Source organism: Benincasa hispida, chromosome 6, assembly GCF_027475165.1.
Source record: "Benincasa hispida cultivar pf3 chromosome 6, pf3_genome.v1.1, whole genome shotgun sequence".
Lineage (NCBI taxonomy): Eukaryota > Viridiplantae > Streptophyta > Magnoliopsida > Cucurbitales > Cucurbitaceae > Benincasa > Benincasa hispida.
The window spans coordinates 11051800-11123888 of record NC_143483.1 but is presented as its reverse complement, the minus strand read 5'-3'; the positions used below and the strand labels follow the sequence as shown (position 1 = coordinate 11123888).

Sequence of the window (72089 nt, the reverse complement as noted above, 5' to 3'; positions counted from 1 at the left end):
TCGTATCCGTATCATGTATCCGTATCTGTGTTTGTGCTTCTTAGATTTATGCTATGATCTTTACGAGGACTATAAATATTTACACCAAAAAAGAGCAAAGAAATACAGTAAGTCAAAACAGCATCATCTGATATTTCGCATCACGTAAAAGGAAGGGTATCACTTTTATTTTCTACTTTTTGACAAGGTTCAAGGTAGAAATTTCAAATTAATATAATGAAAAGAATAACGAACGTTCGAAGGAAACAAATGCTTGAGAGGAATACTACAGAAATTGACTACTCTTCAAAATCCTAAACATTTATTTACCCGAATTCGCAAATACAAGAGACTGAGTCAATTATTTCATACCATGGGACTTGTCAGCCTTCTGAAGTAACGACTCATAGTCAGCAGCCAAAAGCTTTGGTCGCTTTCTCTTCCCCTTTGGCCCAAATGCATCTTGAAAAGGTTCTGTATCGAGAAGATGGACTCTGGATTGCTTCAGAGATAAAAGTACTGGATTAGCATATTGAAGTTAAAAACTTTCGTCTTCCTTAGTTTACTACACAATTCCCATATAACAAGATATCATAATGGATTGTCTTAGCATACATAAGGATGTCATTGAACATTCAAAGCTTCATCTATTATATGAATCAGTGAGTAAGACCAGATGCGAAGGTCAGAGATAACAACAGTAACACACTCAATGGACAATGGACAATGGACAACCTTTCTTTGTCAAGTCTTGAAAAAAATATGCAATACAATAGCTAAGAACATAGGCAACAGTGGAAAACACACATAAAAAATATATGTATAAACCTTATCTTAAAAAAAAAAGTTAATGTAAAAACACTTCAAATCAACAAATTGTAGAAAAGGTCTTCTACCTTCTGATGATCATTCAACAGGGAAAGGGGGAGCTTCCTTTCCTTCAAAATCACATTATAGCTACTTGACATCCGTTTTTCAAGCTCTTCCCGGAAAATTTCAAGCTCTTTCTGGTTTACAACTCGGGTATTCCCTATCAATTCAAGTAAATACAAATTATTATGCTTCCTCTCCAAAATCTTATTACAACAAAGTAACAGGGCATTAAGAATACAAGTTCATTAAATAATGAAGGAGAGAAATGTATGCATGGCACCATCGGGAAAAATGATTGAATGTGGCTACAGTGACAGCCCGTAATAAGCATAGACTGAAAGTTAAAAATCTACATGCCCCTAGTAACGGTACGAAATCCGTCTTGCAATTTCCTCTCATCCAACTGTGAGCCCCCGTTCTGGCGGCCTCCAATAATTTCATCCCCGTTTGCTAATCAACACAAAAGGTTTAAACGACTCGCTAATCAGCTAAAAAGAAAACTTGGCACTCCAAGCTGAGGTTCACCATCTTTCCTACAATCTCAACCAAGAACAACATATTTCGTGCCCCCTCCCCATGACAAACCCACTTCTCTCAACGGGGGACAAGAAAACTAACGAGAAGAACGAAGCAGTTCAAACAGGAAAGAAATGTAGGAAAATACAAAATAATATAATGCAACATACCGAACCAGCGGCGATCAGGTTGAATTCGTGTGTCAGGTAACTCCTTCGACTGAAGTTCATTCTTCAACACCTTCCCTTTCCGATCACGCTTTGGCCTCGTATTATACATCTTGAGACGTCGCACAGTGGCGGCGCTACGGCCATTCTTGTTCTCATTGCTTCGGTTGACGTCCAGAGAATGCTTTGGTTTCCCAGACACATTTACCTTCTTTTCCTTCTTCTTGGCCATCTTTAATTCTAATTTATGTTAGCTTATTGATATGAAAGAAAACTCCAAAAAGCAAGAGTTCAGCAAGAGTAACGACGAACAGGGATGGGGAGCCAAGTAAATTTAGCTTTATGCATCAAAATACTAACCTCTGTTTGGAACCCCTTTACTTACAACTTATAACGCTTTTCAATCTAATTTGGCCGGAGATGGAACTCCAAACAGGCTGCAAGTCGAAACCTAGGGTTTCGACAAAAAGGACTTTAGAAGAAGACGACTATAGAAATTTATTAGCTCTGCGGGACAGGGGCCGGTTCGGTTTGATATTCACTGAACCAACCACAGCGGTTCGATTCACTGACCAACCCTTCATCACTTAAAATTAATTTAATATTTAATTTTCTGACTTTGAATTATTAAAAACATGTTTCAGAGTATTTTTAAAAATTTTAAAAATGATTTTAACTATTTAACAGGTTGACAAGTGTCTCCCTAGTTCCGTTGCCAACCCTAATTTAACCATCACTTCCAAACATGCTCTAGTTAGCTTTTGGGTTTGGTTGGTCTCAAGGCCAAGTTAAACTTTTTTTTTTACCTCACATTGGACTTGAGCTCAAATGTTAATATCAAATTAAGCTGAATTAGTTTATTCAATCCAATTATCGCGATGAAAACACATGGCATCATCCGGATCTGCCTACTTAATCTTTAATTTCAATTTGGGACATATATTTGCCTTAATTAGTCCCAAATTTAAACATCTACAATTTCTTCATTAGTTTGAGAAATGGCGTAGCAATTATCTCTCATGATCTAAATTTTTCCAATTCGTTACAAAATGATGTCAATTAATTTGTAATTGTCATTAGTTTCATACATGTGTGGTGCACTTCGTATGGAGGTATGATGTACAAGGATTTTCATAAAGATGAAGACGAAGATAACTTTCCTATCCCAGTTTCATTTATTATCCTCGTGAAGATTTCTTTAAATTTTATTGGAATCGGGATGGAGACTCTTGCATATAATTCATGGAAATCGAGTTCCCCACAAATAGGGTTGTCAAAAATCTCCGAGGGTACCCGTCCCGATCGGAGACCAAAACGGGTCCTCGAATCGAGGACGGGGAGCATATCCTTGCCCTATCCCCGACCCCGATCCACCCCGAACATATATATATATATATACACACACACACATAAAACAGTAGCTTTAAGCTACTATTTTTATTTTATTTCATTTTGTTGATTTTTTTCATAATATAATTAACTTTAAGTTTGTATTAAATTTTAAAATAAAAATGTTAAAATATTTATTTATTATTAAAATAAATAAATAAAATAATAATAATATATTGTTGCCTAAAAAGTATATCATTTCAATAGAAATACAAAAAATTATTAATTTTAAATAAAATAAAAAAAACTAATGGGCAGGGGGAATTTTTTCCGCGGGGATTCCTCGACTCCTCAAAACGAGGAGTGGGGCGGGGACGGGGACGAGGAGTACATCCCCGACCCTATCCCATCCCATTGCTAGCCCTATCCACAAAGGAGTAATCCTTATTTAGTTATTTAATTAATCATATCAAAAGTAAGAAAAAAATATTATCTTTTCACTTAAAAAAACTATTAAAATGATTAATTTAAACATTTTTTTTAATTATTGCTTCCTAGATATAAACAAAATAGCCTAACAAATGATCAAATTGTTAAAATAATTGTACGGTTCAAACTTGAAACATATCAATGGTTCATTTATAGGTCAAGTTTACGTTTGGTTTATAAATTTACAAAAATAACACTTTAATCTAAAAAAATTTAGAAAATAATTATAAGTGCTCTTCGAGTAAAGTTGATCATAAGTTAACTAACATAGACATTATTAGTATAATTGAGAAAATTTAAATAATGAGGCATGTGGAAGTTCCACCACGTGCTTATTTGTTGAAAACTCATCCATGCATCAAATCAAAAAGGATTTTTTAAGGTCAATTAAGAATCGTCTGATTGTGAGTCTCATTTTATGTCAGTTAACGATATCAATCATGTTCACTCATTAACCATTTGAAATTATTTTCTAAATCCTATAAACTAAAATATTACTTTTTGAAATGTAGGCACCAAATGGAAACTTGTTCTCAAACTTAAACGTAAGAACCAAATAAAAATCAAAAGTATATTTTAACATTATGTATGTATAATCAACAACAATTATATATATATATGGGAGCAAATAGAGTGGGGATGAGAAAAGGGATGGGGATGGAGATGGGATGGGGGCGGGGATAGAGATAGGGACGAATGTCCTCGTTTACTTCTATTTTCTTTTGTATTCCTTTTCTTATATTTTCACCTAAACTAAATTTTTTCGTCTTATTAGGAATGAGTTCTTTTAAAGAGAATGGACACTTTAGTAAATAATAATGCATTTGTAAATGTAATTTTTGACCTGTAATCTTTATGATGTAAATTAGGTTAAAAACCTTATGAATGTAAAATAAAAACATATTCGTTATTACTTTAAAAAAACTCCAATTTCTTCATTCCACTGTCAACCTCTCCCTCTCATTAGTTTCTCTCACCCACTCTCAAGCTCTAGTGCAATTTCTTTTCTCCTAAATTTTCAGTAATGATTGACATTTTTGTTAAAGATATTGAACCTGTTTTAAGGTCAACATGAGATGGTATATCCACATCCTATATCATTTGGAGGCCTATTATTTTATCTCACTGATTTCAATTATTTGTGGATTCATTTAGGAAAATGTTTCGTATCTTACTATCATTTTCCTCATCTCAATGTTTGAACATACTCAATCAAAACTCCCCAGACATCAGAAAAGACATAAGAACTCCCTACATCCTAGATCATCTCAGCCCTCAAAACAGCCTCATTTAGTTTTCTTATATTTTTTTGGACAATCACTTTCTTTTCTTAGTTTTATTTTTCTAGTAACTTATATAGTGGATTTTCTTTTTTCATTTTTGTTATAGATTTTGAATTTCTTCTCCATTTTCCTCTCAATATAATTTTTTAACATCTCTTATGCTTTCTACAACTTATCCCGTGATTTCTTTTCACACTTTTTGTTATTTGGTTTTTTGTTTTTTGTTTTTTGTTTTTTTTTTTGCTTATTTTCTTTCAAACCTTTATGAAGATCAAAATATATAAATTCAAATTGGGTTTCACACTCATAACTATGGTAATAAACATATTTGCAATGAACTTGTCATTCAACTTTCCATTAGAAAGAAAAAAAAAATTGTTTCCACTAATGATGGAATCTTTCTTGCATTTCCTCGTAAACATTGAAAATTAAGTGAAATATTTTTCTTGCAATGAGAATGTGAGGGAAAAAATCCAAAAACTTAAGGCCCTGATTGTTTCGTGATCTGAAAATTTGGTTTAAAAAATAAAGATTTCGGTAAAAAAACAAAAATGAAAATTTCTTTTTCACAATATCCGAAACATGATTGGTTCAATTTAAAATTTTGAAATTTGAATTCAAAATTCAAAAATTATGTTTGGTTGTGAATTTGAAAATGCAATAGAAAATTATTTTGGATTTCGTAAAATTCATTATTCTAGATAATAATAATAATAATTAAAAATTAATATAGCCTTTCGTTATTATTATGAACTTTCATTGTTAATAAAGAAAGGAAATATAATGGAGAGAGATTACATGATGAAAAACTTTCTAATCTCTTGAAATACAAGTGACAAAATGTATAAAGAATAAAGAAATCTTTTATGAGAAAATAATATAAATAATTTTCATCAAGAAAAAGTAAAAGAAATCCTTTATCAAAAAAGAAGATCCTACAAATTTGTAGGATTTATGTTGATAAGTTGTTACATGAGTTAAATTAGTGGTAAGTATATTCAGCTTCCTTAAGATATTTTAGAATAGAAATTTATAAGAGAGATAATTTGTAGATAGAAACAAACTTCTCAACTTGGAGAAAAAAATTGTAATATTCAATTTGTAATTTGTGTAATCCGACATAAACGTGTGTTTGCAAAAAAACGTTCATAATTTTTTAAAATAAAGAAAATGGGGTATTTTAAGGGTTGTTTTTGGAAATTTTCTTTGAAAATAAGTATACTAAACACGTTTTAATGATTTCCCTTGTATTTTTTGTTTTTGAAAAGTTCATAGAATTTTTCTTGAAAAATTTTAAAAGCTTAAACAATTCATTCGTAAAAAATTTATCGCATATCCTCGCAACGAGAATGTGTGGGAAAAGTTTTCCGAAAGCTTCAAAATTTGGTTTATAAAAATGCTAAGCATCTTTCTTTTATTGCACTTTCTGGCAGGAGATCAGGTAATTAATTTCCTTTTAGATATTATGAAAATTCGACTAATTTTATGTATGGAATCGAACAAGAAAAATTTTATCATCCAAAATTTTGAGTTTGGATAATTTTTTTTGCACTTTTTAGCTGCAATAAAAATTCCAACATCTCAAATTTTAAGTTTTAAAAATTTTCTTGCACTTTCTTATTACAAGAAGCTTCGAGAAAAATTCAAGCATATCAAATTTTGGGTTTACATGAATTTTCTCGCACTTTCTTGCTACAAGAAACTATAAGAAAAATTTAAGCTCCTCAAAAATTGAGTTTATGTAAATTTTCCATCACTTTCTTGTCAAAAAAAAATTCAAACACCATAACCTCATTTGAATTTATATCTTTTGGTCTTATTAGGGGTACATACGGTTCGATTCAGTACTTGGTTTTGTCTAAGATCGGACTAAATTATCCAGTTCGATGCGGTCCGATCCGATTCGATGTTTTTGTCCAACTTTTGGACACCCTAAATTTTAGTGATATGGGTAGGTTCATCAAATAATAGAGGAAATTCTAGCATGTAAACAATTTATCAATAGATTTTTTTTCCACACGAGAAGAAAGGAAAAAAAAAACTAAAAATGGTGGATAAAATGTTTCTAGGTATGAGGGAAAAACCATTATTGTAAATTAGAAAAAAAAATGTAAGAGAATGAAATTTTAATTAAAAAAAAAAAAAAAAAACGAGGTATGTTGCAGAAAATGTACGAGATTTAGGTTGGAAAAACATTGAGAGAAAAATAAATAAAAAAAAAAAAAACCAAAATCTATGACAAATATGAAAAAGAAAATCTACTATGTAAGTTGCATGAAGTTGTCAAAAAGATGTAGAGAAATAAAAAAAAAATCCAAAATATATAACAAGAATGTAAATTCTTAGTATAAAGTTTGGAGAATGGAGAATGATACTAGAGCCTTGAGAGATATTGAGAGAAACTGAGATTTGAGAGACAGATGTGGGTAAAATGAAAAAAAAAATGTAGTTTTAGAAAATAATTATGAAGATTTTTACATTGAAGGGTAAAATAGTCATTTTATACCTCGAGTCTTATTAGTCTTCAAAAATGAAAAGCATCCTAAATATCTTCAACCCTTGTTTTTTGGGACTATATTTGGCAATTTCTCTAGAATTTTTCTGCTAGAGTCTTTCTTGCTACAAGAAAATGCAAGAAATTTTGCATAAACTCAAAATTTGAGGTGCTGAGATTTTCTTTCAATTTCTCATAGTGAGAAAGTGTGAGAAAAATTACAGAAACTCGACAAATTTCCAATTTCTATCTTCATAAACGCATAAAAGAAAATAAGTAATGAAAAATGTATGGTGCACGTTAATAATGTTATAAATAATGTTACAACATTCCACAAAACAATTACCAGAAATAAAGTGCATATAAAAGAACATTAGAGATTTGTAACTCAGTTCGGTGAAATCCACCTACGTTTGGGAGTAGTGTGCCCAAGAACGATAACTTCACTAAAATCAATGATGAACAATTACAACTTAGTACTTATCTATAATAGTTACACGATTACAGTGACTCCTAAACAACTCAATCATTCAACCATTCACCTAGGCTCCCGTAGATTTGAGACTCCTTCTCACAATAACTCAAGCTCCCCTTAAGTTATGGTATTAGCCTAAAACTAGGACTCCTTATTTAGAAGACTTGAGCTCCCCTCAAGTCGTGAGACTCATTCTCACTCTAATTGTATCTTTTCTTCTTAGAGCAAACTCCCATTTGCTCGAATAACTTAGGCTCTCCTTAAGCTTGAGAATCCTTTCCCAGATGAATCACAATACGTATACGATGAGTAACTTGAAGTACGTCTTCAAACAATGCAACTCTCTCTCCTTCCCACAACTATAATTCCAATTGCGACCAAATACATACAACAATAGAATGCAATAATGCTCATAACACAAAATCGGCCAACCCTAGACGAAGGACTAAATGTCCTTTAAATATGCACAACGGGTACATGGATGAACAACCCTAACTTCCAAAGCAGTCGCACATAGAAAAGGAAAGAGATTGACAAATGATACTGCTGAAAGATAATTCTAATAAGGAAAGTATTTTGCATAATCAACATTTTCGAAAAACACTCCTTTACTAGAAAACCACCAATGCAGAGACGTCTTAGATAACATCTGTAAAACTTAAACAAATATTGTCAATCATAAAATATCTAACAAGTAAGCAAACCCAAAATAACAAAATGTGAAGAAAAACCATTAGGTAAGTAGCAAAAAAACGTAAGAGAATGAGGTTAGAAAAAAAAATATTGAGAGAAAAATGAGAAGAAGTCCAAAATCCTTTTTTTTTTTTTTTTTTTTTTTTTTTTTTTTTTTTTTTTTTAAAAAAAATCCCCTATATAAGTTGTAGAAAAAAAAGTAAGAGAAGAATGTGGTTGTCAAAAAAATGTTGAGAAAAATGTAGGTAAGAAAACTTAAAATCTTTAGCAAAAATGCAAATCCTTACCAGAAATAATTTTGAAGTATAAAGAGTGATACTAGAGCTTGAAAATGGTTAAGAGAAACCAAAGAATTGAGAGAGATGAAAGTGGAATGAAGAAATTGGAGTTTTAGAAAGTAATAATGAATATATTTTTATTCTTAAGGGCAAACTAGTCCTTTTATATCCCTAAAAGACTGTTTGGAGCACCAATTAGAAGTTGGTGAAGTGGGTTATTATAGCCAACTCTATGTTTGGGGCATCAAATATAATAGTAGTATGTACAACTATATACAACATAAATACTATTTCAAAACCATATTTGCTACAGTATTTACTATTTGTCACTCATCTTCTGTTTTCTTCTTTGCTACAGTGTTTACTATTTTCTGCCTATACAAAAATGGTTTACACCCCAAGCACAAATTACTGTAACTCAAACTAAAATAATATATACCCCACACACTTATTATTATAACTCACTGACTATTATAACCCACCAACTATAATATCCACAGATCACAATAACCAACCCAGTGCCCCAAACAACCCCTAAGAGTCCTATTAATCTTCAAAATTCAAAAGCATCCTAATTGTCTTTAATTCTTATTTGTTTAGAGTTAATATAGCAAAATGAGCACACTTATTTATAAGTATAGCAAAATTCACTGTTTATAGTGATAGCTATCAATGTTTATCACCAACACTGATAGATGTCTAATTACTTTTTTCAAAGGGAGATTTTCCAAAATAGAAAAATAAGGAAAATTATTTCACAAAATAGCAAATTTTTTTTAATAGACTAATAGAGGTTGATAGAAGTCTATTAGTGTCTATCAATATTTTTTTGCTATTTCTGTAAATAGTTGTTTTTCTATTCATGAAAATTTTCCTTTTCAAACATAATAATTATTATTATCTTTTTACTATTTTTTTGCAATTTCCCGAATTGATTGTAATCCTTTCTTGCCATTTTTCCTAACAGCATAGTAGAATTCTTGAAGGACATGATTTGATATAACATTAATGATGATGAAGATGTATGATATATTGGGTGGGCTTGAAAGGGACCACTTTTATTTCAACAACAAATATATATAAAATAAATAAAAATAGAAGAAGAAGAAAAAAGAAGAAATGAAGAAAGAAAATAGGACATACAATACTAGATGGAATCAAGCAAGCCATTCCTTGATGTTAAAGCTGAGTTGCCAATGAGCTGTAGGATGTGGACATACAATTAAGTTTTCATGAATATGTTGTTTTTACCAAGTTGGGAAATACATCTATTTTATTTTGTTCCTTAAATTTTTAATCTTTTTTTTTTTTACGCTTTTCGAACAAAAACTACTTTTAGTCCTGACGTTTAATTTGTATTTAATAAAATCAAATGTAATAATGATCGGGACAATTTACGGCCTTTAGTTTTGTTCATATTGACAGTCAACAAGCGAAAGCAAACATAATCATTAAACACTCTAGCTACATCAATTTGAGTAAACAAGAATGCAAGTTCATGGAAAAACAAAACGTAGGTTTTAGAAATATAATATCATTGAAGAACTTTTCAAATTTCTTCAGGTCCAGATGTAATCTTTACTCCAAATGCTTGTAGATCACCACTTGATCTTTCATACTATCCTCTTAGTTCTATATTAGATGGTGAAACTCAAAATGAGGATGAATTTGAAGGAAATTGGAGAAGGATTTTTTATTTTGTCTTTTTTTGCTAGAGAGAGCCAATTCTCTCTATTTAATTTCAATTGCATGAATCTTCTTTTGTCGACAAAAGATTTGAATTTTATTTAACTACACCATGTAACTTGAGAACATGAGAAAATGACACCATATATCATAAATTGGGTGAAAATTTAAGTGTTCAATGTGGGAAAAATCCACTGAGTGGTTTTTCATTTTATAATTGATTTTAAGCAAAATCAATTTCCTAGAAATCCAGTTTCAAAAACTAAAATGAAAAATTGATTTTTAAAAAATATTAATTCAATAATTAATATTAAATAAAAAAACATTGATCTCTAAACAAAATCAATTCCATAATTAATTTGGCATAAAAGTAATTCTTAATAATTAATTAAATAATTAAATTAATATCAAATATTTAATTAATTGAACACCAATCACTTAAACATGAATCCCTATTCATGTATTTAATATTTAAATTATATTTAGATATTATCCAACTCTCCAAATTCGTTTAATTCGTTAATAAAATGTTTAATTATATCGTATATAATTACCGATTCCCTTAATTTGATTTGAACGTTTCAAATTCTCTCATCACCCTATTCCAAGGTTTGTTCCGTTTGTGAGCTAGTAGGAGACCTAATAGTCCTACAGATCATTGACTCCAACGATCCGAGATTAATTAGCCAAACTCTTTAAATCGAATTAATCAACATTCGTTAACTACCGGGTCACTCTACTAAAGCCTATTAGTTGCACTCCTCTACTGGAGATATATTTCAATCCATTTGATATAACCATAAAAGTCAACCGGTTATTTGTAATAATGGCTGGGTCAAAAGCTGTTTTACCCCCGCGATTACATCTTGCTCCTTAAGTCCCACTGATCATCTAATGAACAATTGGTTTGTGATCTAATCATCAAATCGATGTTGGATTACAAAAACATGCAACGGAAGAAAACAAGATTATTAAGCATTCTAATTCCTCAATTTTGACATCAAAATAAGCATGTTCATAGGGTATTAAGAGGGTTTCAATACATACCTTTGAAGATCCTCTTCAAACACGAATTTGAGCTGCAATCTTCTCCAATTGAAGTCGTGGACCACCAAGAGATCTTCTCCACTATTCTCAGCCTTGAATTTGAGTGGTGGAACTCACAATTGAGTTGAAGTTGTGAAGGAATTGGAGTGGGTTTTCAGCTGAAGAAGAATACCTGCTGCAGAAACAATTTTCCAGTAGTCTCCCACTCTCAATCTCAACAATTGAAGTGATTTTTTTTTTCTACATGCAGGCACTGAATAGCAACCCCAATGACACTTTGCACGAAGTTAATGGGCAAGGTGTGTTAATTTAGGAGAAACACCTCCTTACTTTACCAAAATGTGAGAAAGTCCACTGCCAAGTTTTAAAAATCCAATTTCCATTTTCAATCTTTAATTTTAATTAATTCAAACTTAATTAAAATCAAAACTGTTATTTCAATTTCTGAAATTGAAATAAAAATGAAAATTAATTTTGCTTTTTAATTAATTAAACAAATTTAATTAATTAGATAGTAATTTAATATTAAATATTAAATTAATCAAATACCTAATTTTAAACATGAATCCTATTCATGTAATTAATATTTAAATCAATATTTAAATATTATAAACTCTCAAATTTCGTTTAATCTCGATAAATTAAACGTTAATTAATTATATCAAATATAGTTATACAAACCCTATTTTGAATTTGAACTATTCAAATTCAAACCCTAAATTTAATTTAAACGTTTCAAATTGAAATTCAATTAGAATATTTCAAATTGATATCATTCCAAATTCACTCAATTTACTAATTCAAGATGTTCATGTTTTACGAGTTAGTAGTGAGATCTTATGGACCTACAGATCATGAGCTCCAACGATTTGAGATTAATTGGCTAAACCTCTTTAGACCGTATTAATCAATATTCATTAATAATCGAGTCACACCACTATAGCTTGATAGTTGCACTCTCCTCATAAACCGATTTTATAAGCATGCGTGAGTGATGTGAGGTAATAAAAGGTTTATCACTTAAACATCGTAGGTTAAATCCAGTGTAAGATTTATACTCGATAAACAACTAGACTTAGGTTGTATTGAATTAGTCGGAATATACCTAAGTAAAAGTTTACCCTGTTGAGGTTGATGCCCTAAATCTTGTTGGGTCCAGTAGTTTGTAAACATGTATATGAACAAATATCTATGATGTAATAATATAAGATATTTTCTTCACTGTAGTCTTTAATATTTGAGATATTTTATTGCATTAACCACAAACCAATAGACTAACATCCCTGGTTATCGTTGTAACTTAAGCATATATGTGATGACATACAAGTGGATCGTGCTTTAAGTGATAACTTAAATGGTCTGTAGTAGATAGATAAAGGAGAAAAACCTTATCATGTTGACACTACGAGTGTGACCCGCTTTGTAGATGTTACAAGTGTTGTAAAGTATTACAAATTGTCTGATCATGACCATTCATGTATTAGACATGCGAGCGGAAATGCTCTATACAAAATAATTTATATAAGACCGAACCACGAAATGTTTAGTCTTGTTATATGATGCCGTTCATGATAGAGACTTTCATTTCACTAGGATGACCATAGATAACAAGACCTTAATCCTGAGTGAGTTGGGAACTCTTATGAGGGCGGTTCTTTGATTTGTATGGGTACAGTGGCCAGATCGCCGACTCAAACCTACCACTTTATGGATTCGTTTGATTGGGAAACTGGGAATTCAGCTACACAAGAAAGAATTCACTCCTTCCCCGATTTAGGGGTAAGTAGATAAATTACTCCCTTAAGGGTTGATTTCGGGACTTGAACAATGTGGCGCCTCAACTTCTCTTGGCTCGAGAAGGATTTACTCATAGTAGGACTATGATGTATTGTTATTAGAGGAATTAGTGGTACTTAAGGAGTTAGATGTAATTATAAGGGCAAAACGATAAAGTGGTCCGGCTGTACTTACGAGCGATTTGTGAAGGGTTATCATACTATTGATTGGTTATATCCAACGAACACAGAAATATATCTATAGCGCGAAGAATGCAGTTGTTGGTCTTTAGTGGAATGCCCGACAGTTAACAGATGGTAGATATCGTGATTAAGAGTTTAGTTAGTTATTCACGTATCGTTGGAGCTTCAAGTTATAGGTCTATAAGGTCCCCTTGGTAGCTCAATGGATTTATGTTGAGAATCAGTTTTTGGGTTAGTTTGAAATGTTCAAATTTACAAGAGGAAATTTGATTATATATGATATAATTAAATTGTATCATTTATATGAGATATAATTGACTTAATGTATTAGATACATTAATTGGAGGAATTATTATTATTAAATGCTATAAGAGAGAAAAAGAACTATGGTTTATATATTATCTTTTTACTGTTTGAGGGACAAGTAGAGATTTGTTCTTATTTGAGGAGATTGTTGTTCGATTGTAGATTCGTTTATGTTGGTGAACGATCGTGCAATGAGTTCGAGGCAACGAGAAGAATAGTTCTTCAAGGATAAGTTCACTTGAACCTTAGTACTTTCCCTTTGGAAGCATGCTGTAATTTAGAGTTTTGCATAACTATTACTGTTTGATTGTAAATGTGTATGTTCTGTCACAATGGGGTTTGGAACGATCTCACTTCCATTCACGAGTCTCTTTGTCAAGAGTTCCTTCATACCCAAATCGTCTAGAACACTTCAGTGGGAGATTAATGACATATATGATATATTAATTTAAGCTCTCACGTCCCTAAGACTTCACACCGTGAGATTCATGATCGACTTTATGTTGCCCTGGGCGTAAGTTCCATTTGGAAAGTGTTTGAATCAGTCAATGTAAGGTGAATAGGGGAGGTTGTTCATAGTAAGTGAGAGAAGGAAGTGTGTAAACACATCCTGTGCTCTCCTCCATTAGGTTGCACAGTGAGATTCCCATGTTCCACCTGCGTGTCGTTTTAGCGTGACCACCCATTCGGAGGGTTATGACTTAGGGATCAGAGCAACGCAAACTCCAAAAATGGATAGGGTATCTTAGGTCTGTCTTCAACATTGTTTTTTCCTTGGTAGCTTGTTGATACCGATCTCTGGGATCTGAAAATAGCGGGTTACAGTTACAAAAATTACTTTTAGTAAGTTCTTAACCAAAAAGCAATAACTAAATGATATAGAATAAGAGTTCTTCTGGTATTAGTATCTAGTCATGAATGTCTTGGTTTAATGAAGGAATAATTGACAGCCCCTCGGTAGCGGTTATTCTAACTCACTGAAGTATCGTTGGAAATTAATGAGATATGAGTACCTTATTACTTTTGGTAAGAGTTGATTGGAAATAATAACATTTCATTAATAGAATTTGTTTACATTTTCAACATGTGTAGCTCAAATATTCAACTACTCGCTTTTAATAAATTAAATGGAAACAACTACGCAACTTGAAAATCTAATTTGAACACGATATTAGTAAATGATGATCTTAGGTTCGTTTTAACATAGAAATGTCCTCCAACTTCCAGCTTATCAGTAGACCAAAATATTTAAGATGGATTATGGCAAATAAAATTGCCAGAGCCTATATCTTAGAGAGCATATCTGATGTTCTAAGTAAGAAACACGAGAGCATGGTCACCACTAAGAGGATCATGGATTCACTGCCGGCAGTGTTTGGATTGTTAGGTTTTATGTCTTAAAACTCGTGGTTTGTAAACATTAGAACTTATTATGAGAATTCAATAAAGTTGTTGTTGAATATATTGTTTTTTAGAAATTCAATAAACCTAAGTCCCTTGACTATTATATGAGTACTTGAACTTTATATGGAGACATACAAGTGGATCAGGTTCGAGTAAATAGTCAAAATGATCTATAGTATATGAATAAGATTGGGTACTTTATTCTGGTAACACTATTGGATGTGGCCTACTCTGTAGTTGTTACAAAGTGTTGTAAAGTGCTACATACAAAGTGATTCTAATTCGTGCATGTTGAGACATGAGGAGTGAGGGTGTCCTGTGAAAATGAGTTTTGTGCAAGATCGGACCATGAAACCTGTCACTCTTAATTTATAACGTTGTTTACTATTTAAGACTGACAATTTCGAAGCGATGACCTAGATAACTTAACCTTAATCCTGAGCTAACTATGAACTCCTGTTTGTTTGGGATCATCCTTTGATCTGCAAACGGTGAGAGTAGACCCATTGCCTCTGCTCAATAAGCTTACCATTTTGGGGATAAGACCAGATGAATAGCTAAGAACATAGGGTGTAAGAGGGAATTCGCTCCTAACCTATTAGGGTTAGTAGAGAGGTTGTTCCCTTCAAGTGCTGATTTTGGGTCTTAAACGAGAGGCCTTACCCTCTCATTGGCCTGAGAGGGATTCGATTTGTTGATTGGATCACAAATCAATTGTTCATTAGGGGATCAGTGGAACTTAAGGAACAAGAGGTAATTTCGGGGGTAAAACAGATATTCGACCCAACCGTTATTACGAGCAACCTATGAAGGGTTAACTTACTAATCATGGTTATATCGAATGGACATAATATATCTACAATGAGGGGAGTTCAGCTATGGGCTTTAGTGGAATCACCCATTAGTTAACGAATGGGGGTTAGATTGGTCTAATGAGTTTAGCCGATTAATCTCCGATCGTTGGAGCCCATGATTTGTAGGTCCGCGAGGTCCCCCTGCTAGCTTGTAAATGGGTATGCTTTAAGGTAGCTTGAGAAATTAATTTGAAACGTTCAAATTAAACGGAACAAGAGAATAAATATTTAAATATGATTTAAATATATAAAGATGATTATTGTGCAAAATTAATTTAATATTTGATATTAAATTAATTAATTTTTTAAATTAATTTATGAATTTAATTTAAGAAAATCCATTTTTAAATTGAAATGATTTAAAATTCATTTTTTTGTTTTAAAAATAAAATGGAAATTCGTTTGCATGGGCTTCACATTGTGGAAAAAGAGTTTTTTTCATTATCATCATTTTTATGCTTACACACAAACCATGATCTTCTCTACCTTAATTCTCCAAGCATGAGCTACAAGCCATGCATTCCATCTCTTTGCATGTTCATCTTGATATATGAAGAAGATTGGAGTTGTTGGAGATGAAGATGAATATATAATTTTGAGAGAAAAATCGTGGTGAAGAAGAAGTTGTCTTCTTCAATTTGTTGCTGTGAGCTTCCCTTGTTTCTCCACATTTACAAGTTGTTCTTGAGTCCCACAACTCTTCCTAAAGCTCCAAGAGCATAGTAGGGAAGGCTTTGAGGTGGTTCACGTTGATATTAAGTGAATATAGCAGCTGAACAGACAATTTTCTTGAAGAGTTCTTCAAAGGTATGTTCTAAAAACCCATTTTTATGAACAACATGCTTTAGTTTTTGCCAAAATTAGTGAATTAGAATGCTTATGGATCCTTGATACTTCCGCTGCATGTTGTTTAACTCTGACATAGATAACCATTCTCATTTGTAGGCATGATACTCTCGAGGATGTTTACAACTACTGCATAAAGGAAGGAACTTCTGTTAGAGAACATATTCTAGATATGTTGGAAGAAGTAAACGGTGTTGGATGAGAAAACTGATAAAGAAAAACAAGGTAAATATGATTTACTCGTTGTTGAAACATGTTTAGTGGAGAATGATAAATAAACTCGGATACTAGATTTAGAGGCAGCTAATTATATTTGTGCTTTCACTCAGGAAACTAGTTCCTAGATATAGCTTGCAGAGGGCGAGACAACTTTTAAGGTTGGAACAGGAGAATTCGTCTCAGCTAAAGCAGTCAGAGACTTGAAGTTGTTTTGTGAAGATAGATTCGTTTTACTTGAAAATGTATTTTATATTCCTACTATGAGAAGGAATTTAATATGTATATCTTGTTTTCTAGAACAATTGTACAAAGTATCTTTTGATATTTATGAAGTGTTCATTAGTTCAAGAGGTATTTAACTACAAAACTTGAAAACAACTTATACGTGTTAAAACCAACCGAGACTAAAGCTATTTTGAATATTAAGATGTTTAAAGCAGCTGAGACTCAAAATAAAAGGCGAAAAGTTTCTCCTAATGCCCATCTTTGGCACTTGAGACTTGGACACATTAATCTCAATAAGACTGGGATATTGGTCAAGAGTAGACACCGAAGTTAGTTAGAAGACAACTCTTTACCTCCATGTGAGTCTTGTCTTGAGGATAAGATGACCAAAAGATCTTTTACAGGAAAAGGTCTTAGAGCCAAAGAACCCTTAGAACTCGTGCATTCAGACCTCTATAGTCTGATGAATGTCAAAGCATGAGGAGGGTATGAATATTTCATCAGTTTTATTGATGATTATTAAAGGAATGGCTATGTTTACCTAATGCATCATAAGTTTGAAACACTTAAAAAGTTCAAGGAGTATAAGGTAGAGGTTGAGAACCTTTAGGTAAAACAATTTAAACACTTCAATCAGATTGACGTGGAGAGTATATGGACTTGAGATTCCAAGACTATTTGATAAAATATGGAATCCAGTCCCAGCTTACTGCACCTAGTACACCTCAGCAGAATGGTGTATCGGAAAGGAGAAATAGAATCCTGTTAGACATATGTCAATGATGAGCTATGCTCGATTACCTAATTTATTTTGGGGATATGCACTGGAGATTGCAATATACATTTTGAACATGGTTCCTTCAAAAAGTGTTTCTGAAACACCTTATGAATTATGGAGAGGGCATAAAAGTAGTTTACACCACTTCAAGATTTAGGGATGCCTGACACATGTGTTGGTGTAAAACCAGAAGAAGTTGGAACGTCGTTTAAAACTGTGCCTATTTGTAGGATACCCAAAGGAAACGAAAGGTGGTATATTTTATGATCCTCATGATAATAAAGTATTTGTATCGACAAATGCAACATTCTTAGAGGAAGACCACATCAACCTTGCAGTAAGTTAGTATTAAATGAAATTTCCAAAAAAGCTACAAGTAAACTAACAAGAGTTGTTGATCAGGTTGGTCCTTCAACAAAAGTTATTGATGAAGCTGGTACTTCTGATCAGTCACATATTTCTCAAGAGCTAATAGTGCCTCGACGTAGTAGGAGGGTTGTTCAATAGCCTGACCGTTACATGAGTTTAATAAAAACTCAGGTCTTCATACCTAATGATGACATTGCGGATCCATTAATCTTTAAACAGACAATGAATGATGTAGACTGAGACCAATGGATCAAAGTCATGGACATAAAAATGGAGTCTATGTACTTTAATTCGATATGGAAACTTGTAGATTAACTAGATGGGATAAAATCTATCGATTGTAAATGAATCTACAAGAGGAAATGAGACCAAACTGGTAAGGTACAGACCTTTAAGGCTCGATCGATGGAAAAAGGTTATACCCAAAGAGAGGGGTGGATTATGAAGAAACCTTTTCTACTGTTGCCAAGATAAAGTCAATTAGAATATTTTTGTCCATGGCCGCTTTTTATGATTATGAGATTTGGCAAATAGATGTTAAGTCAACCTTTCTGAATGACAATATTGAAGAGAATATCTATATGGCTCAACCAAAGGGGTTCATTGAACAGGGTCAAGAGCAAAAGGTTTGCAAGCTAAAACGATCAATTTATGGTTGAAACAAGCATCTAGATCTTGGAATATAAGGTTTGATACTGCAATAAAATCTTATGACTTTGAACAAAATGTTGACAAACCTTGTGTCTACAAGAAGACTGTCAACAAAATCATAGCATTCTTAGTGTTGTATGTTGATGACATCCTACTAATTGAGAATGATGTAGGATGCCTAACTGACATTAAGTAGTGGCTAGCAACACAATTCCAAATGAAAGACTTGGGAGTGAAATCCAAATTGTTCGGAATCGCAAAAACAAATCGGTAGCCCTGTCTCAAACATCTTATATAGACAAGATGTTGTCTAGACATAAGATGCAAAATTTCAAGAGAGGTTTGTTACATTTCAAGCATGGAATTCATCTATCAAAGGAACAGTATCCTGAGACATTTCAAGAAGTTGAGGAAATGAGACACATACTCTATGCATCAATAGTTGGTAATCTGATATATGTCATGTGTTGTACACGACCTGACATATGCTATGTAGTAGATAGGTTGGGGATATAGTCCTACAAGATGGCATATACTCCTACCTGATTCTAAGGTTAGTAGATAAGTTGTTCTCTTAAGCACTGACTCCAGATCTTGAACAAGGGGTCCTACCCTCTCTAAGGCCCGAGAGGGACTCGGTTTGGTGGTTAGACACAAACAAGTTATTCATTAGAGAATCGGTGGGACTTAAGGAGCAAGATGTAATTTCAGAGGTAAAACGGTAATTTTGACCCAGTTGTAATTACAAGCAACCTGTAAAGGATCGACTTACTAATCATGCGTACATTAAGTGGACAAAAATATACCTACAATGAGGAGAATGTAGCTACTGGACTTTAGTGGAGTGTCCTGATAGTTAACGAATGTTGATTAATTGGGTTAATGAGTTTAGCCAGTTAATCTCGAATCGTTGGAGCTCATGATTTGTAGGTCCATTAGGTCTCCCTACTATCTCATATCCGATTAAACCTTGGAACAGTATGTTGAGAGAATTTGAAATGTTCAAATCCGGTTTAAGGAATTATGATATCATTAAACGTTTAATTATGAAATTAAACAAATGGGAGAATTGTGAATATTTAAATATGAAGTAAATATGTAATACATGAATTCTATTCATGTTTGGAATTGGTGTTTTAATTAATTTAATATTTTGAAATTAAATTGAGTTTAATTAATTATTCATAATTATTTTTAATTAATTTGAATTAAAATTTTTGAAATTCAAATTTAAAATTCAAATTCAAATACAAAATTAATTTTCATTTTAAGAATATGAATTTTGTGAAAATTCTAATTAAAATGGAAATTAAGTTAGTGGGTTTATCTGACTTTTTACATTTAATAACACCCATTCTCCACTAATTTTAGAGTGTTTTGGTGTCATTTTGTGATTAAATATATTTGCATGCAATTAATGTATAAATAAATGTTTTTAATTTAATTAAAAGCTTCATGCAAAGTCAAAATTGAAATAAAGTTAGTTTTATCAATTTTTCACCAAAAACTCTCTCCAATTCCTCAAATTTTCCTCTAATCTCTTCTCAAGTTGGGTCTCATAACCCGTTCCAAGGCTGGAGAATAGTGGAAAAGACTCTAGCGGTAGTCTACGAACCTTTCGTGATTAGAATCGAGCCAAGGAGTTGTTGATTTTTGAGATCTACAAAGGTTGTTTTCTCAAACCCTAATCCTTATATTATGAACATGCATGCTTGTTTGCTAAAATTAATGTAATTAGAGTACTTAAGATCCTAATTGCTTCTGCATGTTAATTGTTAACACCAATAGAAAGTTCTTAATCGATTTGAAAGTAGTTCAAAATATGCATCTGCCTATCACCTTCTATTGTAATAACAGTGGTGTAGTTGCAAATTCTAAAAAAACCTAGAAGCCATAAGCGTGGAAAGCACATTGAGTATAAATTCCATCTCATCAAGGAGGTAGTGTATTGAAGAGATGTGATCGTCATGCAAATAGTCTCTGAAGACAACATTACTAATTCGTTTACTAAGGCCCTCATGGCTAAAGTGTTTGAGGATCACCTAGTGAGTCTAGGACTACGGGTTGTGTAAATCTTGGGCAAGTAGAAGAAGTCATGGGTATGCGATGCCCTAGTTTATTGTATTTGTTCTCTCACACTCAATATTTTATGTAAATAAACCCACTAGAGTTTTAGTCCAAGTGGGAGTTTGTTGAGTTTTATGTCCTAAAACTCGTTGTTTGTAAACATTGAACATATTTTATTTTGCGATAAAGATGTTATTGAGGTTTATTCAGTAAAAATGTTATTGACATGTGAAGCACTTTTTAACCCTAAATCCAATAAACTAAGAACCCTTGGCTATAGCATGAATACTTGAACTTTATATGGAGTTATAAAAGTGGATCAAGTTTGAGTAATAACCCAAATGGTCTATAGTATAGGAATTAGGTTGGGTACTTTATCCTGAGGATACTATGGATGCGGCCCACTTTGTATTTGATATAACAATGTGATCCTAAATCGTTCATGTGGAGACATGCGAATGGGGGCGTCCTATACAATGAGTTTATATAAGACCGAACCACGAAATAGTCACTTTTAATTTATAACATCAATTTACTATTAAGACTGAATATTTCAATTCGATGAACTAGATAACTCGATCTTAATACTGAGATAACTATGAATTCTTGTTTATTCAGGATTATTCTTTAATTTGCATAGGTGAGAGTGGCTCAACATCACTGACTCAAATACCCTCCCATTTTAGGGGTAAGACCAGGTAGATAGCTGGGGACATAGTCTTACAATATGAAACTAGTTGTTCTCTTAAGTGCTGACTTCGGGTCTTGAACAAGGGCCCCACCTTCTCATTGGCCCGAAAGGGGCTCGGTTTAGTAGTTGGACCATAAACTAATTGTTCATCGGACTTAAGGAGCAAGATATAATTACAGGAGTAAAATGGTAATTTGGACCCAACTGTAATTACGAACAACCTGTGAATGATCAACTTACTAATCATGGTTAAATCAAGTGGAAAAAAAATATATCTACAATGAGGAGAGTGTAGCTAATAGGCTTTAGTGGAGTGTCTTGAAAGTTAATGAATGTTAGTTAATTAGGTTAAAGAGTCTAGTTGGTAAATCTCGGATTGTTGGAGCGCATAATCTGTAGGCCGATTAGGTCCCCTTGTTAGCTCATATCGGATTAAACCTTAGGACAGTGTGATAAGAAAATTTGAAATGTTCAAATTCGGTTAAGGGAACAAGCATTGAATTATAAGTGATATAATTGACTTAATTATATAGTTTAATTGTTAAATTAAACAAATTGGAGAGTTGAAAAATTTAAATATGATTTAAATATTTTAATCCTGAATAGAGATTCATGTTCGGAATTGGTGTTTGCTATTAATTTAATATTTGATATTGAATTAATGTTATTAATTAAATTATTTAGTTAATTATTTAAAATTAATTACTATAATTAATTTTATTTAGAATTGTTTTAAATGAATTTTATTTAAGTTAATTATTTGAATTAATTAAAATGAAAAAAATTCATTTTAATTTCATTTTTTGAAAATCAAGTTAGGGTTAGTGGGATTTTCTCACTCTTTCCATTATAATCACCACCTAAAAATCCACTTCATGCATGTTGAATTGGTGTCAAATTTTCGTGTAATTTTGATTGCATTATTTTATTGATTAATTAGAAGGAAAATCAATTGAGAGAAAGTTTCAATGGTTAGTCTTTTGAAGCTTAAAGTTTTCTCTCAAAGCGTTGAACACAAAAACTCTTCCTAACTTAAAATTCCCTTTAATTCTATCACAAATTGGAACCACAATCCATTCTAAAACCAAATAATAGCAGGAAAGGCTCTAGCAGTGGTCCACAAAGTGTTCGTGATCATAATCGAGCCAAGGATTAATCAATTTGGAGGTTCTTCAAAATTTGTCTTTCAAAACTTTATTTTCCTCCTTTGAACATGCATGCTTTAATCCTAAAATTAATATAGTTAGAGTGCTTAATTTCTTGATTTCTTCCGCATGTGCATTGTATATTATTACAATTAGTGACTGGGAGTCCTTGCGGTCTAAGCATACTGTGGTGACTTGATCTAACCTCTTTTTATTTGGAGTCATATTCCCATAAATTCTTTCATTGTTTAATTTTTTGTTCATAATTGGTTAGAGACACATGATCAGATTAGTAGTGTGTGTTATATGCATCGGTAGAATTGAGACTAAGGAACATTTATTCTTTGATTGCCCTTTTAGCCAGGCTGTTGGAAGAAGGGACAATTGGATTTGGCATTTTAATGTGGGTAATCATTTGAGACATAAGGTATGGAGTGTCGCTTGCTATACTGTTATCTATCATATTTGGGATAAAAAATCTTTGTGTCCATGGAGCTACCTTGTGTTCTCTCTAGGTGGTTAGTCAAGACGGTCAAGTTATGCAGTCTAAGATTTTTCCTGGTTATTTCTAATGGCTTATGGTTTATATTGAGGTGACTTGAGCAGGTTCATCTCCTTAGGACCTTTTTCCTTGAGTATAGTGTGTTTGTTTTTGTTTTTGTTCTTCTGTTAATTCTTTTAGTTTGTTTGTGTTTGCTAATAGTGTCACAACGTCATCGCGATGTGGAACGACCGACGTCCTTCCCTAAGGGTTTCTTTCGAGGAGAAAGATTGGGAGTCACCACCAATCATTATGAGTGTGATTGGTCACTTATTTTTAAAAGGAAAAATTGTGGTCTACTTAACTAAAGTTAGATTCGGGGGTCATTGAGTAAAAGAAAGGTATTAGCACCCTACAACACCCATTTGAAACATTTTATTTTTGTTATTTTTTTTTTCATTTGATCAAAGATGATCTTTATTTGGAAGAAAATTATTAATTTTACGAAATGTTTATTAAAAAGATAAAATTAACGGGGCTGTTTGGTTGACATGTTTTCTACCTGGGAATTGGCATAGGTATCCAATTCTCATGTTTGTTTCACAGTTTTCATCTATTTGCTTGGAATAAGATATTACCTGACATTCTTATTTTCCACCTAAAAGATTTTCTATTCCTTCCAAAACTGTGGCTTTTCTCTTTTCCCCTCTCTATCTGTTTTTCATTTTACATGTAATTTCACTTTGAATATTGTTAACTAATTAACTAATTAATTAATATTAATTTAACAAAAAATGATATAAATATTTATCTTAATCAATCAATAATGATATATTAAAATATTTACTTGACTTATTTTTATAATAAAAAATTATTAAATGAGTGGAATTATTTTTTACATAAATTATTAATTTATTAACTAATAATATCTTAAATATATTTAATTAGTAAACTAGGATTAGTTAAATTTAGTTAGTATTAAACATCATTTTCAATAATAATATTTATTATTTTATTATTTTTTAATAATAAAGTAATTTATGGAGATTAATTTTATCATTCATTATGAACATATAATCATCACTATTATTTATAAGAGTTATGTGATTATTTTTTATTATTCCGTTCATTATGAATATATCATATTTACTAAATATTTTTTAGTATTCTTTATTAATATATCATTTTTTTTTATCTCATTTTCTTCACATTTTATACAACATATTTTCTTATATTATTTAATTAAAAGTAAAATTACTAATGTTGAGCTTAATCAATAACAAAAATGATTAAGTGTTAGATTATAAGAAGTATGACGTTCATTAAATGCATTAATTGGTGAATTATAATTATAAAATTATTAAAATATTGATAGTTATAATTAAAATATTGAATAATTATAATTATAATTATAATATTCAAATATTTATAATTAAAATTATTATTGATTTGTAATTAATTGATTTTTTTATTGATATATTGAACATTATTTATTCTTTAAATTATTAATCTATTACCATTATAATAAGATTTTCGTGCTTAATTTCATAAATTAAACAAAAACACAATTTTTGTTGATTTCCAGATATCCTATTTCCAGACATCTTATTCCTAGACATCAAGAAATCATTAAACCAAGTGACCCCTAAATATCAAAATTTAATTCGAACAAACAATGTCTCACTAAATCTCATTCTCACTTTAAGAATAAAAGAGAGTTGTGTTTGTGAGGGGACAAACGTCCATCAATTTATTATTATTGTTAAATGTTTCATGTGGATTGATTCACATTTTAGAAATAAAACATGAATTAAACCCTATGAGCGGTGTAAGCACTTCAAAAGAATATAAAAATCCAATTGAAATTTTATTCAGAGAATTCAAATTAAAGAAATTTGAAATATTTTGAAAATAAAACTTGAATGAAATTGAAACTAAATTGACAAACGTGAATTAGAACCAAGTTAAAATCAATTTATAACAATATTAAATTAAAGTTATAACTAAGACGTTTTAGAAATTCAAAATTGAAATGATTCGAAATTCATTTAAATCCAATCGAATGTTATTTAGAGAATTCAAATTGAAACAAATTTGAAATATTTTAGAAATTAAACTTAAATAAAATTGAAATTCAACTAACAAACTTAAATTAAATCGATTTGAAATTCATTTATGAAAATTATGAACTATAAGTTGATATGAAAGTATTTTTTTAAAAAAAATAATTCAAATTGAGCAAATTTAAAAAAGAAATCATTAAAACAAAATAAAGGCTTGACATTATATTAATATTGGGATTCTTTCAGAACTCCCAAGCTAGGACAATTTAATTAAATTTATTCTAAAGTCAACAAAGAAACGAAATTGAAATTCTACTTAAAATCTCAATCAATATCTATTGAACTTAAATTAAATAAATTCTTTTATAAATTTTAAAAGAAATGAAATTGAAGTTTTAATATAGAAATTTTGAAATTAAACTAAATTAGAACAAAAAGAATCCAAATCAAAGATAAACTAGATTTTATTTTGAAATTTCGAAAGATAAATCAAATTGAGATTCTTTTGCAAAAATAAAATAAACTAAATAAAAACATTTGGAATTTAATTTAAAAAGGAAAAGATCAATAAAAATGGAATTGAGAATTGAAAAAAAAAATCAATGGTCAAATAATAAAAAAAAGGGAATAAAGCAAAAATAAAGTGAGTAGATCAACCGATCAATCCAATTCAATCCGTGCGATTTTGAGTTTACGTAATGTAACCCAAACCAATCCGAATTTATTATTAACTTTAAAATATATTTTTTTATTATTTACAATATAATTATTTATACATATATTGACTTTAATTTTATTTAATTTCAATATATTTTTTAATAATTTATTCTTCAACAATTTTTAAGAGTAGTTTCTCTAGAAAGAAATTTTTCACCATATAAATTAAATTTGAGTTGTTAATCTTAATTTAATAAAATAAATGACTCGATTAACTTGAACCAATCCATCTAAATATTTAATAAAGATTATTTGAATTAAAAAAAATTATAATATGAACAATTGAGTTGAGTCAGTTTTTAATCCAACTCAACTCAATCCAATCCATCACTTTAAATTTACCAAATTTTAACTCCCAATTCCTCTTTCCTCTTTCCTTTTCTGGAATTCGGCAGAAGGTCGAATCCGCACGGTACAGGTCAGAAACTCGTGGGTTTCGTTAATGTTGAACGCCGCTTGCCGGAGGTCTCCAAAAATCGCCCGACGTACAGTGTGAAGTCGCCGAAAGATCGCTACTGCTCGTCTGTTCGATGGGTATTCGCCGGAATGGGTGTGTATGAGGTGTCCGAATCGATCTTCTTCATCGGAGTTTCTCAAATTCCTTCAAACTTTGATATATCCTCCCCTTTTTCTCATTTTCTCACTCAATGTGTACAAGAATTTTCCTTTATCTCTCTCCTCATTGTGTCAATATTTTTCTCCCCTTTACCATTTTGTAAGTTCGAAGCCATACTTGAAGTTGAGATTTTTAAAGAGGTTCAAACGAAAAAATGTGAAGGGAGGAAGGAGGTTGAAAAAAAGGAGAGAATTGAGGAAGGGAAAGAATAATGTTGGAGAGAAAAAAGAAAAAGAAAAAAATAACAATTAAGTAAATAAATAAAATAACATAATAATAATAATAATAAACATAAATTAGAAACTAATAATAATAAGAAGATGAAAAAAATAAATAAAAAAGAAATAATAATAATAAGATAAATAAAACAAGTAAAATAACAAAAAAGAAGATAGAAGAAAGTTAATAGAATAAAACAAATAGAAAATAAAATAATAAAATAATAATAATAAGGATAAGGATAAAAATGGTAGATATGCCAATAACAAAATTAAAATAATAAAACAAGTAAATAAATAACTAACTAATGCAAACCTAATAAATAAATAAAATTAAAATTAAACTTAGGAAGAAATTGAATTAAATTAAAATAAAGAAAAATAAAATAGAATAAGTAATAAGTACTTTGAAATAAAGAAAAAAAAGAAAAAGAAATATTAAATAAAAATATTGGACCAAATCTATAAATATCTTAACCTTAGACAAATTTTATCTTAAGCACACGAAATTTAAGAAAGAGAAAAACAGTATATGCATGAACAGTTTAAATCAAAACAAGTTTAATCTCCTATCATCCACAAACTCAAGAACGATTTAAATTATTCTATGAAAGGTAAAATTGGTTGAATAACTATAAAAATTGACATTAGTAAAGCTTATGATCGAATGTAGTGAGTTTTCTCTTCCGAGATGTGATGCTTAGCTTAGGTTTCATTTACGATTGGATCTTTTGGTGATGCGGTGTGTAGATATCGTCAAATTTGAAGTTCTTCTCAATGGAGTTCCTAAGGAAAGGTTCGTTCTTTCTAAAGGACTGAGGCAAAGGGGTCTTCTTTCCCCTTACCTTTTTATATTGTGTGCTGAGAGTTTGTTTCTCTTGTATTTCTGGAATTCAAATAAAGGCTTCTTAAATCCATATTAAAATAATTTGCATCCCAAACATATATTATGATAATCGCATAGTCTATAATAATTTTATACTATCATAACTAATTCTACGCTCTAAACAACCTCTAAATTTTTACCGATGTTTTATAACATTAGCTTATAGAAAGAAAAAACTAAAATTTATGGAGTTATATATACTAAGTGGGACCAAGATTGTAACATCACATATAAATGCAATATGAGACTCAAAGACAATGAATGACATGTTTTGTGAAATCATTTTGAAGTGTGGTAAGGTTTGTCCACTTGTCTAACCCCAAATTCAGAGATCCTTAAGGTGACGTTTGGGGCAATAATCTATTCTATATTTGGGACATCAAATATGTTAGCAGTGTTTACAACCATTTATAACTTACAATTAAGTATATCAAATGATATTTCAAAACCCGCTTTGCTACCGTGTTTACTATTTCTCATTCAATCTCTATTTTCTTCTTTGCTACACTATTTACTAGTTTTTACTCAAAAAAAAAAAAAAAAAAAAGTTCGCACCCAAAACATAAACTATTATAACCATGACTAAAATAGTCTACACTCTGAACACAAACTATGACTATAGTAACGTAATAACCAACTCAATGCCCCAAATGTCCCCTAAGAATGTTGTCTAAAAAGGCTTCCATTGGCGGATGACTAAAGTGAGTTTTTACCTATTTCATGAAAGGAGTAATGGGTAAATCGAACTAACTGTCACCGTACTGTCATCTCAACATTCCTCATGTTTACACTACCAACAATATGTATCAGGCAATGAACCTTATAAATAGGTCAATGACACTATTTCACGAGATATGCAAAATTACATACTTAATTGCACTGAACACTTCAATTGCTAACTTAAGCATCAAAATATGTGGCTCACTAGATCGGTGCAATTTCTTTTGCATGTTAGCTCATCAACATCCAAAAACTCCCAAACAACCCGCCGTGGTTCATGCAACAACATTTTTTAATAATAATTTCTTAATTAAACCCTTCATTTTAAAAATTCCAGTGCTTGCATTTCTAGCATTTAATTTATTTAGATTGCAATAACGACATCCATATATATTTAATGAACTAGTGATCAAGAGTACTCATAGGAATATAGGTGTGTCTTAATAGCTTTTTTTATTTTAATTTTTATAGGCTGCAGCCCACATTTGTAGTATTAATTTGTTTTAAAAGAAACTAAAATTTTACTTTGGCCAATTAATTGAATACTTCATTGAATTATCCTAGTATTACTTTATTTCTTTTTATAGATTTAGTTGTCTCTTGTGACAAACATAAGACAAATTGCATAAGCATATCCATCAAGAAATTTCTAACTCCATCAAATTTTATTTTTATTTTGTCTAAATCTAAATTCCATTTATTGTCTTCAAATTTTCGAATGATTTAATAAATTTGTATTTGGTGGGTTGATTTTCTAAAACAATAATACAATATTTAGAGTATCTTTTCTTTTGATGGTGTGATTCAAACAGAGAATTTTAAGATCATTATTTACAAGTTTTTAGGATCTTCAAAAATATAGATTACATATTATAAATTTATTTTCCTTTTTTTCTAGAAAGATAATTTTATATAGGAATCAAGTAAATAGTAGATATAACACAACGTAAAAAATAAAAAATAAAAAATAATAAAAAATAAAAAATAAAGTGAAAATTATAGATATATCAAAATTTAGATAATCGAGCGTATAATTGATAAACTTTGCTATATTTACATTTTTTTTAAAAAAATATTGTTACACATTTAGTCATTATCACTAAAAATGATATCCATCGCAATTATCCTAATATTATATTTCAAAATTAAGCTTTTATCCATTACTTTATTTTGGTTTTCATTTTACAAATACGGAAAATAAAAATACAAATATATGCCCACTTTGTTATAAACATACTAATTATAGATGAGTTATTTTTAAATTAAACACGTGAAAATATATTTCAAATACATCTTCAATAAAGAATCAGTCATGTTGAACTAAAATATATGGGAAATTTTAAAAAATAACCCTCAAATGTTATATTTTGTAATGACTATCACTCTTTTAAAAAATTTGTTGAAATAGCTTCTCTCCATCCTTCCCAACCTAGACCGACTATCGATATTTGAATAAAAGATTAATTTTTTTTTTATCTTAAATTCAAACTATCGATTGCCCAACATCTACCTTGTATCATGTTTTTTCAAATATTATGTAATCTTTGCAAATCCTATGCAATTTATGAAATCTTTCAAATCTTACCCAAATATATGTTTGCACAATTATCTAAATTTCTAAATGGATTTTAATTTGTGGTGTGATTTTTAAATTTTAAGAAAAGCATGCATGACTCTGAGGAGAAACTCAAAAGTTGATAGAATTTTCTAAAAGTATGCAGGTTGCGAAGGATGGAAAAATATAAACGAGTAAAAAATTATCCGTTATATATAAGCTCAAGTTTGACATGAAGGATAAATAAAATAAAAAAACATAATTTAGATATTTTTGAAAATAGGTGGTGTTTTTATAAAATTTATTAGAAATATCCATGGACATATTTAAACGAGGGCGTTAAAAAGGTATATTTAATAGCCGTTTTGGTAGGGATAAAGGATAAGTTGAAAATTTCACCATAGAATGAGCTCAGAGTTTTTGGCTGGATTCACCTGCTCCACCACGCCGTCGGCAACCTTCCTATGGCCGCAAATATCAAAATCCTTCCGATTGTGGGTCCCTTCTCTTCCCATCTTCTTCTTCACTTGATCTTCACTTCTTTGCCATTTTTCTCAATTCTCATTCTCTCTTTCTCTCATCCCCATGGAGTTTCTCTTCTTCTTCTTCCTCCTCCTCCTCCTCTCTGTTTTCTCTCATTCCTCCTCCTCCGCCGCCGATCTCTCTGCCGACTACTACCGGAATTCCTGCCCTGCATTTTCTCAAATCATCCGCGACACTGTCACCAACAAGCAAATCACCACCCCCACCACCGCCGCCGCCACTCTCCGCCTCTTCTTCCACGACTGTCTCCCCAACGGCTGCGATGCCTCCATCCTCATCTCCTCCACCCCCTTCAACGTCGCTGAGCGCAATGCCGACATCAACCTCTCCCTCCCCGGTGACGCCTTCGACCTTATCGTCCGGGCTAAAACCGCCCTCGAACTCTCCTGCCCCAACACCGTCTCCTGCGCTGACATCCTCGCCGCCGCTACTCGCGACCTCCTCACCATGGTTGGCGGCCCTTACTACACTGTCTTCCTCGGCCGCAAAGACGCCAAAGTTTCCAAAGCCTCCGCTATTGAAGGTACGCTCCCTAGACCTACAATGTCGGTCTCTGAGATCATCAGAATTTTCGCCTCCAGAGGATTTTCCGTTCAGGAAATGGTGGCGTTAAACGGCGCTCATTCAATTGGCTTCTCGCATTGCAAGGAGTTTACATCTGGGATCTTCAATTACAGTAAATCCCCACCTTACGATAGCCATTACAACCCTCGATTCGCATTGGGGTTACAGAGAGCTTGCGCCGATTACCAGAAGAATCCAACTCTGTCGGTTTTTAACGATATAATGACGCCCAACAAATTCGACAATATGTATTTCAAGAATCTGCAAAAGGGGTTAGGACTTTTGAAGTCCGATGGTGGATTTTATAGCGATCCAAGAACGAGGCCGTGGGTGGAGAAATACGCTGCAGATGAGAGCGTGTTCTTCACTGCGTTTGCTCAAGCGATGGTGAAGCTGGGTGGCTATGGCGTCAAAGTGGGGAATGAAGGAGAAATCAGACGCAGGTGCGATGCTTTTAATTGATCAGAATTCGTATTTTATTCGAATTTCGATTATATATATATATATATATATATATATATATATATATAAATATAAACCCTTTTTTCATTGTTCTTATAAGATATGATTGATTTGTTGTATTGAATCTATGGAATATGGATAGAAATTTATAGGGGGAGAAAGAAAATGGCCTCATTGCTCTGTTTTCTCTTGATCTTATTGTAATCATTGAAATGAAAGTAAAGAAACTCAGGAATTATAATAGAGGGAAATGCGATTTTTCTGTGGTAAAGATGAAGATTGTAATGAATCACAATACACAAATTACAGAAATTACACAATACAAAATTTTGAGGTCGCTTCTTTAGAAGGCTTTTATTTGGCATCTTCACCAGGAAAAGAGAAAAAAGGAAACAGATGAAGATGAAGATGAAGGAAAAAAACAGAGTTAAAAATCAAATCAAATCAAAAGGGGTTTGTTGTTCACTAATATTCACAACCCAAATGATAAACGAAAAAGAAAAAAAAAATCCCAAGTTTACAGATTCAAATGAGTTCTATTCAGAACTCAGACGAGTTTGCGGTGGATCTGTCCATTCCAGCACCCAGTCGACACCGAGTTCGGCTGCCGAAACAACCTGAGTCGAGCAATTCCTCCCAATTCACGTCCTCAGCTTCCTCATCTCTGGCTTTCATATACTCAATGATTCTCTTCACCTTCTCTTTTGATCTCTCAGTTCCATTTTTCTCGATCGCCATGAAAACATCCATTGCTCCGGCGGTTTTTGCCAGACCTTTGAACCTCAAACCGCCGTAACTCAGTCCAAACAGAACCGCCACACAACTCTCCCGAGTCGATTCAGAGTCTAACTCGTTCTCCCTCAACATCCCCACCAAACACTCCACCGCACCAGAGTCCAATAACGCCGCCCGGCCCTCAAAACAAGCTGCTATGTTACACAAAATCAGCAAAATACAGCCGGCCATGTGGCGGGATTTCACCATCCCGAGAAAAACCGGCACCGACCCAAGTTTCACAAGCTTCGAACGGTTGCTCTGAACGTGTGATAAGTGGTAAAGAGCAAGAGCTGAGTCGTGCCGAGTTTGCTCCGAGTCGGATACCAACAGCCGTATCAATGGTGGCAGAGCACCCAATACGCCGATTGCCGTCTTGTTGTCGTCCTCGAGAGCTAAGCTGAAAATGGCGCCGGCAGCATGTTCCTGAACCTCCGGCGATCCCCCTTTCAGAACATCGATCAAATTAGGGAGAATCCCCGACCGTACGATCTTGACCTTGTTCACATTCTCTAAAGATAGATTTACAAGCGCTGCAACTGCATTCACTTGAACGCCAGTGTACCTTGAGACGATGAGAGATCGCAGAGCGGAGAGAACCAAAGGAGAACAGAGATGAACCCTGCTGTCCTCTCGAGTTCTTGTGATTTTTCTCAGCGTAGTCACAGCCTCTTCAATCTCAATAACCTGAGAACTTTTAAGCTTCGCTATGATCTCTTCTTCTTCAGGCAAGTTCAGAGTACCAATGATCTCGACGTCAGAGGAAGAAGACGAAGAACAGCAACTCGGCCGAGTCGTAAGAGGAAGAGGCAGAGTAGGAACGGCGGCGCTTACAGATTCATCGGAGCTCGAGTGGAAATGAGAGCTCCGACGAGTGACTTCAGTGGCGGCATGGTTGAATCGGACCACAGGATTCTCAGCAATCCCTTGAATCAATTCCTCATCGCTTTTACTGTGAGCCGCCATGAATTTTCGAACGAGCTTTTCAGCAGAGGAGAAATCGAGCGGTTTAGGAGGTTCAGAAGAGGAATTTTTACACCAATTGAAAATGGCGGATTTAAGAGCCAGATTTGGGATAACAGAGGAGAAATCCGGTTTCGAACCATCTAACAAAGTCGGATTCAACCCTAAATCTTTACAAACCTGAACACAAGCAGCTTCAAAAGTATGACCAGAGGAGACAATTACAGGGTCCGCCATTAAAGACCCAGTAATCGGACAAAGCAATTCTTTGGGTATTTCCTTCAATTGGGGTTTGGACGGAAATGGGGAAGAAGAAGACCGACTGAAAATCCGCCATTTCCGTCGAGGACTATTAGTTATCTCCGAAACTGCAACAGATGGAGAATCCTTCTCCAAAACCCAGTTGGGTTTAATATGTCTATGAACCATAAACTTCATCAAACCCTCCTGAAACTCCATTTTCGAATCTCAGATTCAGAATTCAAAGAGGAAAAAAAACCCTTTTAAGAAGAAAAAGGATGTCAATCAAAGGGCTCCATGAATTGTTGTTGAAGCTCCATGATTTGTGCAGAGAAAGGAAGTCCGGTAAGGTAAGAGCGGCTGAGAAAGCTGAAGAAGAGCGGTGTACAGTGGACTGAGTCCGTGGAGGGCTCAACAGAATCGAATCAAAGAGAGAAGAAGGGAGAGAGAGATTTTGGGGTTTGAGAATATCAGCGGAATCGAGAAAGAGTAAAGTTAAGTAAATCCCAAGTAAGTGTAGAAGAAAAATCTGAGTGTTTTGGGATAAAATAGAATATGCTAATGCCAATCCCCATTGGTTAATTAACTTTCAATACTCTGCCATGGAAGAAGCTCCAATTTAATGTTTTATGTTCACATATTTTTTTAAATGATTTACGACCATATGATTTTGACTTTTGTGGAATAAGCCTAAAGAATATTGATTGCTCTATTTTTTTTCTTCAAAAAGGGGGATATTTTGAGCAATTCAAATGCAATATATACATACATATATATATATATATATATATATATATATATATATATATATATATCTTTTTAGTAAATATCGAAATTTAATATGGTTAGAGATAATGGTTTATTATAAGGTTTTGGGACTAAAAATAGGTTGGATATATTTTTTCTCGAAAGAAAAAAAGTTATTTAAGTTTGGGTTAGATTGAACTAAATATATATATGATTTGCTTAGATTTATGTGTTGAATGACAAATTTGCCTTTTTTTTCCCTTAGAAAAATTGGTTTAGATTTACATTAGATCAAATCATAAGTTTAGTGGTATACGAGGATAAGTTGGTCATATCATGAAATTTTTACATTTGATCAAAATCATATTTTTATGATTAAATATTTTAATTCTGTGTCAAATTCTAAAAATAAATAACAATTTTTATAAAAAATACTTTTTTCACTTTTCGAAACTCTCTAGATTTTAAAAACACTATACATGTAGACAACGAAACAAATAAATCAATAGATGAAAGTTTTATTCAAAAAAAAAAAAAAAAAACAAATGATTACGAATGAGGTTTTAAGTTTTGAGTTTTATGTTTACTTGGTCCCTAAATTTTCAATTTTATTTTTAATAGTTTTTTTTACCTATTCGATATATATTTTTTAAAATCTATTGATCGTACACGATATTCAAACCTTAAGGTTTATAAAATTTAAATACATATCTAATAGATCGATTGATTATTTTAACAGTTTGAATATATTAAGGTTATATATTAGACACAAAATTAAAAGTTTAAAAACTTATTAAACATTTTTAAAGTTAGATAACTATAAGACACGAAGTTTAAAAATTTAAAAACTTACTAGAGTTCGTAAACCAAATAGATATAAACCTAAAAATTCAAGGATTAAAATGTAACTCAACTTTTTTCACAATGATGTGGAATTATATTTATATGGAAGTTGATTTATTCAAATCTGTGATATTAATTTACTATCTATAGTATTGTTCCCAATAATTTGATTGTATAGCTACTTATAAGAGCTAAATTGATAGCCACAAAACAAAAATCTTAAATAAAAAAAAAACTATTTATTATCCAAAGTTGCCATATGAGAAGTAGCCTTCCATTATTTCCATGGCATGGCCACACTACCTAAGAATAGTAAAACTTTGAGAAACAATAAAATGAGAGAGAGTTACATTAAAGGTCCCAATCTTTAACCAATTATAAAATTTAAAGTTTCAAAATAGTAAGCTAAAACCAAAACCTTTGTCAAACATATCCTTAATTAAACTACTTGATTGAAATATATTAAAAACATATGAAAATCAAATAACTAAGATCTTATTTGGTAACTATTTTGTTTTTTGTTTTTGTTTTTAAAAAATTAAACTTATAGACACTACGTCCACCTCCAAATTTCTTCATTTGTTATATATATTTTACTAATGGTTTAAAAAACCAAGCCAAAATTTAAAAATTGAAAGAAGTAGCTTTTAAAAATTTGTTTTGTTTTTAAAATTTGGCTAAGAATTCAACCATTGTACTTGAAAAGATGCAAATCACGATAAGAAATTGTGAGGAAATAGGCTCAATTTTCGGGAAAAAAAACGAAATGGTTACAAAAACAACTTAAATTAAATGGCATTTTCTTATACATTTGTAAAATTGAATATATATATCAAGATAAATCATCTAGTGACTTGAGGCATTATAAAGCAATAATTTAGAAAGGAAAAAAAAAGTGGTTGGATTGAAGGAAAAATCACACTCAATTCATAGCCAATGGGTTTTGATTTCATATACATTTTTCCTTTGGTTTTGTAATGGAAATCACAATGTAAAAGAAAAGAAAAGAAAAGAAAAGAAATTGGTAAAACTCTTTAATTTTCTTTTTGGAATTAAATCCGTGAAGCAACAGAGAAAATTTAGAGGGTTTAGTGATGACGTGGCAGTTTATAATTTGCTAAATTAGACCCTTTTGCATGGAAACAGATGTAAAGGCTTAATTAATGTTGCTTACTTTGCCCAACTTTAATGCTTAAAAGTGGAAAAGCTTGTTAATATTCTCCATTTTCCTTCCTTTGTTTTTCTTTTTTCTTTTATCATTATCATTAAATTATTAATTTAGCTATTATGATAAATTATTATTATTATTTTTATTTGTGTGGAGTAAGTGGGTGGGATAACTTTTTTTTTTTTTTTTTTTTTTTTTTTTTTTTTTTTTTTGGAATTGTGGACTGAAAGAAGGCTAACATAACTTTAGCAATGTTATTGGATGCTTAATTGTTAAGAGTGTGAAGCAATTGAGGAGTGAGTTGATTTTAAATGTGAGGTCTAGCCTGGACAATCTCTCCCTTTCTTTTCTAAAAGTGATTTTGATTCCACCTTTCTCTCTTCCATGCTTTCTTTTTCCTTCTTCTTCTCTTTCTTTCTCTGGGGTTTGAACAAAGGGCAAATTAGTAATAATCATGAAAAGCTCCTTCATTTTTGGTTGTAAATTGTCATTAATTCCTTTTACCAAGGTTATTGTTTTAACTCTCCTTTATGACCCATGCCTTTCAATCTATTAAAATAATTACTAAAATTATAACCCATGGTGGTTTGACTTAATAGTAAATAAAAGATATTGAATTTGATAAATGGTTAAAAGGGAAGGAGTTCAATTCATGGTATTCACCTACTTATTTAATATTCTATGAGTTTTCTTGATACCTAAATATTGTAGGATCAAGTTATCTCGTAAGATTAGTCAAGGTACATGTAAACTAACTTAGAGACTAACAAATGTAAACAAAGAAATTACTTAAATTATAAGTTTAGTTTCCCAATTTTTAAGCTTGTGTCTAATCTTTAATTTTTTTTTTTTTAAAAAAGTGACATAATCATATACTTAAAATTTTGTGTCCAATAGATCATTTTTTTTATTGTCTAATAGATCAGACATATTTTACTATATATTTGGGTCTTTTAAGTGTAACTAATCTCACGAGACAATTCATCTGACCTTATAATATTCAGGTGTCAAGAAAACTCATAGGATATTAAATCTTAGATAGATGACCACCATAGATTGAACCCATGACCTCTTAGCCCTTTATCAAAAGGATGATTTGAACATTGGACATTTTTCAAAATCTTGAAAACTCTTTTAATACAAATTTGAAAGTCCAAAGGCTAAACTTGTAACTTATCCCACAATGTTCCATTAAGAAAAACATTGATTTTTAGACACCACGACACTAGTTAAATATGTTGAACACTATAGTTTTAGTAATTTTTTTAGACCATATGTGGAGTAGGGAATTGAACCTCTAAGTTCTAACCTTGAAGTTGTCTATCGAACTATGCTCAATTTGACTAATTTTGGTAAAGTTAACTATCAACTAAGCTTTTTCACCTCTAGAGAAATCCAGGTAAAAAACAAGAAAAGAAACCCCATAGAAAACTCAATACCATTCGACCTCCAACCAATTGCCTTTATTTATAAGAAATTTGAGAAAATAATAAAATTTGTGCTACAGTCTTCCATTAACATTAATAAAATGATAGAAAACTAGTTGACAGTCAATTCGAACTGTAAAGAAGATTAAGAACATTGGCCACAAAACTCTTCTCTTCCTAACCCTAATTCTAATCTCAATTATGTTTTTAACTTTACAAAAGTGGTTCTTTTGTGCTTTACAAAGTGGCACATTACTTTTTGTTTGGCTGTTTCCTAAGTTTACTCAAACAGGTGTGATTTGGCCCTCCCCTTTGAGATCCCAAACCAAAAAGTCTACCTTTGGTTATTTTGCGTTTTATATTATTATCATGTAAGGCATTTATTCACCCTTTTCTCTTTTTACATTTTTTTTTCATATTTTCTTAAATAAATATTACCCTAACAAGCATCGAATTAATATCAAATAATGAAAGTTAAAAAACAACAGTTAGCAAACTAATTTGAATTTAATGATTGTGTGCTAAACCCTAAACCTAACCGCTAACTTACCAAAACAAAATTGTAATTAAATTACAAATTTGCATAAAATTAGAATTTAGTAATCTAGTCATTATTGGTTTGATAAAACCTCATAAATAGTCTATACGACTCAATATCATAAAATACTCAAAAATAATCTCTAATGTAAGGAATATTTACGTGCTAAATTCTTTCTTCAAACTATGAGGATCAAATTTAGAATTTAACCTAAAATGATCTTTTCAAAAGTGATCCCATCAATTCAGGTCAATAGGCTCCCTAAAATAACAAAAAAAAGTCAGATAGTCCTTTTCTTTCTTTTCTTTTTCCTTTTTTTTTTTTTGTTGTGGAAAAAGATAATTTTACCTAATATCTTTAAAAACGAATGACCAGAATCGTTCGTCTCGAAAACAACCAAAAAATTGAAATAAAATTTCAAACCAAAGTGGAATAACCAAACAAAATTTATAAAAACCACCATATTTCTCCACCAAATCCGGCAATAAACCGACCTTAAGGAAGGTAGTTTTAAAAAACATACAATAATGATCAATTTTGATAGCGCAATTAACCAAAAATTCAACATTTACTATGATGCAAGATTAGATTTAATAGGTAAAGGTTAGTACCTTTTAACTGTTAGCTTCTCATTCTTCTGAAAGCCAAAGAAAATAGTCCACACGCTTCTCTTCTCCCTAAGCAATAAATAATACAACCCATTTTGGCTTTATTTTCAATAAAGATTTTCATGAAGGCATGAATGGAAAGTGTAAAAGTAAACAATTTAAAAGAAATAGACAGACTTTCTCAGAGGTCTCTATCATTGATGTCGAGGAATCTGATTCTCTAATTCCATTATGGTCCAACATTACTTTTTTGGAGATTTTGAAAGAATAAATACAAATCAAGTTCACATTAAGAGAGAGAGAAGGAAACCTTCACCAGCTACCCATGTTGCTTTGTTATAGAAAATTCCCCTGTTTTCTTCAGATGAGAGTGGAAGCAGCCACCAAAGATCGCCAGAAGCGTACACTAAAACCGGTTGATCTTCTTGATCTCCTCGTATTCAGAAGTTAATAAAGCATGGGCAGTAGCCATTGATGCAAACAAGCAAAGCTATATGAAGTACCATTTTGACTTGCAAGTCAGATGGTGAGGCCAGGCACACTTCCCTTCTTCCACAATGCTATAGTAGCACGAGTAGCATCAAAAGAGTCATACTGATTGTTTAATTTGTTTTCTTAACCTGTTCTGCTTCCTGCATGGAATGTGAGAGAAGGGACAAGCACATGAAGTCTAACCTTAAGGTTCAAGCATATCGATGTTAGTTTGAATGTAGCATATGACATCCATTTGTGTATGAAATTCTCATGATGAAATCTTACATATATGAATTGGAGCTATTGACTCCATTCCCAACAAGTAAATTGTTCAAAGTTTTATTCATGCATGCTAAGAACAGCATTGGTGAGGCAGAGGTCAAAGTATGCACTATAAACAACTGATTCTACTGCTTAATTTATCCTCAAACTGTTTATACATACAAATAAAACATCCCAAGAAGGGGCTCTAACATATAAATGGAATAAGTTATCAAGCATAAAATCAAATTTAGTAATCCAGATCAATACATCCATACACATTTCGGAAGATAGACATAAGAACTGCAAAACTCTATGCTCGAGCCATTGAGAGTGATGATGGCAGTGGCTGCTTAGAACGGGGCAACAAGGCGAGAAGAATCTTTTTCCTTGGGCCCTGTTAATTAAGAATCACAGGTCCAGCTCAATAAATTTTCTATGGATACATCAATATATATATTAAGAAAAAATTAAAAACAATAATAATAATAAGAAGATACTCAGAGAGAGAAATGAAAGAATATACAAGAACATACAAAAACAAGCTCCAATTGTAAAAAGAGTCCAATCTTAACTGAAAAAAATGACTTCAATCCAAAAGAACAAGATGAAGCTCATGATTACAAAATGGCCAAATGGATACATCAGCTTGGATGATATTGATATTGAAACTCCAAGTCAAATTCTTTAATAGGCTAGTTAGCAAAGTGGCAACTACTACATCTACAGTACTTTTTATCAAATGATTTGATAGTTGCATATAACACATGCCTTATGGCACACGCTTCTTTGGCAATACTAATCAATCTGATGAATAACAATGCCACAGGTGAACAACATTTAGATAACCAATATAACATAGAAGCCAAATTGAGACTATGGTATTACTGATGCTAGTTAGGGGATATTCGTTTTTAGGCTTGCATGAGAACAATCTATCCAGAAATGAGATGTTTGTATTTGGTGGCATAATGATACTGTACTAGTTAATTCGAATTCCAATAGTTATGAACTGAAACTAATTTACGAGCCCTATCTATCTCACAACCATTCCCATTAAAAACAAGGAACGCAGATAAAATATACTCTAGAAATATTGGTAAGTCTTTATAAAATTATGACACTTAAGAAGCTCATGGAACATTCAACATTAGAATCCATCCAGGACATTTTGATTGAATCCTAAGGTCACTCACTCACAAGCCCAACCCAAAACTTTGTCGACTGGATCTTCATTGTATGACACACGAATCCTAAGGTCATTCTCTATTTATTTTTTAAAATAAGAAACCTAGCTCTGTTGAAAGATAGGTTTATCAAAATTACAGTGAGGCAAGTACGTCATGCAGGAGTGAAAGCAAGTTTGCAACCCAAAAATGTATTTCAATTAGAGCTAGACAATCGTAGAAGGCCAGGGAAATGAAAGTACCATCGGTATCCCCAACTCTTTAAGATCCTTGTCTCCCATCTGTCTCAAAGCTGTCATATCAATCTGCCAGATATAATTTACAAAAAGAATCTAAATTCATATACCACATATTAAAAGGCCATAGACAATCGCCATCATATCTCAGCTAAGCCACAAGGAACTTCATACATAACATTCACATGGAAAAATAAAAAGCCCGGTGGTTGTGTGCAAGAATTTACATCTTAAAATGGATTTTTCCAGTAAGATACATACATTAAACACCCTTAGACAAATAAAATAAAAGCTGAGATAACTTACTTCTTCTGCCTGAAAGTGAATGGCATATTTCCCCAAACCAAGCGAATTCAACAAGCCAGCAACAGAAAGAGGAACCTCTCCCTGCACAACGATCATTAATGAGATTTAGCAACAGAAGGCTCGATTTGGTGTCTAAGATGAGCCAATCTATAAGATTGTAAAATCTAATAAATTGAATTGGCACACTAAATTAGAACAATAAGCTGAACATCTAAAAAGTATACCATTGGGGAACTTCTCTGCATGGTGCCACTTATTGCTGCGAGATCCTTAGCTGCCTTGCCAGACACAGGGAGGGCACCTTTCATTTTCACAGGTGCTGAGTCTACAGACCTGTAACTATCAACAATGCTGTTCCTAGAAAACCATTCATCTCTAGAACGATCTGTTTCTCTCATAAATGAGGTTCTCCTAAACTCATCATCGTATTTAGGAGGTGAATGCCCCTTGGAGCTTTTCATGATCCCATCTGGGGATCTAACTCTCATCCTGTCAACATATGAAACAGTACTTTTCCTCTGTGAATGTTCTAGGTATAGATCATCAGCACTTTCTCTGGAATGTGTTTGCCTTATAAGATTGCTCCCTCTAAATTCATGCCTACGATGTATTACATCTCCACTAGTTGAGAGCAGAGAATTTTTCGATAATTGATTGTGCAAGTCCATCCTGGAGTGTTCTTCCCCAATACCAATTTTCTTAGATTGATTTTTGCGCATAAGTTTCAAGCGAAGATCATTTTGACCAACTCTGTAGGCTTTATTTGAATAAGAACTGAAGTAACCACGAGCTCACAGAAAAACAATACATGTAAAAAAAGAAAATACAATAACACAAGTATAGAACAGGCTTGTACCGTTTTTTCTTTCGCCACTTGAACTCCAATGAAGACCGACTCCACGTTGCCTGCTAAGAGAATACCCAACTAAGGCATGGGACATTCAGAATACATATTCTAAAAACTTGCTAAAATTACTATACAAATGAGACATTCATAAAGACCAAAATATCCAATAAGTCATCATCATATGGAAACTACTTTTTTCGAATTGTTAAAGTTTTAGGGGCTCTTTAGCATGCAACAACAAGAAGGAGCAATGCCAACTTCACACAATAGACATAATGAAAGGAGTGCTATTATCTTAAAAGCTGCACTAAAATTGAGATCTATAAGAACATTGAAATCAAATTAGACTTGAAGAAATAAATAAATAGGGCAACAATCTCGTTCAATTTTCCGGTTGGAGTACGCCTATGAATGTAAGAAGAAATCAACTAGATAAACAAACACGCCTGGATCCCAATGCTGCTAATAATCAATAAAGAAAGAGAGAAAAAGAAAACAAACCGCTTATTTGTGGATGAAAACAAATCCTCTGCATTATCTGCTGATCTCTCAATATATCGTTTTCTTCTTGGCTCAGGTCCAGAATCAATATTCGATTGTGCGAAGTCTGAAGAAGAAGAACCTCCTCTTTTCACCACCTGAAAATGATTCGATAAACCGTAGCTCAATAATCGTCGAAAATTAAGCGAACGAGGCCCCAAAGAACAAAGTAAAGGAAGTCGTGAGTAGGTGCATAGGCATTGGATTACCTGACCAGAGCGGCCGAGAGTGATGGTGACTTGGGGCCTCGACATCTCCAGAAACGAAAACTCAGAAAGAATTGAGGGATCGAGCTATATAGGAACCACAAAAAGGAATGGAATAGAATGGAGAGGTGGAAAATTCATCAACAGAGATGCAATGAAACCCTAGAATAGATGAAGTAATAATCAAACTGTAAGGAGTTGGGAAAAAATGAAGAAGATGATGACGTGAGGGGAATCGTACGGTACGCGCCAAGGTTTGAGCAAATTGGCCGAGCCGCTCTGTGCTGGGCCGCAGCGCCTTGATCACATGTAATTTGTGCATATAACTTTTGTTTTTTTTTTTTTTTTTTTTTATAGGATTGTTATGTGAAAAACTATTTTTACATCCTATATTTCAATAATGTCTTTAAATTTTAATTTTTTCAATAAAGATTTTTTAATATTATTTTTGGATAAATTTATCCATTTTCATTGTTTTTATTCCTGATTTTTATATATATTTTTCTAATTTTAAAACTTTCTTAATGATTTTTTTTCATATTTTCAAATGGGATGAGAAAATACATTTATTTGTTGAGATTTTTTCTTTTATTTAATTTAATTGGAGAGAAGATACTTTTAATAATTTTTTTTTCTATTTTCATTGGTTTCACTTTTTTCATACAGATTCATGATTATTTAAAATATACCTCATAAAATTTTGTTAAGAATTGATTATTTAAAATATACCTCATAATATTTTATTAAGAATTTGAAAATATTCTAACAACTATATGAAATATACCATAGTATATAAATTCAATGCTTCCAACTAATAATAGTTAAGTTAACATTGGAATCTAATTTATTCCTTGAAATAAGAATGAAAAATAAAATAAATTTTAGAGTCGCCGGCAAATATCAGTTTATACTAATTTTGAAAATTGTATCAATTTAAACCCAAATTAAAAATGGTATCGATTTAAACTTTAAACTTTGAGGATTATATCAATTTAAACCCTAAATTTTCATAAATACACAATTTAAACCTTGAACTTTCATATAAGTATATCTAAATAAAACATAATGGAGGATTTAAGTTACAATTATGAAAGTTCAGAATTTAAATTGATACAATTATTAGTTTAAGGTTTAAATTAATACAATCCCCAAAGTTTAGGGTTTAAAAGAGTTTAAATTGATACATTCATAAAAGTTTAGGTTTAAATCGATATAATTATCAGTTTGTGATTTAAATTGATATAAATTCAAAAGTTCAAGATTTAATATATACCACTTGAAAAGTACAATCTAATTATTCTCTTCAAATGTAGAATTTTTTCAAATTTTCTCTCTCTTCAACCATATAATTTTCTTAAATTTATTCAACGTTACACATCACTTCAACTCAATGGTAATACACTCCTTTCTTTGAGACTTATTTCCTTGCAATCTTGTTATACTTAAAAAAAAGACATGCTTTGTATATATGTTTCATGCATATTTACTCTTTGTTGGTGCCACGGAAAAAAAAAAAAAAAAAAAAACTTTCTTCTTATTGTTTTATGTCCAATTTGGGACTATCTTTCTTCTTAATTGGAACCAGTTTTTTTTTTATCAATAATTACAAAAGTGAGAAATCAAATGAACTTTAAAATATCTATTTGTAAATTTAATAATCTAAACACATGAAAAAACAAGTCATAGTAGTGTATAAAATGTTACTAAGATACTCTCCGATAATTATTATCCATTTCGGATCTTTACATTTTAAAAAATCAGAGTCTAACTTCTCAAGGCCAAATTAATAATAACAACAATAAATAAAAACTATTTCTTTCAAATCCATAGTGACTATGTAACTTTATATGCTATGGACGAAAATATTAATATCTGGTCTATTCTTTTAGTAATAATGGAATAATTCTAGTCTAACTTACATATCTAAAATCAGATGAAAGAAACTACAATTTGATCTCAAAAGTTATAATTTATACGATATAAAAATTTAAATAAATAAACTTCAAAAACAGAAAATGGAAAACCATAACTTTATCAAACGTACCCTAAAAAATGCCCCTTTTCCCTAAAATTGCAGGCTTAGCTTAGCTTAAGTGCTTTTTGTTCTCCTAATTATTCGTATTTTTCACCCTTTTTTATATTTGCTTGCATAGAATCCTCCACCCCAAACCAATCATCCATCTATGGAGCTGAGTGCAGAGTGAACCCCAGCCAAATGAAGCTAAACCAAATATTCCTCAATCATCAAAACTTACATGTTACAAAACCATTAAAAGTTATAGCAAAAAGGGATTTAGTATCTGCATTCACTGAAACCTTACTTGGCGTTGGCCGGTCGTGTGAGAAGAAATCCAATTATTTGTCAGAAGCAGATATGGCAGAACCATTCATTATCTCATCAGCATATAGAGTTACTGTTACATACATATTTATACTTGTATATTTCCACCCGTTTTTGTCAATACCACAATATGAATTACTGTTCAATGAAAATAACATGGTGGAAATTAGGTGTTACATGTTTGCTGTTGTTGCCCTGATATCTTCCAAGGAGATTGCCTGCAGAAAAAAGGAATGAAAAAAAAAATCCAGCAGATACGCTGAGTAAATAATGATAATAATTGCAGTTTAGCTCAGATGGCACAGCTCATGCTTAACTTTCGAGGTTCAGCACTACAAGAATTTGTGATATGTGCCACCTTCAGTTTCACATATAGCAGAGTGTTTCAAGGAGTAGAACTAGTTAATATTGAGAGGATGAAACTAACAAGAAAAGGAAATAGTTGCATTTTGTAATGGTGAAAGTGTCTAGCAATAACCCGCACACCATTTGATAATTTAAATCATTAGAACGCAAGGACATAACAGATCCTGTTAAAGTAGGTCGTAATTTACATCATCTTTTCAGTATGCAGTCATTTCACTGAGATTGCTTCCATAAATTATAAGTAGGGTCAACCTATGAGGTCAAGATTAATTGATAAGAATTACCTGATCATTGCCTGCAAAGTCGTTCTCGGGTGTCAGGAAAAGCATGCAGTGACACTCTTTCCTGCCAAGAAAAACATAATTTTCAGATCACATGTGTCTGATAGGGATGAAATGAGTAAGAACGTCCTTATGGTTTACATTTCCTTGCTTCCTAAAACCATTCCAATAACCAAGGGCCTTGAATGTCAGCTTGCTACCACATTATTCTCGGGAAGAATAGCAAATTTCCTCTATCAAATATAACAATAAACCAGCCCTAAAACCTCCTTACTAAAAAGTGAACAGCTTGGTTATGTGTGACTAACTGAGTACCAATTCAGTTTACCAGATTACCATGGGAATAATTCTAAGTCACTTCATGAATGTAAACCTCTACTCTTCATGTGTGAAATAGCACCGATCATCTAATAAAAGAAAAGAAAAGAAAAGAAAATGTATCCCCCCATAATCTCCCATCCCCTCCTCTTTTCCTTTTTTATAAAAATAAGGTTTATCAAGCTGAATAATCTTAATGCGGAACATTGAGCCAGTCAATAAATCAAGTGACAACATAGTTTTACGAGTATAATACAGTGAGGCATGTCCATAATTTTATGAATTCCAGTTAGGAAAAAAGAAATTTCCCCATGCATCTTTCAACTTTTTTTGCAAATCAGTCATTAGCTACAAGTACATATTATACCTCTCTCTCATTGGCACACATGGACAGTTCCAAAAACCTTGTGCAACCTCAGCAGGTTTGTCATCATAATGCCTGAAAAAGAAATCATCGAACTATTTGAATTTTCATTAAAGATTGTTTGAACTACCATTAGTTCTAGAAAAGAATACAGGATTTCTACATAAAGCATGAGAAACACTGACCGACAGGGACAAAGTGGTGCACCCAATGTATCTTTGTGATCTGCCAGTCCCTGTTTAGATCTAACATGAGCTTCTCTTACACTAATTACAAATCAACGACATTCAATCAATTAATAAAAGGAACGGCTAAAGAAATGATCAAATAAAAGAAATCCACAATTCCAACGTAACATCTAACAATTTCATCTCACGACAAGACAACTATTCAACCCAATTCATGAGCAATATATCTCTGGTTAAGCCAATAATCAGCTTCCCATTGTAAAACTAAAAGCTACGGTTACTAACTTTATCAGCAATATCTAGAAGTGTTTTTAAGCGATTGTAGTAGGCAATCAAATTTTATTCAAGTTAACGTCCACCTGTGAGAGCACAGACATACCGAAGTTTCTTACATTCAACTGCTTCACTAACTAACAAATTGCTGTTCATCTTGAGAGCAATTGACTAGAAAACTTATCAATTCATTACGCGTGATCAATGGGATGTTTCCACAAACGTCAACAGATAAACACGATCATGTAAAACACTCAAGCAACTTCATTGCTAAAGAAAGTAAGGTGGAAAAATGAAATTCTACGAAGAAACAATCAGATATTAATTAATACCAGAAGTAAAAACTCAGAAAAGAACCTTGATTACAACAGCAGTAACCCCCTTGTCTACACAGAAATACGTTCCTGACTTACGAGCATACTGCTCCGAGAATTTCCTCATTATTTCGACCGACTTCTCGGACGGTTCCGCTGAAATAGCAAGTAAGAAAGAAATTCCATCCGCATTATCTTACAATACTCGACAAGAACAATAACAATCGTCAAGAACTTCGAAGTTCGACCTCTACATCAATCAATCAACAGAAAGCGACGCAGCAAACACAAATTAACGGTAGAATCTCGAGATTTGAACAAATTACTTCCATACATCAGAAAAACAAGATTTACAATCTGTTACCTTGAGCTCGTACGACATGGCGATGACGGGAACATCGGAGGGGGGAACCGGAGAGTGGGACGGCGATATTGAAGGACGAAGCTTGTAGAATCATTAGGACAAGGCCGCGAAAAACGAGGAAGATAAGAAATCTGTAAACTCGGAGCGGAGGTGGAAGAAGAAGAATCTCTGGATTTGTTTATAGTATTTTTCGCGTGAGAATACGGATTGTAATTGAAATTGATTTAGGGAGATGAAGATGATTGATAGAAGTGAATTTTCTGGAGGATGCCATTGCCGGGTGCCCTCCACTCATTTGCAAATATCAGGGAGCGAACTCTACGAACCACTCGGTTCGGATTTGGGATGACTCAAACCATGGGCCCAGCTCAGGTTCATGACAACCCATCCATGTCATCGGCCCACTTACACCGGCCCAATTTCACACTTGGAACCCTATGTTTAGTGTTATTTTCGTCCTTGAACTCTTCCTATAATTGGGATATCTAGACATATAGCGGTAATTACATTATCATTTGAAAAATAGCAAACAACAAGATTACTTTAAATCATGACAAAACACCTCTATTGCATGTGATACGTTATTTTGTTGATCCTAAAATGTCATCAACAATATCTTGTATTATATCGTAACTAAATTTTGGTCTTCCTATGTTATAGCCTACAAAATCTCCTACGCTTGTTTGATTCTTGAGATAATATCAAATCTCACTTTATCTCAATTTTTTTTGTTCTTTTTTTATCTCTCTCTCTTTTGTATTCTTTTCCAAATCTTATGTTATCCTTATTGTTCCGATTCTACCTTTCCTTTCTTTTCTTTTCTTCTTCTTCTTCTTCTTCTTCTTCTTTTTTTTTTTTTTTTTTTTTTTTTTTTTTTTTAAATTTATTTCAAACCTTGTATCATCCTTATTATTTTATTTTATCTTTTATTTCATATATTTATTTTGCTTATTCTTCTTTTTTGATATATCAAATTACAGAATTTCCTAGAGTCATTGTCTAAATACTTCCTAAAAACTTCCTTCGCAGAGGAGCTGATTTTCTTGGGATGCAGTCATGATGCATTTTCATACTCTGGATTATTCTTCGCCAATTCTTTTCTAAACACCAAATAAAATCTTAATAGTAAGAAGTATTTGCTCTACTTAATCAATTTCTGCAAATTAGGATTAGAGTTGTTGTTGTTGTGATTCTTCAACGTATAGATATCGTATCACGCTTTGAACTTATCGTCCTGACTATGAGAGATTTAGATGAAGCAAAAAATCTTTCTAAACGAGTTTATCGATAAGATAAAGTGCGATAGAGGCTTGGCGAGGCAAAATAGAGATGGTGAGCGATAGAGGCTTGGCGAGGCAAAATAGAGATGGTGAATTCGAAATAAGAAGATGGGGAGGAAGAGAAATAATTAATGGATAATTATTTTTTTAATTCTAAACAATTTTAGTCCCTTATTTCAAAAAACTTTCAATTTCCAGTAAGTACTCATTGTTTACTTTTTTCTTTTGATATTCACCAATTTTTTTTCAATAATATATTATAGTTACAATGTAACTAATCAATAATGATTTTAAAAAATTCATTATTTGCTTCTTTCTTTTGTTGCTCCTTTGTTATTTACATATTTCTTTTCCTTTTACGAGGTGTAATATTGTGTTTTTTAAATTTTGTGGGGTTGGCAATATTTGTTTAAGCATCTCAAATGTTATGAGATTTGTCTCTGCATTGGTGGTTTTAGGAAGAGGAATGTCTATGGCAATGCTAATCCTGCAAAATACTTTCCTTGTCGGTGGTATCCTTTGCTGTTTTATTCTACTGGTATTTTTTTCCTTTTTAACTCTCGATTGCTATGGCAGTTAGGGTTGTCCATTGTGTTTCCGCTGCTCATACTTAAAGGTTCCTTGTCTTCGTAAAGCGTTGGCTATATTATTTATTGTGAAAAACTCATATTGGAAAAACAACTCAGTGTGTATTCGATCAACAAAGTAATGCAACAACAGAGTTAAGTTTTCTTACAGATGTATTGTGTTTCTCACATTGTGAGCAAGAAGATCTTTTGATAAGAGATTCCCAAGCTTAGGTGGAGACTAAGCCATTCAAACAAAGGAGACTTTGTTCTTATAAGGAAAGATACAATTCGAGTGGGAATGAGTCTCATGATTTATAGGGAGCTCAAGTCTTATAGAGAGGGATTCTCGATCATAGGGGAAGCCTAAGATGCCGTGAGAAAGAGTCTCACACCTTGGGGGAAGCCTAGGTTATTAGTTGAGTGATAAAGTTGTACGAGAGCCACTATAATCGTGCATCTATTATAGATAAATAATGCATTGTAATTGCTTATCATTGATATTAGTGAAGTTATCTTTCCTGCGCATACTACCCCCCAAACGTAGGTGATTTATACCGAACTGGGTTACCAATATCTAGTGTTATTTTATCTATTCTGTATATCTGATTATTGTCATGTGGAATGCTATAACATTAATCATAAAATTATTAACATGTAGTAGATACCTTCTTATCATTTTTCAATTTTAATAAATGTTTATTAAGGAAGGGAAATTGGGTTATATAATATCATACCATTTTTACAAGGTGTAATACCGTTATTTGCTTCTTTCTTTTCTTTTTCCTTTTTTTAATTAGTATCAAAATATTTCTTTTGAAATTTCACTCTGTTGGCCTTTTTGGACCTTAATCTTAAATTAATAAATTTTAATTAATTAATTAATTAATATTTTGATGATAACAAACATGCTTTTATTAATTAATAATTTGAGTGTTTTGAAGTGCCCATTGTGTAGAGCTTGGAATATCGGTTCCAATGCAATTTGAATCACTCAAATTAGAGTTTAGTTGAAGAAGATATGATCGAAACAAGCTTAACAGAAAAAACCCAAGCTGATGATGTGGTAGAGTTTTTCTCATCAGAGTGAACCAAGTGCTACTTGGAGCAGTGACACATTGTGGACTTTTTATTTTTGGATTGGTTTTAAAAAATATGAATTTAATATTATTTTATGTTTGTGTTTAACGACTAGTTTTGGACACATGGTGGACATTTGGATAGTTAAGTTTAAATCTCCATCATTCAATTTTCTTTTACTAACATCCAATGATCCAAAACAAATTTGGTTTTCACCTACCCCATCTCTTTTTAAACTCTTCATTATGGAGATGCATTATGGAGGATTGAAAAAAATGTGTAGTGGTGGTGTCGAGTTTCCATTCGAGGGTCGAGGATCGAGTTTCACTCGTTGTTGATCGAGGATATTCTAGAGGTGTATTGCGTTCGTGTCATTGGACGTGTTGCTGAGTTCGATCGAGGAAATACTAGAAGAAAAGATTCTTTAAGGGTATGTTTACTCGATCTCTTTGTGTTTATTCTTAGTAGTGTGATGTAATTTTATCCTTGATGCATAACTGTGCTGTTAGATTGTAAATATTCATGTTCTTTCACAATGGGATTTGGAACGATATGTTTCCGTTCATTGGTTCTCTAGTTTTAGAGTTCCTTCACTCCTCAATCAGACGAATCCCCAAAATGGTAGACTTGTTGAGTTAGCGATCTGGCCACTCTCACCCATACAAATCAAAGGACCACCCTCATAGGCAAGAGTTCACAACTCACTCAGGATTCAGGTCATGTTACCCATGGTCATGGTGAAATGTAAGTTTCTATTATGAATGACGTTATATAATGGTTTCAGAAACCTTTACCTTTACCTCATAGGCAAAAGGAAACTTAGAGTTTCAGAAACCTTTACCTTTGAAGACCTTCTTCAAGAATCCCTTGATCAAGAAACGAACACTACCACGATGGCGACCTGTGTATTCTCAGGTAGAGAACCTAAGAGTGGTGGACTCTGACTATTTTGGAATGAGGGAAAATAGAGAGTAGAGAGGAGGATGAGGAGTTTTGGTTGATCTCTAAGAGCAACTCTCACAGAACGTTTATGTCTCTCTACTTTTTCACAATGATCAAGGAGACTCTCTCCTATCCAAAGACAAATAACCACATCCATTCACTTACGTAAGTGGAGAAAAATAACGTTATATATATATATATATATATATATATATATATATATATAATAACTAACTTATCATATAATATATATATATTAAATTATATGTTATATCAAATATAACATATAACCTATAGTTTTAATATTGTATCATATATAATATAACCTATAGATTTTTTTTTCTCTCTCATATGATATTTAATATAAATCACATTTATATTAAATTTAACAATTATGAATCTGATTCATATAATTAATATTTGAATATTATTCAAATATTTATTTTCTCTCATAATGTATAAAATACATTTTACCAATGATATCGTATGTAATTAAAATAACTTAATTATATCATATATAATTAAATCTCTCTATTAATTTGAACAATTCAAATTAATCTAAAAATTGATCCTCATTTAATCATATTGAGCTACCAAAGGGATCTCATAGACTTGTAGCTTGAAGCTCCAACGGTACATGAATAATTAATGAAACTTTTCAATTAAATTATTTATCATCCGTTAATTGTCGGGCCCTCTACTAAAGACCTATAGTTGCACTCTTCACACTATAAATATATTTATGTGTCCATTGGATATAAACCAATCAACAGTACGATAACCCTTCGCAAATTACTCGTAAGTACAGATGGATCAAAATTACCGTCTTGTCCTTGTAGTCACATCTAACTCCTTAAGTACCACTGATCCCTCTAATGAACAATCGATCATAATCTAACTTGTTAGAGTTAGAAAACACATAATGGAAGAAAAACGGATCATTAAGCATTCTAATTCATTAATTTTGGCTTTAAATTAAGCATGCTCATAAACTAATAAGAGAGTTTCATGACATACCTTTGAAGAACCCCTTGAATCTCAATTCCAGCTGTAAATCTCCTCTAAATCTGCTTGTGAACCACCTCAAGGCCTTCCTTGCTATCCTTTTGGTGCCTTAGATTGAGTAGATTGAGTTATGAAACTCAAAATAAGCTTGGATTTAGAGAATTTGGAGAAGAAGATCACTGTTGTACCATGGAAGAAGACCTTCTTCAACCTCAAGTTTTTTGGCTAAAATTTATGTGCATCCTCGAATTCCACTTCAATCTTCTATATTTATTGCAAGACTATTATGCAAAGAAGATTGCTGCATGAAATGCATCTCATGCTTGGAAGATTGAATCAAGAAAATGGTGGAGTGTGAGCTACTAAGAAGGGAAAGTGGAGAAATCCCACTTTTGAGATTTTCCATTTTCCATCTTTTTCCCATTTTGTTTTTTCTAAATTGATTTCCAAAATCATTTTTTATTTTTGAAATTGAAATATTTATTAATTTTACAAAATTAATTCATTAGTTAATTTTCCAATAAAATTAATAATAAATAATCAATTAAACAATTTAACTAATTCTAATGAATTTAATATCAAATATTTAATTAATTCAACACTAATTCCACCATCATGAATCCCTATTCATGAATTTAATATTTAAATCATATTTAAATATTAATTAACTATCCAATTTCGTTTAATTCCAAAATTAAACGTGTAATTATATCATATATAATTACTAATTCCCTTAATTCTAATTTGAACGTTTCAAATTAACATATCACGCTACTCTAAAGCTTATCCATTTGTGAGCTAGTAGAGGGACCTCGTGGATCTACAAATCATGGGCTCCAACGATCCGAGATTAATTGGCTAAACTCTTTACACCAAATTAACCCCCATTCATTAACTACTGGGTCACTCCACTAAATCCCAAAGTTGCACTCCCCTTACTGTAGATATATTATGTCCACTCGATATAATCATGATTAGTAAGTTAACCCTTCACATGTTGTTTGTAATAATGACTGGGTCAAATGGCTGTTTTACCCCTGAGATTATCTCTTGTTCTTTAAGTCTCACTAATCCTCTAATGAATAATTGGTTTGTGATCCGATCAACAAATCGAGTCCCTCTCGGGCCAATGAGAGGGTGAAGCCCCTTGTTCAAGACCTGGAGTCAGCACTTAAGGGAATAACCTCTCTACTATCCCTGAAAAACGAGTAGGAGTGAATTCCATCTTGCACCCTATTGAAAGAAATTGAACACGAGGATTTCCATGAGCAGAAAAGATCATTCCAAATTATGATCATGTATGAGCATTACAATTACAATCGTGACACAGAAATAAATGGTTATGCTTTCATTATAGAAATTACAGTATGAAAATACAACTGAACAAGGAGAAATGCTACGAACACTTGTCGACTCGTCTCTACACTTCTTGCTCACGAACGCTCAAACACAGTAACCTCGAACGCTCGAACAACACGACCACTACACAGCACGAACACCGCACATTCGAACTCAGCGATCGCCTCGGTCGTGAACACCCCAGCAACACGACCGACCTCTACAAAACCTCGACGACGTCGAGTTGAGTATGACACCACCAAGAAGGATACCTTGGTATTCTTGGTATGAGAATCGAGAGGATGGGCTCTGTGTGGACTTGGATTAAGGAAGAAGAATAGAGAAATCAACAATTGTGTAAACGATTGAGCAAGTGGGAGAAGATTGAACCTATCGTATAGGTCGATGCCCAATCATTTAGCAAAAGTTAAGCGATCGTCTAGCAATAGCTAAGCGATCATTTAGCTCATCACTTAGCAGCGTGTCTGTCGCCTACAAACACTACACGATCATTTACCTTTGTCAAGCTGTCGCTTAGTAAATCCGTGTTTACTTGACAACTTCCGTTCCGTGAGAGAATCCACAAAATCTCAAATTTCAACCTTACTTAAATTTCCTTTATCTCATGGTTACCATGAAATCACCAATAACTTCCCACTCAATTGGTTATTAGAGAAAAGAATTAATTATCCAATAATTAATATTATTATAAATATAAATGATAACCAACTTATCATACTATATTTATAATCTATAGTTTTAATATTTCATCTCATGAAACATATAAAGCGTAGTTCTTTTTCTATTCTATGGTACTTAATGTAAATCTCATTTACATTAATCCTCCACTAGATATATCTCTTACATCATACCGATTATATCATATATAATCAGATTACCTCTTGTCAATTTGAACATTTCAAATCAACACTAAGAACTGATCCTCAACTAAATCCATTGAGCTACCAAGGGGACCTTATGGATCTATAGCTCAAAGCTCCAATGGTACGTGAATAACTGACTAAACTTTTTAACCACGGGATCTACTATCTGTTAACTATCAGGCACTCCACTAAAGACCGACAGCTGAACTTTTCTTACCACAGAAATATTATGTGTCCATCTTAATCAATCAGCAGTGCAACAACCCTTCACAGATCGCTCGTAAGTACAGTTGGGCCAATAACCGTTATGCCCTTGTAGTTACATCTAACTACTTAAGTACCACTGATCCCTCTAATGAACATAAGTCATAGTCCTACTATGACTGAGTCCTCTTTTCCAAAGAGAAGCCGTGGCCACTATGTTAAAGCCCCGGAATTAGCCCTTAAGGGAGCAATCTCTATACTTATCCCTATGTCGGGAAAAGAAGTGAATTCCATCTTGTGGATTGAGTTCCCAGCTCCTAGATCAGACAAGTCCCCAAAAAGGTAGGCGTGTTGAGTTGGCAATCTGGCCACTCTCACCCATATTAATCAAAGGACCGCCCTCAAAGGCAGGAGTTCCCAAAACACTTAGGATTGAGGTCGTGTCACCTATGGTTATTTAGGTGAGATGTAAGTCTCTAGTATCAACGACGTTATATACAGAGTCTAGTCATCTCGTGGTCCGGGTCTTATACAAACTCTTTGTATAGGACACCCCCACTCGCACGTCTCCACATGAATGATATCATCTGTAGTAGTTTACAACACTTGCAAACCTCTACAAAGCGGGTCGTATCCGTAGTGTCACCAGGATCAGGTATCCCACCTTAATCCTTATACTACAAACCTATTTAGGTTATAACTTAAGACATGATCCACTTGTATATCACATATACATGCTTAAGTTCACATAAGATAACCAAGGAGCTTTGTTTATTGGATATGAGTAAATGCCAGAATGAAATAACATTTATTCTATTCATCAAACAATGTGTATCATTACAAACAACGAGACTCTAGGAGAATTAGGACAACAATCCCAACACCTATGTCCCCAGCTATCTACTCGGTCTTACCCCTGAAATGGAGCTTTATTGAGCTGGCGCTATTGAGCCAACCCTCGCCTATGCAAATCTAAGAATAATCTTGAATAAACAGGAGTTCATAGTTAGCTCAGGATTAAGGTCAAGTTACCTAGGTAATCGCTTTGAAATAGTCAGTCTTAAACAATAAACAATGTTATAAAGTAAGAGTGACTTATTTCGTGGTCCGATCTTGTACAAACTCATTGTACAAGATGCCTCCACTCCTCACGTTCTGACATGTACAAATCAGGATCACTTCGTTTGTAGTGCTTTACAACTCATTGTACCAACTACAGAGTAGGCCGCATCCAATAGTGTTATTAGAATAAGGCACCCAACCTTATTCATATACTATAGATCATTTTGACTATTTACTCGAACCTAATTTACTTTTATGTCTCCACATAAAGTTCAAGTATTCATGTAATAGTCGTGGATCTTTTAGTTTATTGGATTTATTTTTAAAACAAAATAAGCAATTTCATATATTCAATAACAACTTATTGAATTTTCAGAATAAGTTTTATTGTTTACAAACCACGAGTTTTAGGACATAAAACCCAATACAACTATAATCAAACCCCTTTGAGGCCAGGAGAGGGTGTGGCGCCACATTGTTCAAGCCCCAGAATCAGCCCTTAAGGGAGTAATTTATCTACTTATACCGACCTCGGGGAAGGAGTGAATTTCTTTTTGTGTAGTTGTGTTCTCAACTTCCCAATCAGACGAATCTCCAAAATGGTAGCCTTATTGAGTTGGCGATATGGCCACTTTCACCCATATAAATCAAAGAACCACCCTCGTAGGCAGCAGTTCACAACTCACTTGGGATTCAGGTCATGTTACCTATGGTTATCCTGGTGAAATGTAAGTCTTTATTATGAACGACGTTATATAATGAGACTAAACATTTCATGGTCCGGTCTTATACAAACTCCTTTGTATAGAATATCCCTGCTCACATATCTATACATGAATGATCAAGATTAGATCATTTGTAGCATTTTACAATAATTGTAACACCTACAAAGCGGGCAATGCTCATAGTGTCACCAGGATAAAGTGTCCAACCTTATCCATCTACTACAAACCATTTATATTATCACTTAAACATGATCCACCCGTAGGTCTCTACATACATGTTTAAGCTACAAGATAACCTTGGATGTTAGTTTATTGGTTTGTGGTTAATGCAACTAAAATATGGAATAAAATATCATATATTTTATGAAATAAATAATGAGTTTGTTCTAAAACATTTATTCTAAAACATTTACAAACTATAGGACCCTATGAGATTTAGGGCATCAACCCCAACATGAACCATGTCTAACAAGGTTCAATTTCTTCTTTTTGATACACCATTCTATTGAGGTGTACCAGGTGCTGAGAGTTAGGATAAAATTCCTTGTTCTATCAAATAGTTCTAGAATGTAAGATCCAAAAACTCTCCATCTCAATCAGATTGAAATGTTCTAATCGTTTTATTTAATGCATTTTCAACTTCAGCCTTAAACTTTTTGAACTTTTTAAAAGCTTCAGATTTCTGTTGCATTAAAGAAACATACCCATATCTTGAATAATCATGAATAAAAGTGATGAAATATTCAAACTCTCATCTTTCCTTAACATTTATCGGACAACAGAGGTCTGAATGTACAAGCTCTAAAGGTTCTTTGGCCCTATGATCTTTTCCAGTAAAAGATCTTTTAGTCATTTTGCTTTCAAGACATGACTCATACAATGGTAAAGAATTTTATTCTAACTCGTTTAGAAGTTCATTCTTAACCAATCTCTCAATCCTATTGAGATTGATGTGTTCTAACCTTAGGTGCCAAAGACGGGCATTTTCTTTAGGAGAAATTTTAAGTCTTTTATTTTAAGTTACCGCAGTTTTAAACATTTCAATGTTAAGGAGGGCTGTAGTTGCTAACGGTCTTAACACATACAAATTATCTTCAAGATTAGCATAACAAATCAAAAGTAATTTAAGTCTGCTTACGACAACAGTTGAAACGGCTTCATCAGTACCAACTCGAAGAGTGATCTCTTCAACTTCCAATTGTCTCCAGAATTAAATTCCTGATAGGAAGAATATACGTGATTAGTAGCCTCTGAATCAACTATCCAGTTAGAATCATTATTCTTTACTAAGTGATAACGGGTAGAAATGCACGTTATTACAATGCTAAGTTATTAAACAATGCAGGTTTGCGTTGATAAAAATATACAAGATTGCGTCCCAAAGCATTAAATTCACAATATTGCGGTCGCATGTGTCCATCGCATCAAAACAATTAACTCATGTATTTTTGTGCAGAATATGCGTTGATGCAAGGCGGAAAATGCGATCCAAAGAAATCAACGGCCGAGCGCATCAAAAGATTGCATTACCGCAAGGCTATACGGTCATTTGCGCTCACAAATATCTACTCAAGAAGGTTGCCGCATAGAGCCGACATAACTTGGTGGGCACATCTGGGTGAAAAGCGTAATAAATCACGATGGGACAGAAAGCTGATGACGGTCGATTCCGAATTAAGTTGACAAGCCGTTAACGAACTACTGTAGCAAGTACACTCAACTTTTCAATGACAAATATTCGGTGCATTAGGCAGAGAATTAATGCCTCCCATCAGTGCAATCATAAGAGAGAAGAAGCCTTTCACCCTGAAGCTTTATAAATATCAGAGGCCACCTTCAGTGAAGGAGTTCGACTGTTAAATAATTTTCCCTTAGATAGAAGTAGCTTTGTTCATAGTTTCTTATACTTAGAAGGCAGGGCGAGAGAAGGGAAGAGACGCTGGAAGATTACCCTGGTCAGCTCGAGAGAGAACCCAGGAGGCGTGGGAAAACAGAGAGAGGGCTGACTCTCCCGAGAGTGAGATTATCTTTTGAGCAGAGTAGAGAAGAACAATGTAAAAGCCTTGGGAAGCAAGAGATTGCTACCAAGCTCTTTATTCTTATTCCGCATTATTATTCTGTATTTCAATTCTATATCTATAAAATGGAACTTGCCTATCTACATCTGTTCACCCTTTTAAAAGCACGCATGAGTAGCTAAATCTATTGAATAGGTTGAGAAGAATTTAGCTAACATGACCTAGTTTTCATTGCATGCGATCATCTTGTCTTATGTTGCACCCAACACCCCTTTAGAGCTACTCGAGAGAGAGTCTAAAGAAAGAACCTAAGACTTGAGAGAGCTAGGTTAGAATCTAGGCTCGAGAGAGCAAGATTAGATCTGCATAAGCGAGAGATAGAGACTTAGAGATAAGCTATGTTTGTCAACATGCATCGCATGCACCCTAGAGATAGATTATGATATTATGTGGTCGCCTTGTATGTGTGAATGCCAATTGTCATCGCATAAACAAGAATAGAGGCTTATGTGTAGGTCCTATAAACTTATCGCATATATCGCATGCGTTCTAGAACTAGAAGCCGTAGCATTTGCATTGAGAGATGATTTGTTATTGTATGTGTGTAGCATGACCACATAACGTGAACGCAATCCTAGGAAGTGTTAGCTGAACCCCTTCTCAACCCGTTCCCCTGTATATTCATCGCATCTTTCGTAGTATTAACTCTTTTCTTAACTCCGGCGCGTACATTTTATACTGTAAACAACAACCCAACAACTCTTTGATTTATTGGTTACCGCAAAGTCATCTTAAAAATTATTGTCGTATATTGTTTTTCTTAGTCCCTGAGTTCGACCCTGGACTTGCCAGGAAACTTAGTAGGATTTATAGTTGGATTCTGCTGAGAAAACTTGTTGTACAATGCATTTTACATCATCGCAATACCTTTCATTATTTTATCGCATAAAATAACGCATCAAGTTTTTGGCGGCGTGGCCGGGGACTTCGGCAGACATCGTGCTAACGGTAATTTTTCTGATTTCTTTGCAGCTTTCAATCTCTGGCGAATTACGACCTAGAGATTGAAAGGTTGTTCTGACGAAGATTGAGAGATAGCCACCAACAACAACCACAAGAGAGATAATATGGCAGAGCAACCTGGAAACGGAGCACTAAATGAAAACAATGTCATGGCGAATCCAATCCTACTGGCAACCGATCGCAATAGGCCTATTCGGGACTATGTATCATCCAAACTCTACGATTTCTCCCCAGGAATCATGAGGCCTGCTCTTGATGGATCTCGATTCAAAATGAAACCGGTGATGTTGCAGATGATCCAAACTGCTGGACAGTTTGAAGGAAGGCGTGGTAAAGACCCGCACGCCCACCTCCGGAGCTTCAGAGAAATTTGCAACACTTTTGTGTTCCCGAATTTCTCCACCGAAGAAGTTCGACTAACTTTATTTCCATTTTCATTGTGTGATCAGGCACGAAAATAGGCGTTTTCTCTCGAACCGGGGGAGATTACTTCTTGGGAATAAGTAGTAGAGAAGTTTATAAAGAAATATTTCCCATCAATGGAGAATGCCAGGAGAAGAAAGTTAATAACCAATTTTGAACAGGACATGGACGAATCGCTAAGCGATGCTTGGGCGAGGTTTAAGAGGCTGGTAAGAGACTGCCTACACAATGGATTATTAGACTGCTTGCAAATGGAGATCTTTTATCACTGATTAAACCCTGCTTCGCAGACCGCTGCTAATGCGGCAACCACTGGAGGTCTACTAGATAAAACGTATGATAAGGCCAAGAACATCCTTGATCGCATCTCTAAAAATCTCGATGACTGGAGAGAGAGCGATCAAAGATTGAGAATAAAAGATAGTGATGCAAACAATGGTGCTATCACATCACTTCAGAGTCAGATGACTGTGATGATGAACTCGATACAGGGAATCGCAATCAACAGCCCAACAACGCATAGTGGGCAAGTAAACGCAATCAACCAGACTGCCGCAAGGTGTGCTACTTGCGGTGAAGGACATGCAATGGAGGAATGCCCGCAGAACCCACAGTCAATTTATTTTGTGAAGAATAACCCGTTTTCTAACATGTACAACCCTGGGTGGAGAAACCACCGCAACTTTGCGTGGAAAAATCAGCAGCAAGGATTTCAATCAGTGTCGCAAAAAGAAGGGCCACCCAGATTTTTCCTGCGAAACAACGGTCAGACAAGTAATCAAGCCAACAGTTCGCAGGCGCCAGAATCTTCCTCTTTGGAAAGTTTGTTGAAGCAATATATTGAAAAGAACGAAACTGTGCTTCAAAACCAAGCGACGTCTATCCACAACCTGGAAATACAGATAGGCCAAATTGCGGGCAAACTCAAGAACAAACTGCAAGGGGCCTTGCCGAGTTCAACGGAACTCCCACGCAACCCAGGGGGTACGGGTAAAGAGCAGTGTCAAGTGGTGACATTGCGGAGTGGAAAAACTGTGGTAGGGGAGAAGAAGGAGCCTAGTCAGACTGCTCTAATTGCGTTAGAACTAGAGATTATGGTGACTCGAGAAGAAGAGGGAGAAAAAGAAGTGATAGAGCCAAAGATTGCATCCACCTTAGAGCCAAAAGAATAGGGGACCGTAAGAGTATAGTTACCACCTTTCCCACAAAAACTTAGAAAGAAGAAAAATGATGAGGTACAGTACCAACGCTTCATGAATATGTTAAAACAATTGCATATTAATATTCTGTTCACTGAAGCAATTGAGAAGATGCCCGCATATGCGAAGTTTCGAAAGGATATGTTAACAAAGAAGAGAAGCACTGGTAAGTTCGCCACGGTGGCTTTGACGCAGAGCTAAAAATCTATTATCCTACCGAAGATGCGTGATTCTGGGAGTTTCACTATACCTTGCTCCATTAGAGGATTGTACATCGGGCAAGCGTTATGTGATCTTGGAACCAACATTAACCCGATGCCTCTGTTAATTTTCAAGCAGCTGAATGTGGGGCAACTTACGCCTACGACAGTGACTTTCCAATTAACGGATAGATCTCTAGTGCATCTAGAGGGGAAGGTGAAGGACGTGCTGGTTACAATCGATAAATTTATATTGCCAGCAGACTTTATCATCTTGGACTATGAAGTAGACAAAGATATGCCCATCATCCTGGGGCGACCATTTTTATAAACCGGTCGTGCCTAGATTGATGTGCATAAATGAGAGATCACCTTGAGCGTGAATGGATAGAAGCTCAAGTTTGACATTATCTGTGCCATGAAATATCCTGACGAATGAGACCTTAATGAATCTGACGATGAACAGAGTTTGAATGAAGAAGAGAAGCCTAGAGATGAAAACGAAGATGGGGATGCGATCGCATCCATTGTTGCATGCAATGCGATCATAGAAAAAACAAACAAGGAAGATGAGATGATTGCAACCCAAGAAGAAAGAAAAACAATGCAACCGTCCTTAAAACAACCACCAATAATAGAGCTGAAGACCCTGCCTAACCACCTAAAGTATGCGTTTCTGGGTAGAATGAAAAGCTACCAGTAATCATTTCCTCCGCACTTAATGAAGACTAAGAGAATGTGCTGCTGAGCATTATGAGAAAATATGTGAGATCAATTGGCTGGACGCTCGTAGACATTCAAGGAATTAGCCTCGCATACTGTATGCATAGAATTCGTCTCGAAGAGAACCTCAAAGGATCGATCGAAAATCATCGCAAGCGATGAAAGAGGTCGTAAAGAAGGAGATAATCAAGTGGTTAGACGCGGGCATCCAGCACGTGGGTCAGCCTCGTGCAGTGCGTGCCGAAGAAAGGAGGGATGACAGTAATCCCTAATGCAAATAACAAGCTGATACAGCAAAGGACCGTCACCGGATGGTGTGTTTGCATGGACTATCGCAAACTAAATGCGGCAACAAAGAAAGATCATTTCCCTTTACATTTTATTGACCAAATGTTGGATCGCCTAGCTGGAAATGACTTCTACTGCTTCTTGGATGGGTATGCCAGTTATAATCAGATCATGATTGCTACTGAAGATCAAGAAAAGACCACATTCACCTGCCCGTATGGAACATTTGCTTTTCGCCGCATGCCCTTCGACCTCTACAATGCGCGGAGCACTTTCCAAAGGTGCACGATGGCCATCTTTTCAGAATATCTCGAAGACTCTGTAGAAATATTCATGGATGATTTCTCTGTATATGGGCACACATACGAAGTCTGTCTTGCCAACTTGGAGAAGATATTGAAAAGATGTAAGAAGACGAACCTCGTGTTTAATTGGGAGAAATGTCATTTCATGGTGAAGGGGAGGGTATTGTGGTGAGGCATAAGGTATCTAGGGACAAGTTGGAGGTGGACAAGGCAAAAATTGAAGTAATTGAAAAGCTCCCACCTCCAACTAGTGTAAAGGCTGTTAGGAGTTTCTTAGGACATGTCGGATTTTACAGACGTTTTGTCAAGAACTTTTCAAAAATAGCACGACCATTGAGTGCATTGATGAAGGCCAATAGAAAATTTGACTTTGATGACAATTGCCGCAACGCATCCATGATTTTGAAGAATGCACTAACTACGCGCCTGTGTTGATCGCACCAAATTGGACACTTCCCTTTGAATTAATGTGTGACGCGAACGGGTATGCGATGGGAGCAGTGCTAGCACAGAAGAGAAAAACAATACTACATCCCATCGTATATACGAGTAAGACTTTGAATCCTGCTCAAACTAACTACACCACCACAAAAAAAAAAAGAGCTGCTTGCGGTAATATTTACGTTGGAGAAATTCAGAGCATATCTGCTGGGAACAAAAGCACTCGTCCACACTGACCACTCGGCAATAAAATATTTGATGACAAAGAAGGACGCAAAGCCGAGGTTGATTAGATGGGTTCTCCTCCTCCAGGAATTCGATATGGAAATAATTGATCGCAAAAGGACGGAGAACCAAGTTGCGGATCATTTATCCAGATTAAAAAACCCAGAGATTGACCGAAATCAGCCAGAGGTGAACACAATGTTCCCAGACGAGCAGCTATTTCAAATTGAAGAATTGTCATGGTATGCAGACGTGGTAAATTATCTGGTTTGCGAGCAATTTCCCGAAGATTATACCGATCACCGGAAGAAGCGGCTCAGGCATGAATGCAGATCTTATTTTTGGGATGAGCCAAATCTGTATAAAAGGGGGTTAGACCATATTCTGCGACTATGTGTACCGGATGCTGGTCACAACGCATATTATCGCAATGTCATGATTCACCATATAGCGGGCACTTTGGAGGACAGCGCACAACAACGAAAGTATTACAGAGTGGATATTATTGGCCAACACTATTTCAGGACACAAGAGACTACACGATGAAGTATGGCCGGTGCCAGCACACGGGTAATATTTCATGGAAACATGCAATGCCCATGAACATCATTTTAGAACTGAAGTTGTTCGACGTCTGGGTATTGATTTCATGGGACCATTCCCGCCATCGATTGGTCACAAGTATATTTTGTTAGCCGTCGACTACGTGTCCAATTGGATTGAGGCAGTAGTATGCACCAAAAGCGATGCGGCGGTAGTCTTCAAATTTCTAAAGAAAAAATTTTCACTCGTTTTGGCACTCCACGTGTCATAATAAGTGACGAAGGCACCCACTTTTTCAATCACACTGTTAAAGAATTGCTGTGCAAATATAATATCCTCCATAAAGTGGCTACCGCATACCATCCGCAGACGAATAGTCAGGCCGAAGTATCCAACCGGGAGATCAAGCGGATATTAGAGAAGGTGGTAAAGCCTTCGTGAAAAGATTGGGCAAAAAAGTTGGACGATGCACTGTGGCATACAGGACAACCTATAAGACACCTATAGACATGTCTCTATATGCGTTAGTGTTTGGCAAAACATGGCATTTACCACTGAGCTGGAGCACAAAGCGTTGTGGGCGGTGAAAAAGCTTAATTTCGACTTAAAGGCAGCAGGAGAAGCAAGAAAACTTCAATTGGTCGAGTTGGAGGAATAGAGAATTAACGCATACGAGAACGCAAAGATCTACAAAGAGCGCGTAAGGCGCTGGCACAACAAACAATTATGCGGAAAGAACCTCCAAGTCGGGCAAAAGGTCTTGTTATTTAATTTATGGCTACGACTCTTCCATGGGAAATTAAAGTCACGTTGGTCCGGACCCTTCATAGTCAGAGAGGTATTCCCGCATGGCGCAGTCGAGTTATCCAATGACGACGGAACCAACATATTCAAAGTTAATGGGCAATGAGTGAAGGTATATCGTAGAAAAGATTGGCATCGCAAGGTCGCATCCGTGGATTTGAGAAACTCTGAATGAGAAAAAAGTAGGTGGTCCCTGCGCTATTACGCGATTCAAATTCATCAGGGACGCAGGACTCAAGTTTTGTGAAGTATCCATTGAAATCCTGAATTCATAAACTTATCTCTATTCCCTTTTAGTTTTATCATTTCACTATCTGATTGCTTAAAAAAAAAAGAGAGAGAGAAAATTTTTGTTAACTTTGTTTTTTTTGTTATCATTTGACCCTCTCAATGTTTTTCTTTACAAACGGTCAAGGTAAATGATTGCGGAGGTGCTACACGAAGACGCAACTACTTTATTTCGCCACTGCAATCAAAAGAAAGTGGATTGCCGCAAAGCAGGATGCATCAACATCTAATGCGGGTAACAACGCAAATTTGGGAGTTGTATCTTTCTTTGACTTTATTCCAAAATTTTCACTATCGCATCACGTTTTAATTTTGAAAATTTTATCACCGCATCCTCTTTGGTTGCCGTAATCATTTAACACTGATCAATTTAGTAAGTCATCTCATGATTTCTCTTTGCCAAGTATGATTTCAATGATGAAACACATGCTTCTATTTTTTTTTTATATAAACTAGAGTCAACTTAATTTTAGGACAGTCAACTCATGAAACATTTCTAGAAGTTAGGGGTCTGCTAGCTTTCTTTCAAACTGATCCTTTACGAGACTTCCTAAGAGCATCACATGACTTATTTCAATCTTTTGGCAATAAGGACATTGCCTCATTTTAAATTTGGGGGTGTGGTATTTATTTTCGACCTTGCTATTCTTAGCCTTACAAAAAAAAAATATCATAACGTTGCGAACGGATCCTACTCGTAGTTGGATGTCCGCATGACACCCGTGGGAGCAGGCCAAAACGAAGGTAGAAATCGTGATCAACGCATAAATAAAATGATTGCAACTCCACTGCCAAATGGGCATGAGTTTAGTCTGAGAAAGAGTGCCTTGCTCGTAGTTGGATGTTCGCATGACACACGTGGAGGCAAGCCAAAACGAAGGCGAGGCACTTGGATCAACATAAGGTCAGAGAAAAAATAATGTCTAAAATACGCAAAGATAAAAAAATCATTTATCACCTCAGTGAAAAAGTTTTTTTTTAAAATAAATCATGCGATGTCCTGGAATCTAGTAAAATCTTTTTGAAGGTTAAACTTGCAGTCCCTAAATTTTAGAAATATGTTTAAGAAGAGACCTGGATGAGAATTAAGGAAATTTTGGTGTATAGGATTTGAATGAGGCATCCTTGAGAAATCTAGGAAAAGGAAGACGGTCGACTTTCTAATGGAAATCTTTAGCTTATGCTTGAGGACAAGCATTGTTTAAATTTGAGGGTGTGATAACGGGCAGAAATGCACGTTATTACAGTGCTATGTTATTAAACAATGCAGGTTTTCGTTGATAAAAATATATAAGATTGCGTCCAAAAACATTAAGTTCACAATATTGCGGTCGCATGCGTCCATCACATCAAAACAATTAATTTATGTATTTTTGTACAGAATATGCGTTGACGCAAAGCGAAAAATGCGATCCAAAGAAATCAACGGTCGAGCGCATCAAAAGATTGTGTTACCGCAAGGCTATGCGGTCATTTGCACTCGCAAATATCTACTCAAGAAGGTTGCCGCATAGACCCGGTGCAACTTGGTGGGCGCATCTGGGTGAAAAGCGTAATAAATCACGATGGGACAGAAAGCTGATGACAGTCGATTCCGAATTAAGTTGACAAGCCGTTAACGAAATATTGTAGCAAGTACACTCAACTTTTCGGTGACAAATATTCTGCGCATCAGACAGAGAATTTATGCCATCTCATCAGTGCAATCATAAGAGAGAAGAAGCCTTTCACCCCGAAGCTCTATAAATACCAGAGGCCACCTTCAGTGAAGGATTTCGACAGTTAAATAATTTTCCCTTAGATAGAAGTATCTTTGTTCATTGTTTCTTATACTTAAAAGGTGGAGCGAAAGAATGGAAGAGATGCCGGAAGATCACCCTGTCAGCTCGAGAGAGAACCCAGGAGGAGTGGGAAAACAGAGATAGGGCTGACTCTCGCGAGAGCGAGATTATCTTTTGAGCAGAGTAGAGAAGAATAGTGTAAAAGCCTTGGGAAGGAAGAGATTGCTACCAGGCTCTTTATTCTTATTCCGCATTGTTATTCTGTATTTCAATTCTATATCTATAAAATGGAACTTGCCTATCTACTCTGTTCACCCTTTTAAAAGCACGCATGAGTAGCTAAATCTATCGAATAGGTTGAGAAGAATTTAGCTAACATGAACTAGTTTTCATTGCATGCGATCATCTTGTCTTATGTTGCACCCAACACCCCTTTAGAGCTACTCGAGAGAGAGTCTAAAGAAAGAACCTAAGACTTAAGAGAGCTAGGTTAGAATCTAGACTCGAGAGAGCAAGATTAGATCTGCATAAGCGAGAGACAGAGACTTAGAGATAAGTTTTGTTTGTCAACATGCATCGCTCATGCACCCTAGAGATAGGTTATGATATTATGTGGTCGCTTTGTATGTGTAAATGTCAATTGTCATCGCATAAACAAGAATAGAAGCTTATGTGTAGGTCCTATAGACTTATCGCATATATCGCATGCGTTCTAGAACTAGAAGCTATAACATTTGCATTGAGAGATGATTTGCTATTGTATGTGTGTAGCATGACCGTATAACATGAATGCAATCCTAAGAAGTGTTAGTTGAATCCCTTCTCAACCCGTTCCCCTGCATATTCATCACATCTTCCGTAATTATAACTCTTTTCTTAACTCCGACGCATACATTTTATACTGTAAACAACAACCCAACAACTCTTTGATTTATTGGTTACCACAAAGTCATCTTAAAAATTATTGCGGCATATTGTTTTCCTTAGTCCCTGAGTTCGACCCTGGACTTGCCAGAAAACTCAGTAAGATTTATACTTGGATTCTGCTGAGAAAACTTGTTTCACAATGCATTTTCCATCACCACAATACCTTTCATTATTTTACCGCATAAAATAACTCATTACTAAGCATGTCTCCAAGACAAGTAAATTAAATTTACTATCATTGGATCTCTTCCTATTTTGGAAAACAGTGGGCTCAACTTGAACACCCTTATTATGAACTCTTCTTCCGATGTCAAACCTCTTTGATAAACTTTGTTAGAGTTAGCAACTTTTACCTCCTCTATTTGTCCCTTGATGTTCAATACAAACTAGAGTTTAAATAGGGAGCTGACATTATTGGTTTCGTCTATATCAGCCTCATCCTGTTTGAATTGTGAGGACACTCGCTATAACAACTCTTGCATTGATTGCATGATCTGAAGTGTAGTGACCATGCTCTCAAATCTTTGGCCAAGGCATCAAGTATGCTTGCCAAAATGTGAACTCAAGCCTCAAGATTGGCCTTCGTCCACCTTTTGTATACATCACGAACATTTCGTGTTGCATCAAGGATTGGAACTGGAGGACATTCCTCAGTCAATATGAAGTTAAGGTCGTTAACCACGAACATAGTTTTAATCTTTCCATGTTGTGTAATTGAATTTGGTCAATATTTTAGCATTAAGAAGATTCATTGAAGCGCTAGTCAATTTTTCTGATAAAAAAAAAATTACTTATTTTAAACACTTATACAAAAATTTATTTTAATCCAATCAGTTTAACAAAAACTAATAATAACCCAACATTATTCCATTTTGTAATGATGCTCAAGTGATTTAAGATAAAAGCTACCGAAGGATTGTCAGTCACCCCTTCCCTAAATTGAGACACTTTTTAACCAACCATTACACCAAAATAACTTTTATTTTTTCCTATAACAATTAGTCACCATTAATTTGGGCAAGAAATCATTAACCTTTTTAACAATTTCTTGCAAGTGTGACCCATCATTTTAGACCCTAGAGTTCCACCCCAATGAGCCAACTAAAGGGAAAAATCGATTGGGACAAAAACTAAAGCGATAAACCATTTATGGTGTTTGCCCCTAATATTGACTAAATGCACAAATCATTCGAAGGGGGACGCTCTTAAGACACCTCGAGGTCGTGCAAAAAGGTATCACAATGCAAACTAATGAAGGAGACTGTAGGGTATGTTGCCACATATCCTTCTCCTACTTACTATAAACAGTCTCTTCATTCACCTTGATATTGACCCATGCAAACACCATTGAAGGGGGACGCTCCCAGGGTGCCTTGAGGCCAAGTATGAGTCTCACGGTGTGAATGTTTAGGGAGAACATGAGTGGAAAACTTTGACATATCGTATATATCTTTTTCCTCCTACTGAGTATTTTACAAAAATGGGTTTATTAACTTAGTAAAAATTGGCTAATTAATATTAACTAAGTCTTTATTAATTTGCTCAATATAATGCTTATATTGAATGTTTCAACAATATGTAACTTCATTTGTTAACATTTTAACGAAGCCAATATTTATTGCATGCTTATAAAATATTTGCCAAATTCACCTTCCAGGTTAGTTCTCAGGTAGAGGTATTTCGTTTTTGTCAGCTTAAATACTTCAGCCTAGACAAAACTTTCCTTAGACAAAGGTCCCTTATGGGTTAACTATTTTATAAATTTAATCTCTTATTAAAATTCATTTTAATCCTACCAAAACAAATTAAAAGATTAGCTTATTTCTAATCTCATTAGAAACATGTTTAACATAAGGCCAGGTAAATCAATTTCAAATCATCTAAAATTAAAATGGACTCATGTTTGCATGCAACTCTTTATTATAGATTTTAATTCTAATTTCATTATACTTATAACCATTATAAAATAATGAAAAATAAAATCTATAGTTGCATTCAAAGACATTAATTAAATAATATTTATATTTATCTAAGTAATGTGATGCTCAATGCAAAATTTATTTTAATTGAAAAATATAACACTTATATCTAACAATTATTAAGCACACATATCCATCATGTCATCATACATTATAACAATTATAACCTATTATGATGCATGAACATGCTTAATGTACCATACATCTAAAATAATATAATACTTATACTAAGATGCATGAGCATGCTAATTTAATCATGCATCCCAAAAATACAATACTTACATTTTGACATGAACATGTTTATCCTAAGGTGGGATTTTGAATCTAAATGGCATACTTTATGCACCATTCAAAAATAATTTAAATCATACATCTCATGCATAATTAAATTAACAAAATAGCAAAGTTGATCGGCTATTGGCATTCCTGAAAAATAAAATAGAATCTAAAACCCTAGATTTTAGAACCTAAAAGAAAACGGAAAAAGACAAAAAAAAAAAAAAAAAACTACTTCTGCTCAGCAGCGACGATGAATAAACCAAAGCTCAAAACGACGATCCAATCTTTTAAAATGATACCCTAGGTGTCCTGAACATACTGACCAAATTTCAACACGATCCAACGATTAGAACTCCAGGTATTGATAAATTTGTAAAAGTTGTCCCTGAAAACCAAACTGTACTGCATTGTTTCTCTCTATTTTTTCTTGTTTTGCTTTTGTTTTTCTGGGTTTTTTCACAACTTTTTGCCACAAAAGACACGAACTTACATACTCAATTTACAGTAAAAAAAAAAAAAAAAACCCATAAACACTAGGTTTTACATTGATCTCATCAATTAAAACTGTAAAACTAAATGGCAAAAACTTAAACAGTCAACCCGCAAACCACAATTAAAATCACATACATCTCATGCATATATTTTAAAAGCAACCCATCATTCTTTATGATTTTATTTCTAAAAAACCAAAAATAAAAAAAATGCACAAATTGAACTCCAATACCAATTGAAGGGATCGAATCCCAAGCGGAAGCGTGTAAGCGTTTTGTAATTTTGTTTTTCAATTTTACATAAACAAAATACAATATAAAAATAACAACATTATGGATAAAAAATTCGAGATTAACATGCATTTAAGAGAATAAAAGAGGGAAGAGTTAAATATTGCCTTTGTAGATTCTTAAATTCTTCATGATTCCCTTCATGTTTTTTTTCTAGAATGTCTCTTCAATGATCAGGGGACACCACTATAAGTGAAACCTTGTTATTCTCTAGGATCTCAAGAATTGGATGTGGGATAGCTAAGCTACTTTTACTAACGGGATAACTAAGCTTCTACTGATGGTTTCTTTTAGCGTCGGAGATGGTTACTTCACCCGACGCTCAATCTACTATTTAACTGTCAGAAAAGATAATCTTGACCTATTTTTAGTATTACCTTTGTCGACAGTGACCTATTTTAGCATTGGAAAAAAGGTAAAAGAAAAAAAAACATGAAATCACACTTTTTCGTGATGCCTGTATCATCGGAATTACATATTTAGGCGTCGGAAATATCTTTTTTCTTTATTTACTAAATATTATATATGTTTTTTTCTTTTTTATGAATGTCATACCTGTTTGAATCTTACAAATATCAAATAAATTGAAATTAAAACTGATAAAATTAATTAGATATCTACAACATTAAATAATATCCACAAAACATGTTTGAATCTTATAAATTTATCAAATAAACAAATACTAATAAGATTCGTCTTTAACATTACATTGAAGGAACCAGTGAAGGTTCGTAGCGGAAAAGGATCATCCCAATTTTCATTTTTTTTTTTTTTTTTATAAAATCCCAATTTTACAGAATAAGAAAAATATGCATTACACATATTTAAAATTATAGCATATGTAGAAACTAATTAGGGAAGAAACAACACTTACCCTTGAAGCCAAATGGTCTTCACGAATTCCCTTGATCAGGATCACGAACCCTTCGTTCT

General features: G+C 33.5%; 4 protein-coding genes and 1 pseudogene across 7 annotated transcripts in view; 1 reads left to right on the top strand and 4 right to left on the bottom strand.

The window, feature by feature from the left end:
* Positions 1-2038, bottom strand: part of ATNUG2 (GTP-binding family protein) — a 7697-nt gene extending 5659 nt beyond the window's left edge. Inside the window, exons 1-4 of one of the 2 annotated variants that reach the window (XM_039034403.2) lie at positions 1896-2038; positions 1539-1767; positions 876-1009; positions 352-481 (exon numbers count right to left, since the gene is read on the bottom strand). In XM_039034403.2, coding sequence (XP_038890331.1) covers positions 352-481; positions 876-1009; positions 1539-1767 — 493 coding nt within the window. In that variant the 5' untranslated portion in view covers positions 1896-2038. Of the gene's footprint in view, positions 1-351; positions 482-875; positions 1010-1538; positions 1776-1895 lie in introns of both variants that reach the window. The other variant, XM_039034404.2, reaches the window with a different exon arrangement.
* A 28622-nt stretch (positions 2039-30660) lies between these two features.
* LOC120079044 (peroxidase 31 pseudogene) lies at positions 30661-31668 on the top strand (annotated as a pseudogene).
* A 256-nt stretch (positions 31669-31924) lies between these two features.
* LOC120079043 (RING/U-box superfamily protein with ARM repeat domain-containing protein) lies at positions 31925-34404 on the bottom strand. The gene has a single exon (XM_039033227.2). It carries the CDS (start codon positions 33862-33864, stop codon positions 32209-32211), a length of 1656 nt encoding a protein of 551 aa, XP_038889155.1. The 5' UTR covers positions 33865-34404; the 3' UTR covers positions 31925-32208.
* Positions 34405-39133: 4729 nt separating this feature from the next.
* LOC120079045 (uncharacterized) lies at positions 39134-43363 on the bottom strand. 3 transcript variants are annotated; one of them, XM_039033230.2, is made up of 8 exons: positions 43037-43329; positions 42789-42925; positions 42297-42346; positions 41665-42197; positions 41441-41521; positions 41141-41203; positions 39982-40108; positions 39134-39608 (listed from the first exon to the last, which is right to left on the bottom strand). In XM_039033230.2, the coding sequence occupies exons 1-7, from the start codon at positions 43079-43081 to the stop codon at positions 40025-40027; spliced, it is 993 nt and encodes a 330-aa protein (XP_038889158.1). In that variant the 5' UTR covers positions 43082-43329; the 3' UTR covers positions 39134-39608; positions 39982-40024. The 3 variants fall into 3 exon arrangements, with proteins under 3 accessions (XP_038889158.1, XP_038889159.1, XP_038889157.1); XM_039033231.2 differs by having other exon boundaries at positions 39990-40108; XM_039033229.2 differs by lacking the exon at positions 39134-39608 and having other exon boundaries at positions 39838-40108; positions 43037-43363.
* Positions 43364-45391: 2028 nt separating this feature from the next.
* On the bottom strand, positions 45392-48185 carry LOC120080581 (ferredoxin thioredoxin reductase catalytic beta chain family protein). The gene is made up of 6 exons (XM_039035298.2): positions 47843-48185; positions 47522-47634; positions 46889-46938; positions 46707-46778; positions 46025-46085; positions 45392-45592 (listed from the first exon to the last, which is right to left on the bottom strand). The coding sequence occupies exons 1-6, from the start codon at positions 47934-47936 to the stop codon at positions 45548-45550; spliced, it is 435 nt and encodes a 144-aa protein (XP_038891226.1). The 5' UTR covers positions 47937-48185; the 3' UTR covers positions 45392-45547.
* Between the last annotated feature and the right edge of the window lie 23904 nt (positions 48186-72089).

Bases quoted from the DNA above. Each gene is read 5' to 3' on its own strand.
- LOC120079043 (XM_039033227.2), bottom strand. From the start codon at position 33,864: ATGGAGTTTCAGGAGGGTTTGATGAAGTTTATGGTTCATAGACATATT.
- LOC120079045 (XM_039033229.2), bottom strand. From the start codon at position 43,081: ATGTCGAGGCCCCAAGTCACCATCACTCTCGGCCGCTCTGGTCAG. The intron at 42,926-43,036 runs GTAATCCAATGC...AATCATTTTCAG, and splicing joins CTCTCGGCCGCTCTGGTCAG to GTGGTGAAAAGAGGAGGTTC. The intron at 40,109-41,140 runs GTACTTTCATTT...CTTAATTAACAG, and splicing joins AAGAGTTGGGGATACCGATG to GGCCCAAGGAAAAAGATTCT.
- LOC120080581 (XM_039035298.2), bottom strand. From the start codon at position 47,936: ATGATTCTACAAGCTTCGTCCTTCAATATCGCCGTCCCACTCTCCGGT. The intron at 47,635-47,842 runs GTAACAGATTGT...TTGCTATTTCAG, and splicing joins CCATGTCGTACGAGCTCAAG to CGGAACCGTCCGAGAAGTCG. The intron at 45,593-46,024 runs GTAATTCTTATC...TTTTTTCTGCAG, and splicing joins ACTTTGCAGGCAATGATCAG to GCAATCTCCTTGGAAGATAT.